Source organism: Stenella coeruleoalba (assembly GCF_951394435.1).
Source record: "Stenella coeruleoalba genome assembly, chromosome: 6".
NCBI lineage: Eukaryota > Metazoa > Chordata > Mammalia > Artiodactyla > Delphinidae > Stenella > Stenella coeruleoalba.
Genome location: NC_137151.1, coordinates 113,165,943 through 113,238,031, shown reverse-complemented (window position 1 = coordinate 113,238,031; position 72,089 = coordinate 113,165,943). Strand labels below are relative to the sequence as shown.

Genomic DNA, 72,089 nt, shown 5'->3' with positions numbered 1-72,089 from the left:
CAGTTGCTGTTTCAGTGGGTCTGGGGTGGAGCCTGAACGTCCACATTTCTGACAAGCTCTCATGTGATGCTCCATGTTACTCGTTCATGGATCAGACTTTGAATAGTGAAGCTGTGGATGTCCAGAGGTGGGAGGGGGCTGTCAAGTAAGGGCTGGGGCAGTAAGCTTTGGAAGAGGGATGGAAATTGAGCTAAGGCTTGAAAGAGAAATGCGGCATGGACGCCTCAAAAAGAGATAGGTGACCTAGGCATGGGAATGCCACGACAGAAAGACGGAAAGGCAGGAAGACAAGTGGGACAATCAGGAAACACTCAGTTGGTTGACAAAGCCTGTACTCGTGAACCCTCTGTGCGGTGTAGAGCAGCAGTAGTTTCCATCTCAGACAGTAGCTCTCAATGCTCATTGGGCACCAGAACCTTGTGGGCAGCTTACAGAATACAGATAGCTGAGCCCCACCCACAGAGATTCTGATTTAGCTGATCTGACTTAATCAAACTTTAGGAGTTCATATTCCAAATATGGAGGAAAAAAATATTGCACATAACCAGTAAGTAAGCATGCATCATGAAAACCTGCCATGCTGCTACTTCATGAGTACAGTCAATATCTCAGAATCTCTTAACTAGTTGATGAGTTCTGAGCTATGGGGAAATTGAGGTAAATTGTATCCTGTGATTCACCCTGTCTGCATGGCCCATTAGTGCTGCATAAATAACTTTGGAAAGATTTATTAATGCCAAAGTTATGTTATTTTATTTCTAATCATCTATACCTCTGAGGTGATGGCTTATTTATTATTTGATATATACTTTCAATAACTTTCAGGAGTTGATAGTACACCATTCACTATTAACTTTTTTTTTTTAATCTTAAATATAGGCTCACCATTTTCCCTTTGTTGTCTGGAAGGATGTCAACCCCTTTCCACAATTTCTCAGAAATATTGGCTTGTTTCAAAGTTCTTGGAAAAATCCAGGAAACAGGTCACCAGACCCTGCTGATTTGAATGCCCCAGATTTTCCAGATATTCCGAAAGAAATTCATTCTTTTTTCTAATTTGTCATTCTTACAAAACCAAATCAGTCCCCGAACAATAATTCATCATTGATCTTTCTGTAGAGGATAAAGAAGATATTAAGTTTGTCTGCCTTTAAATCACCTTCTATAATTAGACTTCCCTTCCTCAACATGAGAGATGTAAATTTTTACATAATTACTCTCTTCTATTTAACAGTCTAAATAACTTTGTGAATCTTGGATGTCCCTTACCAAGTGATCTCCTGTTTAGCTGGAGCACTCCTAAAATAACACAGTTTCCGTGACCCATGAACGACATTGAATATATATTTCCCGGTACACGTTCTTGGATAACGTTTCTCTGAAGTCTTTTTGGTTCTCTAGTATGAGTGAGACAATTGGGAAAATGTAGGAAGACAGAGATTGAATATCAAGAGACAGGGAGACAGGGAAGCAGGGAGAGCAGGAGGCAGGGAGAAAAGGAGGAAGAACGGAAGAAAGAAAGATCAAAATCCCCTTGTTAATTGTGTGAGAAGCATGGATTTGGGGAGAAATCTTGAGTAAAATATTTCAACAGAAAAATAAGACTGCCAAATTATACCTATATTCTTGCTAGAGATATTCATTTGCCTTTTTGACTTTGAACAAGGCTAATGGCTACGACATCTTTAAGTTTCTTATGAAATGAATGTGAGTGTATAAGACACTGCAACACTAGAAAAGGCATAATAGAAGCCTCTAATTGGAGGAGCTAGATTCTAAATGTGGCTTCTAATTGCAAAAAAAACTCTTCTATGAGAAAATATAATGTTGTAGCTCTTGAATCAACATTTCCACAAAAATATGACGACTTAAATTTGAAGACAGACACTAACAAATGATTTCATACCGCCTTGGTCCATTCAGGCAGCTATAACAAAATATCACAGATTGAGTAGCTTATAAACGACAAAAATTAATTGTTCACAGTTCTGGAAGCTAAAATTCTGAGATCAGGGTGCCAGCATGGTCAGGTAAGGGCAGTCTTCTGGGCTGAAGACTTCTTGCTGTATCCTTACATGGTGGAAGGGACAAGCCAGCTCTCTGGGGTCTCTTTTATAAGAACCTGATCCCATTCATGAGCACTCTAACCTCATGACCTAATCACCTCCCAAAGGCCCCACCTCCATCTCCGGCATTAGGTTTTCAATATATGAGTTTTTTTTTTTTTTTTTTTTTACTGGTGGGGGGCATAAATATTCAGACCATAGCCCACATACACAAAAGTTTAGAAGGTTTGTAAACTTTTCACAATATTATGTTTTTCTCCATCTCAAAGGCAAAACGGTAGAAGAAAATGAGCTCCTTTTAAAACAGTAGCAATAGCTAACACATTGAGCACTTACTATGTGCTAAGTGCTGTGCCACTTGCTTTACATACATCATCCCATTTGACCTTCACAATAGCCTCATGAGATTGGCACTATTTATAGATATAGAAAATGAGTCTTACTAGAGATGTTGGACAACTTGACCAAGATCAAATATTTTGTTAGCCATGGAACCAGAATTTGATCCCAGGCATGCCAGGAGTCCATGATCTTAGCCAGTCTGTTAAATAAAATGGACATAAATCACATACCTTATATTTCAAATACTCGTGCATGATACTTCCTTCTTTACATTTCTTTCAAGGAGGAAACACAAATAAAATCTATCCAAATGATAGCGCTTATCCATTTGGAAATCACTAGTCAATGACAAAGAAAAAGCTTTGTGCATATGAATTCATATCAACGCTATTAGTCAAAACAAAGGCCAAAACAAAGGCCATTTTGTTTGAAGTTCACCTTTCTATTAATGAAACACTAAAATGTCCTCTAAGACAAATTTAGAATTCCTAGAACAGCCTGACCTTTAATATTTATGTCATAACACAAAAGTACTTTGGGTATCATTATCATATTATTGGTGTATTTCCATTGTTCATCCTTCTCTGTCCATTAATCAGGCAAACATCCTGCAAACAGCTGAATTTATACAGAAATATAAATAGGATGGAGTTCACTGGTTATTCACCAAAATATCGAGATCTGTGGGGAGAAATTTATGTTACAAAAACTGTGGCTTGAGGAGTAAACTTTCTCAGTTGCTATCACTTTATCTCAAGTTTAATTTTCTTTTTCTTAGGTAGACCATGAAATTAAGAGATTAAAAAGAAAAATAAAGAGTTTAAAGGAAGAGTGAATTGCTTCATGATTTCAACAACTAGGAACTTTTGAGATGAAATAGAAGTAAGAGGTTATCTAATAGTAATAACTTTTGCTGGCTTTGTTTTATTTTTGAGAGTTTGCCATGTACTAAACCCTTTACATGAGTTATTATTAATTTGGGTTTCACAGAAGCAGACTCTAAAACAAAGACTCAAATGTATGTGGTTCATTTGCAAGGTGTAGGAAAAAACAGAAAGGGGGTAGAGCAATGAGAAGGGAAAGGAAAGCAGACAATAAAATGTGCATTATCAAGCCAGAGATGGCTTGATACCATAGCAGAGATGGAAGTTTAATCCTGCTGGAAAAGCATTATAAAACACATGCCTCGCAGTTATCCTGCCTGAAGGGTGAGGGAGCTGAGATATTTACACACCAATTCCCTTTAGTCATTATTTGTGAGATGCTCCTTGGGCATGAATTCCCGGGCGGGCACCTCAGAGCTGCATGCTTCCACAGCTTCAGAAAAAGCCTCAGGCAAAGAGATGCAGAGAGAGACCAATGAAAGGTGACCTGCAAGCATGAAATTAGGAGCCTCAAGAACTTTAGGCAATAAACATACACGTTTGCTACAGATGATCTAATTTAACTTCTTATAATAATCTCAATAACTATGAGTTTGATGGTATCATTATCCCCATTTTAAAGATGAGGACATTGGGGCTCAGAGACATTGAGTGACTTACCTGTGGCCACACAGCAAATAAAAGGCAGAGCTTGCTTCAAAGTAGGTAATCTGACTCCAGAGTCTGTAATCTTAGACATTACTCTGTACACTCTTCCAAAAGTTACTGTCTAAAAAGCTAACTCCACAAATTCCCCACGGAAAAATATGCCTATATCCTGTTTTCACCAGCCAAGAAGATCTGATAGAGATTTACTTTCAACACCTTCCATTAGGAAAATACTAAGTTTTTTTCCTAGCACAATTTTCTGGCACTTAGTAAGTACTGAATTAACGATGAATAAGTCTATAAGGTTAGCCATAAATACATGTGTTCATACACTTATTTTCAAAGAATCCTCCTAGCTTCCTATTGAAAAAGACGTCACATAAATTCCGTTATTTAGCCATATTATGCTGACCATTCCTCCCATTTGCAGGTCCACAGCTTTCTATGAAGAACCCTCAAGCACTACTAAAAGGCTGAAGGAGATTTCTACATGGGCTCCCAGACCATCCCATCCACAGACTGTTTCTCCTTCTGCCCATATCTTCATGTGTGTGTAGATCCTCCACACGCACTGGGCACCATTACTCCTTACAGGCATTTCCCATATTTCCTCCAGGCACCATCACTAATGCGTGGCAGCCCCACAGTACCAAGCTGCATGGTGTTTGCGTGGAAGCAGGAGAGGACAGAAATAGCACTGCCCTTTTTGCCAATATCTTGTATGGAGTAGTTACTAGAAATACTTCTCTGGGTATTTACTCTCAGTTTTCTCATTCCCCAGGACCCAGACGGGAGTCCACAGTACTGAGCTGAAGGGAAAGCTACTAGGCTGGTTCTATGATGACTAAGGAGCTGTTCTAGGGCAGAGCTTGTGCTACTTGACTCCCTGAGCATGAGCCCTTTCCTGTCCTTCCAGGTTTAGGGACTCTGCAGTCAGTTTGCCCTTGTCTAACCTCAATGTTACAATAGTATCCAGCTGAGCCCACCTGCCCGGGCCATGCCTCAATGTATACTTGGTTGAATGCATTGGGTTAATATTTTATGCACGATTTACATATGCCACATTGTATATGAGATTAGAAATATAACCTAATAATGTTGTTTCTGGCTGACATTTGCCTCAATCTCTCTCTAACCTTCTAATTTGTCATTCACTGTATCTACAAATACACTCAGAATACGTGCATAACCAAGAATAAATTTTTTAAGTTTAAAAATATTTTTTCAAAATTTTCCCAGAACCTGTATGATGAGATCTGGAAAACCCACAAAATTTGCTTTCTTGACCTAATCATCTGATACCAAGAACATTCTAATGAAAGATACAAAAGAGGGATTATACTTTAGCCCAAAGGAATGAGTCTAAAGATGAAATTTCAGGCTTGAAGCAAATACATGGCGGTGACATTTGGAGCAGAAGAACTTTCCCTGACATTTCTCAAATGTGTAGCTAAACTCCAGCTCCAACTATAAGTGAAGCTTAACGTGAATGAAGAGTTCTATCTTAAATGTTGACCTTTTCAAGCCAAATGATAATTTGCTCTTTTAAAGTGATGATCTTTAAGTGCCAAAAATTAAAGAACAGTCACCAAAAAGTTTCTTCTTTCAGAAAGATTAGTCTCCCAAACTCAAAAGTCCAGAAGAAGTCCTGGGCTTCTACCAAGGTTTAATCCAGCAGTTACTGTAATTCAAAGGTCTGATTTCCTCCCATCATTCTACTCTATCAGCTGTGGGGTGAGTTTCATCCTCAGCTTGGCTCTCCTCACAGTAATGAAATGGATGAATTAATTCCAGACTTTACATCTTCATAAGCACTAATCAAAGTGTTATGGGGTGAATGGTGTCCCTCCAAAATACATGTTTCAAAACCCCTAACTCTCAGTACCTCAGAGTGTGAGCCAGGTCCTTTAAAGAGGTAATTAGTTTAAAATAAAGCTGTTTATGGTGAGCCCTTATCCAAACTGACTGTTGTCCTTAAAAGAAGAGGAAAGTTGGACACACAAGAGATACCAGGGGTTAGTGTGCAAAGAGGAAAGACCATGTGGGGACATAGCAAGAAGGCGGCCATCTGCAAGCCAAGGTAAGAGGCCTCAGGAGAAACCAAACCTGCTGACACATGATCTGGAACTTCTAACCTCCATAACTGTGAAAAAATAAATTCCTGTTACTTAAGCCACCTGGGCTATGGTACTGTGTTATGGCAGCCCTAGCAATCTAATACACAAAGAAAGAGAGAGACTTTTCTTGTAGCTGCTGCAAAAGAAAAGAAATATCTTTTCCCAAGAACAACAGCAAACGTCTCCATTATATTATATTAGTTCTGATTAGTTATTTAAGGGGTGGAATAGATCCATTTGCCTTGGCTACTCAAGGCCCACTTCTAGAGCACAGGTAAAGTCAATTTCACCCAAATCAAGGCACAAGAATAGTTTCTCCTGAGTGGTTCCCCAGTGAAATTTACACTGGGTACAGTTCCCAGAAAGAGGAGACACAGACGCTGAGCACTGCAGCTCAAGACTGAGTATCTTTCCCAGACCCATATGAGTCAGCAACAGTTTTTCAACCCAGGTGTGCTTCACTCCATAGTCTAGTGTCCTCCACACCTTGCACCACCTCTCCAGTGTGGAGAAGCACCTTCTACTTCTTTTCCCAGTTTCAGAAAGCTCGGAAAGAAACGGGCTTATGAATGGAGAAAGGAGGACTGTTTACCCCAGCAGCGCCAAAAAAAATTTTTTTAAGCCATATAAAATGTTAGAAGAAAAAAAGTAACCTCACCCATAAAGCACAATTAAGGGAAAGTTTTTTTTTAAAAAAAAGCTCTATACTATGCAGCAAGACATGAAGCATCTTTTAAACTGTCATCTGAGGAAGTAATGTTCATGAGTGGTTCTGAGATCAATACAGCATTCTCTTTGTGTTTTCTCCATCCTCCTTTCTTTCCACTAACATGAAGGAGAATAAAGTGCTTTGGTCAGTTATGTATGGGAGAAAATACATTTCTTTGACCCACACAGCTCATAAAACCTTTTCAGAACAACTCTTGTGTCTCAGAACAACTCTTGTGTCAAGTGGAACTTCTCATCTAACCTTGGCTCTGGTCCACTTACCAGGAAAGCTCTTTCATTTCTACATTAACAAAGGATGTTACTGAGGACTGCCTGGAGTTCTTGTTGGACTTTAAAATATAAGGAATTATAAAAAGTTTGTCATAACTTTCCCGAATGCTTGCATTATCCAAATGCTGGCTCAGAATGAAGGCTCAGAATGAGATCCCAGAATGGAAGGACACTGAGGCTTGTCAGTTGCTCATCCTTAGGAGGGCAAGCATGTTGTCTCGCTTTCGTGGGAAGTGACAACCCCCGACCCTGTGTGAGTCCCACTGTGCCACAGCTGCTTTTAGATTTCAAGGTGTACATAATTCAATCTGTTCATCCCTAATGAATACAAGTTTTCTTACCCCTGATCACAAAGCTTTGAAACAAGGCTTTGGCTTGTTCAGTTCTATTTTCAATAACACAAATTTTTCTTTGAACACAGCCACTAACTGGTCATCAAGCAGGTCTCAGTAATGGGCATTTTTCTCAGTCTCTCTGCAACCTCTAACCTTCCCTCAGATGTTTATGAGCCAAGCGATAAATCCTTTTTACTGCTATGGGGGAGAAAATAGTAGTCATGGAGGAAAGGTGAGCAGAGACATACTGGAAACGCCCCATCTGTATGCCTGCAAAGGCTCTGACGAAGTCCTTTGCTTTCTGTAATAGTTATCAACATCTGAGGTGGAGACGGAGGGGGAATAAGCTTTTTGTTGTTATCCAAGATAGGATTTTTCCCTTACACTGTAATACTGTTGAAATATAAAACAACATGAAACGGTGATGGCAAGAGATCTAGAACAGAAATTCTAGCCCTGATTGTGTTCTAACCTGCTGGCTTCAAGTTCTTTATCATAAAATGGGGGAGTCCATTCTGGCTTTCAGTCTATCAAACAAATGTTTATTGAATCTCTGTTTCATGTCAGGGATGATGCAAACATCCTGACTTAGAAAATACATTCAGTGCCAACCTCAAACAGCCTATAGCCCCACAGGAGCAGGTAAGTAAGCAGATACCTGTCATACAGAGGCGTTAGTGCTATGATAAAATTTACCATAGAGTACTGGGTGACAGGCATCATATATTATTATAATTTATATTAATATGTAAATAAAAGTTCACACATGGTATTAATAACTTTATTTTAATTAAAGATAATCCTAGGGTAGAATCCCAAGTTTGTAGACACTGATGGCAAAGCAGTGCTTTCAAAATCAAACTTTCTAAGGACAATTAAGGGAGACCTTCAACATGGCGGAGGATTAAGACGTGGAGATCACCTTTCTCACCAAAAATACATCAGAAATACATCTACATGTGGAACAACACCTACTGAACGCTGGCAGAAGACCTCAGACTCCCCAGAAATCAAGAAACTCCCCCACGTACCTGGGTAGGGAAAAAGAAAAAAGAAACAAAAGAATAGGGACGGGACTTGCACCTCTGGGAGGGAGCTGATAAGGAGGAAAGGTTTTCACACACTAGGAGCCCCTTCGCGGGCGGAGACTGCGGGTGGCGGAGGGGGAAAGCTTCGGAGCCGTGGAGGAGAGCACAGCCACAGGGGTGCGGAGGGCAAAGCAGAGAGATTCCCGCACAGAGGATCGGTGCCGACCGACCGGCACTCACCAGCCCGAGAGGCTTGTCTGCTCACCTGCCGGGGTGGGCGGGGCTGGGAGCTGAGGCTCGGGCTTTGGTCGGAGCGCTGGGAGAGGACTGGGGTTGGCGGCGTGAACACAGCCTGCAGGGGGTTAGTGCACCACGGCTAGCCGGGAGGGAGTCCGGGAAAAGGTCTGGAGCTGCCGAAGAGGCAAGAGACTTTTTCTTCCCTCTTCGTTTCCTGGTGCGCGAGGAGAGGCGATTAAGAGCGCTGCTTAAAGGAGCTCCAGAGACGGGTGCGAGCCACGGCTAAACGCACGGACCCCAGAGACGGGCATGAGATGCTAAGGCTGCTGCTGCCGCCACCAAGAAGCCTGTGTGCGAGCACAGGTCACTATCCACCCCTCCCTTCCGGGGAGCCTATGCAGCCCGCCACTGCCAGGGCCCCATGATCCAGGGACAACTTCCCCAGGAGAACGCACGGCGCACCTCAGGCTGGTGCAACGTCACGCCGGCCTCTGCCGCCGCAGGCCCGCCCCGCACTCCGAGCCCCTCCCTCCCCCCCTCCCCCGGCCTGAGTGAGCCAGAGCCCCCGAAGCAGCAGCGCCTTTAACCCCGTCCTGTCTGAGCGAAGAATAGACGCCCTCAGGCGACCTACACACAGAGGCGGGGCCAAATCCAAAGCTGAACCCTGGGAGCTGTGAGAACAAAGAAGAGAAAGGGAAATCTCTCCCAGCAGCCTCAGGAGCAGCAGATTAAATCTCCACAATCAACTTGATGTACCTGCATCTGTGGAATAACTGAATACACAATGAATCATCCCAAAACTGAGGCAGTGAACTTTGGCAGCAACTGTAGAATTGGGATGGCTTTCTGCATCTAATTTATTTCTGGTCTTATGTTTATCTTAGTGTCGTATTCAGAGTTTATTATCATTGGTAGATTTCTTTATTGATTTATTTGCTCTCTTCCTTTTTTTTTAATAGATTTTTTTTTCTGAGTATGTATGTGTATGGTTCTTTGTGTGATTTTGTCTGTGTAGCTTTGCTTTTACCATTTGTCCTAGGGATCTGTCTGTTCTTTTTTTTTTTTTTTGGATAGTTTTTAGCACTTTTTTTCATTGGTGGATATTCTTTTTGGTTTGGTGGCTCTCTTCTTTCTTTCTTTCCTTCTTTCTTTCTTTTTCTTTTTTTATTACTTTTAAATCTTTTAATTTTTAATAATTTTTTATTTTAATAACTTTATTTTATTTTACTTTTTTCTTTCTTTCTTTTTTTCTCCCTTTTCTTCTGTGCCGTGTGGCTGACAGGGGCTTGGCACTCCAGCCAGGTGTCATTCCGGTACCTCTAACGTGGGAGAGCTGAGTTCAGGACATTGGACCACCAGAACCTCTGGGCCCCATGTAAAATCAAACAGTGAAAACTCTCCCACAGATCTCCATCTCAACGCTAAGGCCCAGCTCCACTTAATGACCAGCAAGCTACAGTGCTGGACACCCTATGCCAAACAACTAGCAAGACAGGAACACAACCCCACCCATTAGCAGAGAGGCTGCCTAAAATCACAATAAGTCCACAGACACCCCAAAACACACCACCAGACACGGTCCTGCCCATCAGAAAGACAAGATCCAGCTTCATGCACCAGAACACATGCACCAGACCCCTCCACCAGAAAGCCTACACAACCCGTAGAACAAAATTTACCCATTGGGGGCAGACACCAAAAACAACGAGAGCCACAAACCTGCAGCTTGCGAAAAAGAGACCCCAAACACAGTAAGTGAAGCAAAATGAGAAGACAGAGAAATAAACAGCAGATGAAGGAGCAAGGTAGAAACCCATCAGACCAAATGAAGAGGAAATAGGCAGTCTACCTGAAAATGAATTCAGAGTAATGATAGTAAAGATGATGCAAAATCTTGGAAATAGAATGGAGAAAATACAAGAAACAACGAGGACCTAGAAGAACTAAAGGGCAAACAAACAATGATGAACAACACAATAAATGAATTTAAAATTCTCTAGAAGGAATCAATAGCAGAATCACTGAGGCAGAAGAATGGATAAGCAACCAGGAAGATAAAATAGTGGAAATAACGACGGCAGAGCAGAATAAAGAAAACAGAACGAAAAGAGTTGAGGACAGTCTCAGAGACCTCTGGGACAACATTAACACACCAACATTCAAATTATAGGGGTCCCAGAAGAAGAAGAGAAAAAGAAAGGGAGTGAGAAAATATTTGAAGAAATTATACTTGAAAACTTCCCTAATATGGGAAAGGAAATAGTCAATCAAGCCCAGGAAGCGCAGAGAGTACCATACAGGATAAATCCAAGGATAAACATGCAAAGACACATATTAATCAAACTATCAAAATTAAATACAAAGAAAAATATTAAAAGCAACAAGGGAAAAGCAACAAATAACATACAAGGGAATCCCCATTAGGTTAACAGCTGATCTTTCAGCAGAAACTCTGCAAGCCAGAAGGGAGTGGCAGGACATATTTAAAGTGATGAAAGGGAAACAACGACAACCAAGATTACTCTACCCAGCAGGATCTCATTCAGATACGATGGAGAAATTAAAACCTTTACAGACAAGCAAAAGCTAAGAGAATTCAACAACACCAAACCAGCTGTACAAGTGCTAAAGGAGCTTCTCTAGTCAGGAAGCACAAGAGAAGGAAAAGAACTACAGTAACAAACACAAAACAATTAAGAAAATGGTAACAGGAACACACATGTCAGTAACTACCTTAAATGTAAATGGATTAAATGCTCCAACCAAAAGACACAGACTTGCTGAATGGATACAAAAACGAGACCTGTATATATGCTGTCTACAAGAGACACACTTCAAACCTAGGGACACATACGGATTTAAAGTGATGGGATAGAAAAAGATATTCCATGCAAAAGGAAATAAAAAGAAAGCTGGAGTAGCAATTCTCATATCAGAAAAAACAGACTTTAAAATAAAGACTATTACAAAAGACAAAGAAGAACACTACATAATGATCAAGGGATCAATCCAAGAAGAAGACGTAACAATTGTAAATATTTATGCACCCAACATAGGAGCACCTCAACATATAAGGCAAATACTAACAGCCATAAAAGGGGAAATTGACAGTAACACAATCATACTAGGAGAATTTAACACCCCACTTTCACCAATGGACAGATCATCCAAAATAAAAAAAAAATAAGGAAACACAAGCTATAAATGATACGTTAAACAAGATGGACTTAATTGATATTTATGGACATTCCATCCAAAAACAACAGAATACACTTTCTTCTCAAGGGTTCATGGAACATTCTCCAGGATAGATCGTATATTGGGTCACAAATCAAGCCTTGGTAAATTTAAGAAAATTGAAATAGAATCAAGTGTCTTTTCTGACCACAACTCTATGAGACTAGATACCAATTACAGAGAAAAATCTCTAAAAAATACAGACAAATGGAGGTATAAAAATACACTACTAAATAACCGGGGATCGGTGAAGAAATCAAGAGGAAATAAAAAAATACCTAGAAACAAATGACAATGAAAACACAATGACCCAAAACCTATGGGATGCAGCAAAAGCAGTTCTAAGAGGGAAGTTTATCACAATACAATCCTACCTCAAGAAACAAGAAACATCTGAAATAAACAACCTAACCTTACACCTAAAGCAATTAGATCAAGAACAACAACAACAACAAAAAAAAAAAAAAAAAAAAAAACCCAAAGGTAGCAGAAGGAAAGAAATCATAAAGATCAGATCAGAAATAAGTGAAAAAGAAATGAAGGAAACAATAACAAAGATCAATAAAACTAAAAGCTGGTTCTTTGAGAAGATAAACAAAATTGATAAACCATTAGGCAGACTCATCAAGAAAAAAGGGGGAAGACTGAAATCAATACAATTAGAAATGAAAAAGGAGAAGCAAAAACTGGCACTGCAGAAATACACAGGACAATGAGAGAATACTACAAGTAACTCTATGCCAATAAAACGGACACCCTGGAAGAAATGGACAAATTCTTAGAAAAGCACAACCTTCCAAGACTGAACCACGAAGAGATAGAAAATATAAACAGACCAATCACAAGCACTGAAATTGAGATTGTGATTAAAAATCTTCCAACAAACAAAAGCCCAAGACCAGATGGCTTCACAGGCGAATTCTATCAAACATTTAGAGAAGAGCTAACACCTATCCTTCTCAAACTCTTCCAAAATATAGCGGAGGGAAGAACACTCCTCAATGCATACTATGAGGCCACCATCACCCTGACACCAAAATGAGACAAAGATGTCACAAAGAAAGAAAACTACAGGCTAATATCACTGATGAACATAGGTGCAAATATCCTCAAGAAAATAGTAGCAAATAGAATCCAACAGCACATTCAAAGGATCATACACCATGATCAAGTGGGGATTACCCCAGGAATGCAAGGATTCTTCAATATATGCAAATCAATCAATGTGATACACCATATTCACAAATTGAAGGAGAAAACCCATATGATTATCTCAATACATGCAGAAAAAGCTTTTGACAAAATTCAACACAGATTTATGATTAAAACCCTCCAGAAAGTAGGCAGAGAGGGAACTTACCTCAACATAATAAGGGCCATATATCACAAACCCACAGCCAATATCATTCTCAATGGTTAAAAACTGAAACCATTTCCTCTAAGATCACAAGCAAGGCAAGGTTGGTCCATTCTCACCACTATTATTCAACATAGTTTTGGAAGTTTTAGTCTCAGCAATCAGAGAAGAAAAAGAAATAAGAGGAATCCAAATCGGACAAGAAGAAGTAAAGCTTTCACTGTTTGCAGATGACATGATCCTATACATAGAGAATCCTAAAGATGCTACCAGAAAACTACTACAGCTAATCAATGAATTTGGTAAAGTAGCAGGATACAAAATTAATACACAGAAATCTCTTGCATTCCTATACACTAATGATGAAAAATCTGAAAGAGAAATTAAGGAAACACTCCCATATACCACTGTAACAAAAAGAATAAAATACCTTGGAATAAACCTACCTAAGGAGACAAAAACCTGCATGCAAAAAACTATAAGACACTGATGAAAGAAATTAAAGATGATACAAACAGATGGAGAGATATACCATGTTCTTGGATTGGAAGAATCAACATTGTCAAAATGACTATACTACCCAAAAAAATCAACAGATTCAATGAAATCCCTATTAAGCCACCAGTGGCATTTTTCACAGTACTAGAACAAAAAATTTCACAATTTGTATGGAAACACAAAAGACCCCGAATAGCCAAAGCAATCTTGAGAAAGAAAAACGGAGTTGGAGCAATCAGGCTCCTGGACTTCAGACTATACTACAAATTTACAGTAATCAAGACAGTATGGTACTGGCACAAAAACAGAAAGATAGCTCAATGGAACAGGATAGAAAGCCCAGAGATAAACCCATGTTCATATGGTCACCTTATCTTTGATGAAGGAGGCAAGAATATACAATGAAGAAAAGACAGCCTCTTCAATAAGTGGTGCTGGGAAAACTGGACAGCTACATGTAAAAGAATAAAATTAGAACACTCCTTAACACCACACACAAAAATTAAGTCAAAGTGGATTAAAGACCTAAATGTAAGGCCAGACACTATAAAACTCTTAGAGGAAAACACAGGCAGAACACTCTATGACATAAACCACAGCAAGATCCTTTTTGACCCACATCCTAGAGAAATGGAAATAAAAACAAAAATAAACAAATGGGAACTAATGAAACTTAAAAGCTTTTGCACAGCAAAGGAAAACATAAACAAGACGAAAAGACAACCCTCAGAATGAGAGAAAATATTTCTAAATGAAGCAACTGACAAAGGATTAATCTCCAAAATCTACAAGCAGCTCATGCAGCTCAATATCAAAAAAACAAACAACCCAATCCAAAAATGGGCAGAAGACCTAAATAGACATTTCTCCAAAGAAGATATACAGATTGACAACAAACACATGAAAGGATGCTCAACCTCACTAATCATTAGAGAAAGGCAGATCAAAACTACAATGAGGTGTCACCTCACACCAGTCAGAATGGCCATCATCAAAAAATCTACAAACAATAAATGCTGGAGAGGGTGTGGAGAAAAGGGAATACCCTTGCACTGCTGGTGGGAATTTAAATTGATACAGCCACTATGGAGCACAGTATGGAGGTTCCTTAAAAAACTAAAAATAGAACTACCATATGATCTAGCAATCCCACTACTGGGCATATTCCCTGAGAAAACCATAATTCAAAAAGAGTCATGTACCAAAATGTTCATTGCAGCTCTATTTACAATAGCCCGGAGATGGAAACAACCTAAGTGTCCATCATCGGATGAATGGATAAAGATGTGGCACATACATACAATGGAATACTACTCAGCTATAAAAAGAAACGAAACTGAGTTATTTGTAATGAGGTGGATGGACCTAGAGTCTGTCATACAAAGTGAAGTAAGTCAGATAGAGAAAGACAAATACCGTATGCTAACACATATATATGGAATTTAAGAAAAAAAATGTCATGAAGAACCTAGGGGTAAGACAGGAATAAAGACACAGACCTACTAGAGAATGGACTTGAGAATATGGGGAGGGGGAAGGGTAAGCTGTGACAAAGTGAGAGAGTGGCATGGACATATATATACTACCAAACGTAAAATAGATAGCTAGTGGGAAGCAGCCGCATAGCACAGGGAGATCAGCTCGGTGCTTTGTGACCACCTAGAGGGGTGGGATAGGGAGGGTGGGAGAGAGGGAGACGCAAGAGGGAAAAGATATGGGAACATATGTATATGTATAACTGATTCACTTTGTTATAAAGCAGAAACTAACACACCATTGTAAAGCAATTATACTCCAATAAAGATGTAAAAAAATAAAATAAATAAAATAATAAAGACAATTAAATTGTCTGAAAATATAATCAGAACTTTTCAAAATAGAATGCTTATGAATTACGATTCAATATATGAAAACAGAATAGTTAAATTTTTTAAAACCTGGAAGGTACATCAGATGTCATTCCTTTACACCATGCCCAGAATGTATAAGTGGAAACTTTTCTATAGATTCATACAATTTCCAGATTGACTACTTCTAGGACCATATCATAAAAGATACTAGTTTATTTCAACTCTAACATTTTAATAGTAATATATTTTCTTTGAAATCCTGTTTTGCAAAACACTTCCATTAACTAGCTCCAGTGCAGAAATCCAAAATCTGACATGGAATTAAATATATTATGCCCATAAATCTCAATTTTTTATATCACAGTAACTGTAATTGCCACTCAGAATAAAACACACACATACACACACACAAATACATTCTTCAGTTGATATTAGTAAACACTAATATTCCAGTTCTCTTTTGCTGTATTTTTTTACTATTAGCTTTTGAAATTTAAATACATGCTTCTATCTACCCACCCACTCACTCCAGAAATCCACCAATCTAGAATATGTTTTGGCAGAAAAAAAAAGTTCAATCCCCCATCTTTCTAGAACCTGGGGTTTTGATATTATACAAGACTTTAACCTTTTTTAAAAAATTAATCCAACCTCTGGCACAAGCCTCTTTCCAGTTATTGGGGTGTGGCTTCTTACCCTAAGTTAAATTTCTGTCTTTGAGCTTAATGTTCAGCTGGGTGGAAAAATAAGAAGAAGAAGAATTGTGTTAAAACAGTTTGATACAGATTTCGTTATTCAGTTTAGACACGAACCGAATGGTGTCACCCTGTCTTCTAGCAAAAAAATAAATAAACAAACAAACCATCACAATCTCCAAATGCAAATTAGTCACATCTCATATTTTTTTTGCCGTACGTATCTTAATTGCTTGTTTGGAAGGCACATTTTCAAAGCCATAGGTTTGAAGATTATACATTTGAGGCACCCCAAGCTAGCTTTTTCTTTTCAGATAATAAAATCCTTTCACCTGCAAACCAGTACAAGTTAAAATGTAGCTGCCTAAATTTCAGCATCTATTCAAGGTCTCTTGCTAAATTAAGGTTCTTTGTTTAAAACAGCAATAATTCTTCCACCTCTGGGCTCTTTGTAATCTAAGCTTACTGTGAAGAAAGAGTTATTCCATTTTGATCTAATTTCCAACAGCTCAAAGGTTAAGGATAGGAAAGTGGAGGAGTTAATTTCAGTAAATAGATTTTTTCTGGAAAGAAATTTTTGGTCCATTTACTATAGGTTGGCAGCCCCCACTGGTCATTATTTCTAGGAGAGCCATGCTCAGGACTCAGGAGACTTTAGAGATAATGCCCTGAGAGCTTAATCTGATACTGAGGCAATCTGATCCATGACTCCTTGCCACCCCAAAGGAGAGAGATTTGTGCTCATGAGAGCTTGGTACAGGGGTGATTTTAAGTATAGACACAAACTATGGAATTTTTTGGGGTATGTTTGAGCACTCACTTTCCAAGTTGCCAGGAGTGTGTGTGTGTGTGTGTGTGTACCACAGTTATATTTTCATGATTGTGGTCCTGCAGAGGGACTGAGGCAAGTGCCTTCTATAAAGTGTGAGGATTTGGTCTTTAGCTCTTGGGGGATTTTTCTGAAAACCTGAGATTTTTCCCCCGATGGTCCTCAATGCTTACATTTTACAACTTCTCCTGAATATCTGTTAATCTCATAACAACTTTCCAGGTAGTCCTTCCCATTTTACAGGTGAGAAGACTGAGACACATAGAGTTAATTCACTTTCCCATGGCCCCACAAATAATAGTGATAGGTTTGCAAGTCCAGGCAAACTCTGGAGACTGTACCCTCAAGAACTAAGCATAACTCTACACACTGAGTGGAGGAACTGTTCTCTCTACCCTGCTCTGAGTATATACCAGGATAATCACCCTGTTCCCAGTATATCCCAGAATATCCAAGGCACATAATGGGTGACCCTTCTCTGGAAAATCTGAATGGCCCTAAATAAAAGTCCCCTGTAGAAGGGAAAACTGGACAATGAAGAACATTGCAGTCAGCTCACATCTCTCAAGTGTACAGAGCTACAAATCAGTGTGATAGGCCTCACTCTTAAATGTGAAAAATCACAGATTACCAAGTATTTGAAATGCAAAAATGTGAAAGAAAAATATAAAGACCTGGAAAAAACAAAGTCAGTATTCCAACTAGAAGAGCACTTCAAAAGTATAGAGTGATAACAGAAGACATTGCATCCATAAAGCAAAACCAGGGTGCTATATAAAAGAAATAATCATACCAAATAGTATGAAAAATATATTCAACCCAGCAGAAGAGAAAGCATAGATGATAAATTAGCAAATTATAAAAAGAGGACTATATAAACGGCTAATATCATTAGTAGTGAGAGAAATGAGAATTAAAACCACTCTGTAATACAATGTCACAATCATTAAATTGAGGAAAATTTTAAATTCTGACAATATTAAGTGTTGACAAGGACGTGAAGTGACAGAAGCTCTGGAAGAGGGAGAGTAAATATGTAAACTGTCTTTGAAAGCAGTATCTTGCCAAGTTGCAGCTAAGCATATCTTATGACTAGCAATTCTACTCTTAGGTATGAATCCCAGAAAAACTCATAAACATGTACACAAGGAGCCTTGTGCAAGAATGTTCATGGTAGAATTGTTTGAAATAACAGAAAAGAAAAACTGGAAAAACCCAAAATATCCATTAAGAAGAATGTGGATTAGTAAAATGTAGTATAGTCATACAATGGGAACTATGAAAATGAATAAATGAGTTCCATGAATTAACCTCACAAACAATTTTGAGCAAAAAAAAAGCAAGTTATGTGGCAATTCTTACAGTATGATGCCATTTATATAAAACAGTTAAGAATATAAAACAATATGTAAGGGAAAATTGTAGTAAGACCATAAAAATCTACATAGCGGTGATAAGCACCAATACAGATACCTCTGGAAAGGAAAAGGAGGCACTGTAATTGGGAAATTATTCACAAGGGGCTACGACTCTATTTGTAGTGATTTTTTAAAATCAGGTAGCATGTCGTATTCATTATGTTTTTCTCTATACCTCTTTGTGTGTCAGATTTTTTTAAAATAAACAATTACAAAATAAAAAATCCAGAAATTTAAAAAATGTAGTAGACAACATTTTAAATTAAATAGAAGGATTGGAATATAAGGTAAATATAATCTTTCATAAAGAAAAATAAGGATAATGAAAATTTTAAAATGTAAAACATTAAAATTACAGGCAAACCCAGCATCTAACTAATAGGAATTTGAGACAGGAAGCAGAGAGAAATTAAGAGGAAGAAATTATCAAATAGATAATACAAAAAAAAAGAAACTTCTAGAACAGAAGGACATGGATTTTCAAAGTAATCATGTTCAGAAAAAAAAGAATGAAAAAACCCACGCTAAACACTGTGAAATTCAAGTACTCTAAAAATAAAAATACTAAAATGTCCAGAAAGGAAAGATAGGTAACACAGAGCAAAATTCAAAATAGAGTTGAAATTCTCAACAGCAAAACTGCTTGCTGAAAAATAATTGAACTAGTCCTTCAAATGATTTTCAATTAAAATTCTATATTTCAACTATTGATCAAATGTCAGAGTGGAAGTGCAGGAACTCAAAAAGTTAAGTTAGGTGAGAAAAAAAATCTTAGTGAAGCAGATGAGTTTACTAGCATTATTTCATTATTTAACTATGTACAGATACCACCTATATACAAATTAAGTAAACTAAAATTAATTAAAACAAAAATGCATATCAAGAAAGCTCTGCATATAATTTTAAGGGTTTTACCAAGAACCTAAAACACATTCATAGACCACATGGAGCACCAGGGGCTCTAGGTCAAGGAAAAAGTAAAAAGAGGTGTCAAAGGAGATGAAGGAGAGGGCATAGGCAGAAGGTTTGCTTTTGACCAAAAAAAAAAAAAAAAATGAGCACAACTTTAATGGTCACGAATGAAAATGGTCACGAATGAAAATGGATGCTGCTTAGATGGCAGAAGTCGAAGGAATCCCCATGTGAATATGATGATGGGGATGAAAGTGAAGAAAGAGGGAACGGAGGTCTTGAGCAGCGCATAAAAGGAAACCTTACAATTAGAATTCTCCTCTCTTCTGAAACTGGTTTTGTTTCGACTGACCCTTGTGCAATGTTATAACGAGGGTTACATCACAGAGTAGGCTGGTGGGGATTGAGGCTTAAGCCCCTTCACCACAGTCTCTCTCCAAGTCATCCTAGATAAACATCCGAATAACCATCTGCAAACAAACCTTAAAATCTATGCCGTCTATACCTTCAAGACAAGTCCTCTACTCCTTTCTTTCAAAAACTTTGCCCCTAAGCCTATCCTATTCAGAGATTTTGAGAATTTCATTAATTGGTATAACCAGAAATCAAATATTTGTGATCAGGAAACAGATCTGATTTTTTGAGCACTGGGAATAAAAGTCCTGGCTCACGCACAGAGGCCACTCTCTCCCAGATTCTCCAGTACAATCAGTCCACATCCTTCTGCCAACAAAACAAAAATTTCAACTGGGAGAAGGGTGCTAGCTAGAACTTTGTTACTTGGCCAATCTAGACAGCAGGAAATGTCCCAAAGCATGCCCTTCCATGTACTGACAAAGCCCCTCTTTGCAGAAGAAGGACAGGTTACCATCAGTCAAGGGGCCCCTGAGTAGATCAACCCATCTGAGGGAGCTGTCCAGAGACACTGTGTCCCCATGGGAAAAACCCCTGACCCCTCCTTTAATTTGAAAACTCTTCACCATCTCGAAGGACAGGAAGTTGAGTTCAGTCTGTTACAAATCTTCATGATGTTAATTGAATTAGATAGGAAAATAGCTTTGTAATTGACCTTTGTCACGATTCTCTGTTAAATTTTTAGATGAATATAAATTCAACTGGCTAGATTAGAAAATAAATATAAAAATGAGGGTCTCCCCATTCCAGGTCATGCCACACTGAGGATAGAAATCACCCCCTTTTTTAATCTTTGTATGCCTCTGGGCCTTGCATAGTGCCATTAATGTTAACCACTAGGGTAGGCAACTGTCCTTCCCAGCTGGCTGAAATGCCAGAAAACTCTGCAAGTTGGATTTGCTGACGAACTGGCTGGTGAAAAGTGCTGGAGGAGGTATACTTTTTGAAAGTCACTGCCACGCTGATGGAAATGCTTAAACATAATAAAAACAGCTCCTAAAAAGTTTGAACATTAGGAAGCCAAAACAATCTGTCTACTACAGTTTCCAGAGGCAGCCATCCAATTACAGTTTTTGTACTCATTTCACAACTCTGCATCTTTCTGTTCTTGTTGTTGGGACTTTCTAAAGAAATGAATTTTAATCAGCAAAATAAAAGATGAATGATTTCAATTTGAGGTCTTACAAAATCATTTTGAACATAAAAGTGCTAAGTGGAATTTCAAAGGCAGCAAGAGAAAGACTTTAACAGGTGAATACAAATTTTTTAACAACACATTCAATCTGTAAATATTTATTAAGCTTCTACCAAGATCCAGTCACTGTATTAGGCACCAGGCATTGTGTTAGTTTCTGGGCAATGTGATAAACACTGAATCTACACCAGAAAACAGGCCAAAAGACCCATAATGAAGAGATTTAACAAACATTTACATTCTGCTATGTCTTTCTTTGCAGTAGTTGTATAAACTCTAGCCATACAAAGTAACCAGCTTGGTGATGTCAAAGTAGGAAAAACAAGGCTCTTAGACACTAATGAGCTCTTCCAGCTCTTGAAGTTCTTTTGATCTTAATCTCAGTTTCTCCTGTAGTAAATTCCAAATTGTGACATTTAACTCTTTGTCAAACTGACTTTAGACATGTTCTGCATGTAGCTCCCACAGATACTCTGCTTTCTAATTAGTATCCACTGTGCCCATGTTTAAGCACTCTCCTTTGGTTATGAGACTGAGCCCAGAAAAGAGGTGCAGGAAATGAAAGCCGACCTGGGGACTCCAGGTGGTATTTGAGCCTCATTGTTGATTTCCTCCCCTCCACACCTCAGTCAACTGATGAAATCCCACCCTCTCACAGCTTCCCCTCTTTCCTAGAGATTTGCCCCCTTAATAAGGAGGGTCCAAGAGCAGGTCTGACAGCAGTCACTGGAGTCTGGTCCTCGTGGGGCTTCCGGGGCACACAGGTACAGGAAAAAGAACTAAGGTTTGGAGTGACCCAGCTTGTCTTGAGTTCTAGTTCTTATTTATTGGTGGCTGTATAATTCTGGATGAGCCAAACTGACTTCTCTGAGACTCGTCCTCATTTGTAAACTATGGATAAAAATGCCCATCTCATAAGATGCTAAGGTGACCCCGTGAGTTAATACACTTGAAGCAGTTATCACAGTGCTGAGCTTATAGTAGGTTCTTGGACAGTTTTCTTCCCTTTTATTCCCCACTTCTTTCTACTGATACCAGTAGCTTCTTCGGGCATCAGGAGCCCTCTTCACTATGAGTTAGGTTCACCCAGTAGCCTGTATTTTTCTATGTCCTCCTTTTAGATCTTCTCCTTTTCTTCTTGGAGCCTAGGTCAGTCCCTTCCATATTCTAATCTTTTTTAAAATATATGTAACAACTTTATTGAGATACATACCATACAATTCAACCATTTAACACGTACCGTTCAATGTTTTCTAGCATATTCAAAGACATGTGCAACCATCACAGTAGTCAATTTTTGAATATTTGTATCGCTTCAAAAAGAAACCTTTATCAGTCATTCCTCATTTCTTCCCCAGTCTCCTTTTCCTAGACAACCATTAATCTACTTTCCGTCTCTATAGATTTACCTATTATGAACATTCCTATATGGAATCATACAATATGTGGTCTTTTCTAACTAGTTTCTTTCATTTACCATAATGTTTCAAGGTTCATCCAAGTGGAAGCATGTATCAGTACTTCATTACTTTTTATTACCCAATAATATTCGATTGTATGGATATACCACATTTTGTTTATCCATTCATGAGTTGATGCACATTGAGTTGTTTCAACATTTTGGCTATTATGAACAATGCTACTCTGAACATTCATGTACAAGATTTTGTATGAACATATTTTTCATTTCTCTTGGGTATATACTTAAGAGTGGAATAGCTAGGACATATAACTCTTATTTTAACTTTTTTAGGAACAGCCACTATTTTTAAAAACAGCTGTACTATTTTACATTCCTATCAAAAGAGTACAAGTGTTCAAATTTTTCTACATTCTTTTCAACACAACATTTACTATCTGTCTTTTTATTATAACCATTGTAGTGAGTGAAAAGTTGTATTTCATATGGGTTTGATTTGCACTTTTCTAACAAGTAATGATGTTGGGCATTTTTTCATGGATTTATTAGTCATTTATATACCTTCTTTGGGTAAATGTCTATTTAGATCCTTTACCCATTTTTAAATTTAGTTTCTCATCTTTTTATTTTTGAATTGTAAGAGCTCTTTATATATTCTATATACAGCTCTCATATATCAGATATATGATTTTCAATTATTTTCTCCTATTCTGTGGGTTTTCTTTTCACTTTCTTCATGGTATATTTTGAAGCACCAAAGTTTTTAATTTTGATGAAATCCAATTTATCTTCTTTTTCTTTTGCTGTGTGTACTGTTGGCGTCATATTTAAGAAGGCTTTGCCTAACCCAAGACCATGAAGATTTACTCCTATACTCTTTTAAAGTGTTTTACAGTTTAGCCTTTACATTTAGTCTGAGATTCATCTTGAGTTAATTTTTGTGCATTGTATAAGGAAGAGATCTGCCTTTGTTCTTTTGCAAGTATATATCCAGTTATTCCAGCATTTGAAAGATTATTCTCCTCCATTGAATTTTCTTGACATCCCTGTCAAAATCAATTGACCATAAATCTAAGAATTTTGGAACTCCTAATGTTCCATTGATCCACATGTCTATCTTTTTTCCAGTACCATATTGTCTTGATTACTGTAGCTTTGTAATAAGTTTTGAAGTCAGAAAGCGTGAGTCCTCCAAATTTGTTTTTCTGGTTTTGAGATTGTTTCTATCCTGGGTTCTCTGTATTTCCACAGGAATTTTATAATCATCTTGTCAATTTCTGTAACAAAAAAAATCTCAGCTGGTATTTTGAAAAGGATTGTGTTGACTCTTTAGATCAAATTGTATTTGAAAGTACTGTCATCTTAACAATATTTAACCTATCCATCTATGAGCATAGGATATCTATTTCCATTTATTTCTTTAATTTATTTCAAAAATGTTTTGTAGTTTTTAGAGTATGAGTTTTGCATTTTTGTTAAATTTAGTCCTAAGTACCGTTTTCCCTCCAATGCCATTAAAAATGAATTTGTTTTCTTAATTTCATTTTTCACTGCTAGTCTATGGAAATGCAATTGATTTATATATATATTTTATACCTTGTGTAACTCATTTACTAGTTTTAGTTAATTTTTACTGGTTTTCTTATACTTTTTATGTATTAGATAATGTCGCCTGCAAATAGAAATCATTTTATTTCTTCCTTTCCAATCTGGATGCCTTTTATAGCTTTTTATTGTCAATTGTTCTGGCTAGAATCTCCAGTACAATATTGAATAGAAGTAGCAATAGTGAATACTTTTATTATTCCTTATCCTAGGGAGAAAGCATTCAGTCTCTCACCATTAAGTATGATGCTAGTTGTGGGTTTTTCATAGATGTTCCTTATTAAGTTGAGGAAGCTCCCTTCCATTTCTAGTGTGTTCAGTGTTTTTATCATGAAAAGGTGTTGGACTTTTTCAAATGCTCCTCTGTGTCTATTGAGATTATAGTGTGGTTTTTGCCCTTTATTCTATCAATATGGTTCAATGCATTCATTGATCATCAAATGTTAAACTAACCTTGCACTTCTGGGACAAAGCTCACTTGATCATGGTGTATAATTCTTTTTAGTTGAAGAATTCAGTTTTCTAGTATTTTACTGAGGATTTTTTATCTATGATCATAAAAGGTACTCGTCTGTAAATTTATTGTGATGTTTTGACTGGCCTCGTAGAATAAGACATGAAGAATTCTCTCCTCTTCTATTTTTTAGAGAAGTTTTGGAAGGATTGGCTTTAATTATTCTTTAAACATTTGGTAGAATACACCAGTGAAGCCATGTGGGCCTGGGCTTTTCTTTGTGGGAAGTTTTTTGATTATTGACTCAATCTCTTTATTTATTACATTAGTTCCTAGAGCTACTATAACAAAGTATCACAAATTGGGTAGCTTAAAACACCAGTCATATTGGAGTAAAGCTCACCCTATTTCAGTATGACCTTATCTTAATTTAATTAATTACATCTATAATGACCCCATTTCCAAATAAGGTCACATTCTGAGTTACTAGGAGTTAGGACATCAACATTTCTTTCAGGGGATTCATTCAAACACTTGTTTTGGATCTATACAGATTTTCTATTTCTTCTTCAGTTAGTTTCAGTAGTTTGTATCTTTTAGGAAATTTCTTCTTTTCATCTAAATTATTTAATTGTTATATGTAGATGTTCATAGTTTTCCACTATAATTCTTTTTCATTATTGTGAGGTTGGCAGTAATGCTCCCATTTCTTTCCTGATGTAAGTAATTTAAGTCTTCTTTTTTTTTTTTTTTTTTCTCTTGGTCATTCTGGCTAAAGATTTTGTTGATCTTTTCAAAAAACTAACTTTTGGTTTTGTTGATTCTATTTTATTAAATTTATTCCATTCCATTCTCCACTTTATTCATTTTCACTCTAATATTTACTATTTTCTTTGTCTGCTTACTTTAGATTTTGTTTTCCTTTCTTTCTCCAGTGTTTTAAAGTGGAAGTTTAGGTTATTGATTTGAGATATTTACAGCAATAAATTTCCCTCTAAACACTGCTTTAGCTGCATCTCATAAGTTTTGTTATGTTGTGTTTTTATTTTCATTCATCTCAGAGTATTTTTTAATTTTCTTTGTGGTTTCTTCTTTCACCCATTGGTTATTTAGGTATATTTTGTTTAATTTCAACTTTTTGTAAATATATCAAATTTTTTCTGTTATTAATTTCTAATTTCATTTTGTGGTTGGAAAACATATTTCGTATGGTTTTGATCCTTTTACATTTATCTATGATTGTTTTATAATACAGCATATGGTCTATCCTGGAGAATGTTTAGTATGCACTTGAGAAGAATATGTATTCAAGCATTGTTGGGTTTGTGTTCCATAGATGTCTGTTATGTCTACTTGGTTTATAGTGTTGTTCAATCTTCTATTTACTTATTGGTCTTCTGTCTCATTGCTCTATCTATTATTTAAAGTGAGGTACTGAAATCTCCAACTATTATTGTTGAATTGCCTATTTCTCCCTTTAATTCTGTCAGTTGTTTTGTGTATTTTCAGACTCTGTTGTTAAGAGCATATATGGTTATGACTGTTACATCTTCTTGATGGATTAACTTTTTGATCATTATAAAATGTCCTTAGACTCTACTATTAACCAATTTCGTCCCTTAGTTCAAAGTTTTCCATTTGCACATTATATTTTACCACATATTTTATAATATTATGATTGATATTTTTTCACAGCAACCCTTTTTATGAAATCCTAAAATATGTCAGTGTATCTGTTATGAGCTGGATTGTGTCCCTCCAAAATTAATATGCTGAAGTTCTAACCCCCAGTAACTCAGAATGTAACTGTATTTGGCAATAAGGTCTTTAAAGAGGTAATTAAGTGAAAATGAAGTCATTAGAGTGGACCCTAATCCAACACGACTGGTGTCCTTATAAGAAGAGATCAGGAGCCTAGACCAGTCTCATGGGATCATCCAATGTCCTATATTCAAAAACTCCCCTTGAAGCTGCAGTGAGAAGCCCTAGGATTTCCTGGACTCCTGTCTCCCACCTGGCCCTAAGGCTCAGTACTGCCTACAGAGGCAGAGGGAGCCCTCAGATTCCAAAGTCAGAAATCTTCAGTATCAAATGATGATTCTGCATTTTACTATGTGGCCCTGAGCAAGCTAAATGACTTTTATAGTTTTCATAGTCTGTAATGACAAGGTTAACAATTTTACCTACCTTGTTTTGCTCAACTATTGAAAGAATACAATAAACAGTTTAAGGCATGTAAAGCTTTATTCTCAGTAGAAGATGGATATTATAATAATTACTATTATTGCTTCTACTTAATCCATGTTCTCCTTCTACTCATAACCCAGGCATCCTGACCTACAAAATATGTTGCCTATGTTTCCCTGCCACAATAACTTAAAAATAAAAGGACTGCCTATTCCCTCTCAATTATATCACAGAATCCCCAGGGGATTCTCATGAATAAGTATTTTCAGTTGTAATACAACATCTGCTGTTTTTCTTCTCCTGTTCAGACTCTTTTGACGTATCTGTTCTTCTGTTCTCCAGGCTTGTCATCAAGGGTGTCCATGCTAACAGAGCTATCTTCCTTTGTCCCCAAAGCTGTCAGACCCATAATCCATGCTCACACTGCTGATCATCAGGTGCACTAGGTGCCGCTGTCAGAAACATGAGCATGGTTGGTTCACTTAAACACTTACAATGTTGATAATACTCCATGCCTTATCAGCCTTCCCTGCTGATTTCCTAGGACTACTCCAAACACTGAATCACTGGCATTAATTGCCTCAGGGTGAGAGCAAGTATGTACATCCTGCAACCAAGGGGGCAATTTTCAAAGAGATCAGTGACAAAGTTTCAAAGAGATCTATTAGCAAGCAATATTCCAGAAATGCAGATTTTCTAAATTCCCTTTTCATACCATGAGCAGAACTATAAACCTGATCATAGATTTTAATAAAGGCTATCTTGTGTGTATGAATGAAAAAAATGACATAACAGTTGAAGTCCTTTGTTTATTCAGATGCTGTGCTATAAAGTATCTTAAACTGTTATATAAGTGAAGCTGAATTCATGACCTAGTGACTTAAACAAACAACTTCATGGTTAGCTAACCAACTAAGGCCTAGTTCCCAAGTAGTATTTAATCTGATTATAGCCTGGTGTTTATAACACAGGATAGATTCCTGTTGAGTTTTCCTGCCTCTCTTCCTGAATATCACAGTTCCTCCTTCATTGCCATTTAACATAAGGAGATAAAAATTATTTTGTTATCAAAATAGTAATAATACAATTATTTTGTTATCAAAATGCTTGTTGAGCATATATGAAGCATATTTGATTTTGAAGCATATTTGAATAATTGTGAGAAGTCATAAAATATATGATAATTCATAAACGATACATATTGGTAATCACTTCAGATATAACTGAAGGCAAAAACATGATTTTTTTCTCTTTTCCCATCTTAGGTTGAATTTTTTGTTTATAACCCACTATAAAAATTCAGTACAACTTCTAATATTTTAAAATATTGGTTGATAATTTCCTGCATCCTTGCCACAATTGTTTACAACCAGGTCGAATTAAATAAAAGTGCCTCTGACAATTCTAAACCTAAAATCAGAACTCAGAGACTTTTTCTTCTATATGGACCTTTTAAAGTTTGGAAGATAATTGACCTAAACATTTGAGTCAAGAAACTAGAAAAAGACAGCAAAGTAATTCAAAATAAAGTAGAAGAGAAGAGATAAACACAGTAGCATAAATAAAATAGAAACATTTTTTGTTAAAAAATAGTATTTATTTTTTAAACCAAGTGGTTGTTTTGAAAGATATAACATAGAAAATCCTGTGGTAAAAGTTTACAAGAAGAAAGAGACACAAATAACAATATTGGAATGAAAATATGTCAAAACTCAGACACAGTAGACACCTTTAAAATAAAGATATTACTGTGAAAGACTATATAGTTCAGTGATTTACAAATCTTAAATGAAATAAAAATAATTTAAAAATATAAACTAACAAAATTGACTTAAGAAGAATTAGAGAACCCAAAGGAACCAGAAATAAATAAATTGGATTGGTAGTCAGAAACCACCTCCCAAGAGGCTCTAAGTCTAAAGGCTTGAGAGAAGATTTTCCACAAGGAAGAGAAATTTTCAACCTTATACAAACCATACCAACAAAGAGAAAAAGAGGGTGATGTACAAAACACACTTCATGCAGCTAGTATATTCCTCAATATAGAGAGGAGAACGAGAAAGAGAGGAAAAAGAGAGAGGGAAGGAGTAGGAGGAGGGAATATCAAATGCAGGGTCTGATCTGTTAGTGGGACCCTGTGGGGAGGGGACACAGTTCACCAGTTGACTGCCAATGGTTGTGAGACAACAGAGAAGGTAGGAAAAGGGAATCTTTTCCTCTTAGTTACAGTCTGGATTCCCTTTAATGTTTTTCTGAGAGCGTCAAGTAAAATATTCAATTCCTTCTTAATAACTTTGGGCTACTGAAATTTGTTTTTTAAAAAATGACTGTAAATACTAAGTGAAACAAGTCAGACTGAGAAAACCAAATACCGTATGATATCACTTATATGTAGAATCTAAAAAAGCCCAACTCAGAAAAACAGGGAGTAAAAGTAATTGTTAGGGGCATAGGAGGTGGTAAGGGAAATGGGGGGCTATTGGTCAAAGAGTACAAACTTCCATTTATAAGATTAACAAGTTCTAGAGATCTAATGTACAGTATTGTGATTATAGCTAATAATATTGTATCATATACTTGAATGTTCTCACTACAAAAAAGAAATGGTGATTATGTGACATGATGGAGATGTTAGCTAATGCTATTGTGGTAATCATTTTGCAATATACAAATGTATCAAATTGACACTTTGTACATCTTAAACTCATATAATTTTATGTCAATTGTATCTCAATAAATCTGGGGGGAAAAGTGACTATATAAAGAAACTGACTGGTTGGAGGGCCAGGAAGATTTATTCAGGTTATAAAATGTAATGTACTGATTAGAAATGGTAAGACTCCCTCTCCCCTTTTTGAATTATTCTTTACATTGCTAAAGTAGAGTTGTCAAGGTCCAATGAACTTACAGGAAAAATAATCTATTATTTTAAATTATAAAATACTTAATGCATATGAAATAATATGTATATATGTATATTCATATGTGTGTATATAATATAAACATAAGGTGTACATACTATTAACTTTTAAGAAAAAAATGCCAATATCTTATAAGGGACCTGTGTTTCTTATACTTCTCTACTTCCCCATCTATCTGAATTTTCTGCTTATCATATCATGCTTTTTACTATAGTTTACCATTCTCCCAAAACACTATGTTGATAACGTTTTCACATCTTTCAACTTCATATAAATTGAATCTCCATCTTGCTTTTTCAAGCATTATGTTTTTGAATATAACTATATTGGTAGTTATGTTTCATCCATTTTCATTGCTGTAGAATATTCCACTGTCTAAATATTCTACAAGTTATTTATACATTTTAATTTTGAGGAATATTTGGCATGTTTCCAGTTTTTAGGGTGTTTGGAACAACCGGCTATGAAAAATTATTTTATATCATCCAGAAGTGCATATGTGCAAGTTTATCATAGGCATAGACCTGAAAGATGAAGTTCTGTGTCAAAAATCATGTAAATTTCAGTTTTTACAAAACAATACTAAATTGTTTCTAAATGGTTTTACCAATTTATGTTCTAACCAGCATTTCGTGAGTTCCTGCTCTTTAACATTAGATGTTTTAATTTTTGTGACCCTGATGTTCACTAAAACAAAATTGTGATGTTATTGGCTTTTCCCTGATAACTAACAAGGTTGGCACATTCTTCATATGTTTTCTTGTCATTAATAGATGCCAAAACATAGTTTAGAAGAATTTCTCTAGAAAGAAATCTTCCGTAGTAATGAGCAACCACTCCTCAGTGTCCTGCCAAGCTAGGGCACGTTCAACCCACACTTTAGCAAAAGTCTCTGGCCTCCAGCAAAGATTCAGGGAGCTCCTCCAAGACAAGGCTTCTCCAGAAACCCTACTTCCCCCTCCTACAGAACCTTCTCAAAATATAGGCCCCAAGTGCCAACCCCAAGAGCTAGTGCAGAAACCAACCAGCCGAGGGAAGTCTTTCTGAGGATACTTCCTGACTCTGAACAACAAACAAAACAATCAAGCAGGCCTTGGTGCCATCAGTGTCTGAAAAACAAAATGCACTTTCTGCCATGGTCTTACAAGAAGATTGTGTGGAGAAGCTTGAGGTCAGGTTTAACAGATGAAACTTGAGCTTGTGTCTATACATCATGGGAAGTAGTTTAACATGAAGACATCTATTTCCCAATGTAAAACCCTGTCATATTTATGAAAAAATTATACTTTACAGCATTAACATTATGTATACAAGGAAAGCTTACATTTTCTACCAGTTCAAATTCTATTTAGTAGCATTTTATTCTCAAAAACATTTACATTTCTCTACTTCTATTTTTTTGTATTTATGTATTTATTTATGTATATGTGAATTTATTTATTATCAACATTCTGGATTGTACAGTGGAAAAACAAAATGGTTGATTCTGAAATGACCCTGTCTTCCATGTGTTTAACAAGATCTTCATTGCATGTTAATTGCTTCAACTCCTTACCTATGTTTTATTTTATTTATTTAACTTTTGTTAAAGATGATTTTTTTAATTTAACTTTTTTAAATATTTTAATTTGATGGGAGTAGAGTTGATTTACAACATTGTATTAGTTTCAGGTGTACAGAAAAGTGATTTAGCTATACATACACACATATCCATTCTTTTTCAGATTCTTTTCTCATATAGGTTATCACAGAATATTGAGTAGAGTTCCCTGTGCTATACAGTAGGTCCTTGCTGATTATCTGTTTTGTATATAATAGTGTATATATGTTAATCCCAAACTCCTAATTTATCCCCCTCCCCACATTTCCCTTTGGTAACCATAATTTTACTTTTGAAGTCTGTGAGTTTGTTTCTGTTTTATAAATGAGTTCATTTGTATCATTTTTTTAGCTTCCATATGTAAGTTATATGGTATTTGTCATTGACTCCACTTAGTATGATAATCTCTAGGTCCATCCATGTTGTTGCAAATGGCATTATTTTATTCTTTTTTATGGCTGAGTAGTATTCCATTGTGTATATGTACCACATCTTCTTTATCCATACCTCTGTCAATTGTCATTTAGATTGCTTCCGTATCTATCCTGAGAAAGAAAAATGGAGCTAGAGGAATCAGGCTCCCTGACTTCAGACTATATTATAAAGCTACAGTAATCAAAACACTACGGTACCAGAACAAAAACAGAAATATAGATCAGTGGAACGGGATAGAAAGCTCAGAAATAAACCCATACACCTATGGTTAATTAATCTATGACAAAGGAGGCCAGAATATACAATGGAGAAAAGACAGACTCTTCAATATGTGGTGCTGGGGAAACTGGACAGCTACATGTAAAAGAATGAAATTAGGACATTCTCTAACACCATATACAAAAACAAACTCAAAATAGATCAAAGACTTAAATGTAAGACTGGATACTATAAAACTCTTAGAAGCAAACATAGGCAGAACACTGTTTGACATACATCGCAGCAATATCTTTTTGGATCCACTTCCTAGAGTAATGAAAATAGAAACAAAAATAAACAAATGGGACCTAATGAAACTTAGAGGTTTTTGCACAGCAAAGGAAATCTACTTCTATTTTTTAAAAGATAATTTTTACTAAAGTTGAAAATATTGACATTAGAGAAAGCAAGACCTCAAAAGAAAAAAGAAAACAAAAGATTGTTCTGAGATACTTCCAAAATTATTGTATCAGTTTCACTCCCATCATCAGTGAAGAAGTTCCTGTTTTTCTACATTCTCTTGGGTGATCTGGGCAAATCACTTAACCACACTTGGCAGGTGAGGAATAGTTCATTGTGGTTCTAATCTTGCCTTATTCATTAACAGAAATAATGTTGTGCGATTTAAATTCTGTGGACTGCAGATTACTACATGCATTTTCTGGTAACTTCTCAGATACAGCAGCAACAGTTTAAATAAGAACAAAAGAGATGAGATGCTTAAAAAAGAAAAAGATGGAAACTAAAGTTTAGTAAGCACCAACTATGTTTCATGAGCCAATGGTTTACTTGCATTATTGAAGGCAACCCTCATACATCCTTGTGAGATGTAGAAACCCCCATTTTAACAGGAAAGGAAACGATACTCAAAGAGATTAAGAACCTCTCAAGGTCAGTGGTAGTCAGTGATTTCTTGTCACTATCACACTGGCTCTAACACTAAAGATCATCCTTTTACCATGTTCCTTCTACAGAAAATCCTTAATACATTACAGATGATGTTTGTAAAATGAATTGATGTCGTTATGGTAAAGATGCTAACATCCAAATTTTTCTTTTTATCTTAGAACTTAAGTTATAAGAAATGAGAAATTCTTTATGAGAAGAAAACTAGAATTCAATTTTTTCTGGTTAATATCACTGCAGACAGCAAACACAGAAAAATAAATTAGGATGTGAAGACATCTTTGATCAGATATTTTGCATGCGTTTGTGTGTGTGTGTGTGTATTTCTAAGTTTTGATCAAGTCTCAGATGCTCAATTTTAGAGTAATGACCTCAGGCAACTCATTTAATCAATTATAAATGTTAGAATTACATATTTTATAATAAACGTATTCTAAAGTACACCAAAATCAGATAAATGAGATAATAGAGCAATAAGTAGATTAAGGCTATATCTAACATGCTACACGGTTCTAGCCTTGTATAAGAATGCACAGGGTTTTAATCATACTTTGTAATTCTTATTTTATTTTTACTCCAAAAGAGACCAAAAAATGGAAAAATATATTTATCAATGCAAAAGAATGCAGAAACCGTCTTTTAAGAAGCTGAGGAAAAACTTGGGAAAATTATGTAGTTTTTAAAACAATTGATTTTCATATTTTGTTTTGTAGCCCTTTTTTCTCAGAAATAATTTCTGCTATAAATGTAAGTGATACGAGTGTTCCAGTTAAGACATTGGAATCCATTTTCTCAGAAATTGCAGTTGTAACTCCAATTGCATGAAGATCATTCTCATATATTTCACTGTTTTAATATTTGGGCCTATGTTTTAATGCTTTTGTTCTTTATGTAAGATTTTCATTTATTGGTTTCTGGAAATAAGAATCTAGAGAATTTCCTGCCAGAACTTCTGACAGCTGGATGGTTCCTTTGCTCAAATTTGATACAAGGTTGATGAGACCATTGGAATCTTATTTTTTAAATAAAAAAACTCTAAACTTTGATATTTCACACACTAGTCTAAAATCCTCCATGTGAGTAGTTAGGTATCTAAATATAGACTCTGTACCAGAAAATATCAGACACCAGAGGTTAATTTTAAATCTTAAATAATTGAAGATTTATGGCTTGTTGATAAGTATTTATCTTAATTAATCCACAATTAGGAATGAAATTAAAATTCTGCGCAGATCCATCAAAAGGATTATCAAGAAAACTGATTGGCTAGTCCCACATTCTGCCATAGCGCAGCCTAAACAAAGATTTATATGCACATGGGCCTGCCTCAGGGCCCTAAAATAGAAAAGGCAGGCTGAAATGCAGAGGTAATGAAGGTAATAAAAATAATCAAGTGAACAACCTAATCAACTCATAATTGCAGTACTTTTCTTACATACAAAATATGACCTTATAATGATAAAATGGACTTTTTAGCTGTAAGAACTTTTTTTTTAACATCTTTATTGGAGTATAATTGCTTTACAATGGTGTGTTAGTTTCTGCTTTATAACAAAGTGAATCAGCTATATGTATACATATGTCCCCATATCTCCTCCCTCTTGTGTTTCCCTCCCATCTTCCCCATCCCACCCCTCCCAGTGGTTACAAAGCGCCGAGCTGACCTCCCTGTGCTATGACTTCTTTCCACTAGATATCTATTTTACATTTGATACTGTATATATGTCCAGGCCACTCTCTCTCTTCGTCCCAGCTTACCCTTCCCCGACCCCGTGTCCTCAAGTCCATTCTCTACATGTGTATCTTTATTCCTCTCTTGCCCCTAGGTTCCTCAGAACCATGTTTTTTGTTTTGGATTCCATATATATGTGTCAGCATACAGTATTTGTTTTTCTCTTTCTGACTTCCTTCACTCTGTATGACAGACTCTAGGTCCACCCAACTCACTACAAATAACTCAATATCGTTTCTTTTTATGGCTGAGTAATATTCCATTGTATATATGTGCCACATCTTCTTTATCCAATCATCTGTTGATGGACACTTAGGTTGTTTCTATGTCCTGGCTATTGTCAATAGAGCTGCAATGAACATTGTGGTATGTGACTCTTTTTGAATTATGGTTTTTTCAGGGTATATGCCCAGTAGTGGGATTGCTGGGTCATATGGTAGTTCTATTTTTAGTTTTTTAAGGAACCTCCATACTGTGCTAAATAGTGGCTGTTATCAATTTACATTCCCACCAACAGTGCAAGAGGGTCCCCTTTTCTCCACACCCTCTCCAGCATTTATTCTTTGTAGAGTTTTTGATGATGGCCATTCTGACTGGTGTGAGGTGACACCTCATTGTAGTTTTGATTTGCATTTCTCTAATGATTAGTGAGGTTGAGCATCCTTTCATGTGTTTGTTGGCAATCTGTATATCTTCTTTGGAGAAATGTCTATTTAGGTCTTCTGCCCATTTTTGGATTGGGTTGTTTGTTTTTTTAATATTGAGCTGCTTGTAGATTTTGGAGATTAATCCTTTGAACGTTGCTTCATTTGCAAATATTTTCTCTCATTCTGGGGGTTGTCTTTTCGTCTTGTTTATGGTTTCCTTTGCTGTAGAAAGGCTTCTAAGTTTCATAAGATCCCATTTGTTTATTTTTGTCTTTATTTCCATTTCTCTAGGATGTGGGTCAAAAAGGATGTTGCTGTGATTTATGTCATAGAGTGTCTATGTTTTCCTCTAAGAGTTTTATAGTGTCTAGCCTCACATTTAGGTCTTTAATCCATTTTGAGTTTATTTTTCTGTATGGTGTTAGGGAGTGTTCTAATTTCATTCTTTTACATGTAGTGGTCCAGTTTTCCCAGCACCACTTATTGAAGAGGCTGTCTTTTCTCAATTGTATGTTCTTGTCTCCTTTATCAAAAATAAGGTGACCATATGTGCACGGGTTTATCTCTGGGCTTTCTATCCTGTTCCATTGATCTATATATCTGTTTTTGTGCCAGTACCATACTGTCTTGATTACTGTAGCTTTGTAGTATAGTCTGAAGTCAGGGAGCCTGATTCCTCCAGCTCCTTTTTTCTTTCTCAAGATTGCTTTGGCTATTCGGGGTCTTTTGTGTTTCCATACAAATTGTGCAATTATTTGTTCTAGTTCTGTGGAAAATGCCATTTGTAGTTTGATAGGGATTGCATTGAATCTGTAGATTGCTTTGGGTAGTATAATCATTTTCACAAAGTTGATTCTTCCAATCGAAGAACATGGTACATCTCTCCATCTGTTTGTATCATCCTTAATTTCTTTCATCAGTGTCTTATAATTTTCTGCATACAGGTCTTTTGTCTCCTTAGGGAGGTTTATTCCTAGGTATTTCACTCTTTCTGTTCCTTAATTTCTCTTTCAGATTTTTCATCATTAGTGTATATGATTGCAACAGATTTCTGTGCATTAATTTTGTATCCTGCTACTTTACCAAATTCATCGATTATATCTAGTATTTTTCTGGTAGCATCTTAGGATTCTCTATGTATAGTATCATGTCAACTGCAAACAGTGACAGCTTTACTTCTTTTCTGATTTGGATTCCTTTTATTTATTTTTCTTCTCTGATTGCTGTGGCTAGAACTTCCAAAGCTATGTTGAGTAACAGTGGTGGGAGTGGACAACCTTGTCTTATTCCTGATCTTAGAGGAAATGGTTTCACTTTTTCACCATTGAGAATGATGTTGGCTGTGGGTTTGTCATATATGTTCTTTATTATATTGAGGTAAGTTTCCTCTCTGCCTACTTTCTGGAGGGTTTTTGTCATGAATGGGTGTTGAATTTTGTTGAAAGATTTTTCTGCATCTATTGATAGTTTTTCTCCTTCAATTTGTTAATATGGTTTATCACACTGATTGATTTGCGTATATTGAAGGATCCTTGCATTCCTGGGATAAACTCCACTTGATCATGGTGTATGATCCTTTGAATGTGTTTTTGGATTCTGTTTGCTAGTATCTTGTTGAGGATTTTTGCATCTATGTTCATCAGTAATATTGGCCTGTAGTCTTCTTTGTGACATCTTTGTATGCTTTTGGTATCAGGGTGATGGTGGCCTCGCAAAATGAGTTTGGGAGTGTTCCTCCCTCTGCTATATTTTGGAAGAGTTTGAGAAGGATATGTATTACCTCTTCTCTGAATGTTTGATAGAATTCACCTGTAAAGCCATCTGGTCGTCAGCTTTTGTTTGTTGGAAGATTTTTAAGCACAGCCTCAATTTCAGTGTTGGTAATTGGTCTGTTTATATTTTCTATTTCTTCCTGGTTCAGTCTCGGAAGGTTGTGCTTTTCTAAGAATTTGTCCATTTCTTCCAGGTTGTCCATTTTATTGGCATAGAGTTGCTTGTAGTAATTTCTCATGATCCTTTGTATTTCTGCAGTGCCAGTTGTTACTTCTCCTTTTTCATTTCTAATTCTATTGATTTGAGTTCTCCCTTATTTTCTTGATGAGTCTGGCTAATGGTTTATCAATTTTGTTTATCTCCTCAAAGAACCAGCTTTTAGTTTAATCATCTTTGCTACTGTTTCCTTCATTTCTTTTTCGTTTATTTCTGATCTGATTTTTATGACTCCTTTCCTTCTGCTAACTTTTGGGGGTTTTTGTCCTTCTTTCTTTAATTGCTTTAGGTGTAAGGTTAGGTTCTTTATTTGAGATATTTCTTATTTCTTTAGGTAGGATTGTATTGCTATAAGCTTCCCTCTTTGAACTGCTTTTGTCGCATTCCATAGGTTTTGGGTCATCGTGTTTTCATTGTCATTTGTTTCTAGGTATTATTTGATTTCCACTTTGAATTCTTCACTGATCTCTTGATTATTTAGTGGTATATTGTTTAGCCTCCATGCATTTGTGTTTTTTACAGGTTTTTTCCTGTAATTGATATCTAGTCTCATAGTGATGTGGTTGGAAAAGATACTTGATATGATTTCTATTTTCTGAAATTTACCAAGGCTTGATTTGTGACCCAAGATATGATCTATCCGGGAGAATGTTCCATGAGCCCTTGAGAAGGAAGTGTATTCTGTTGTTTTTGGATGGAATGTCCTATAAATATCAATTAAGTCCATTGTGTTTAATGTATCATTTAAAGCTTGTGTTTCCTTATTTATTTTCATTTTGGTTGATCTGTCCATTGGTGAAAGTGGGGTGTTAAAGTCCCCTACTATGATTGTGTTACTCTCTATTTCCCATTTTATGGCTGTTAGCATTTGCCTATGTATTGAGGTGCTCTAAGTTGGGTGCATAAATATTTACAATTGTTATATCTTTTTCTTGGATTTATCCTTTGACCATTATGTAGTGTCCTTCTTTGTCTCTTGTAATAGTCTTTATTTTAGTCTATTTTGTCTGATATGAGAATTGCTACTCCAGCTTTCTTTTCATCTCCATTTGCATGGAATATTTTTTCCATCCCCTCACTTTCAGTCTGTATGTGTCCCTAGGTCTGAAGTGTGTCCCTGTAGACAGCATATATATAGGTCTTGTTTTTGTATCCATTCAGCCAGTCTATGTCTTTTAGTTGGAGCATTTAATCCATTTACATTTAAGCTAGTTATCGATATGTATGTTCCTATTACCATTTTCTTAATTCTTTTGGTTTTGTTATTGTAGGTCTTTTCCTTCTCTTGTGTTTCCTGCCTAGAGAAGTTCCTTTAGCCTTTGTTGTAAAGCTGTTTTGGTGGTGCTGAATTCTCTTAGCTTTTGCTTGCCTGTAAAGGTCTTAATATCTCCATCATATCTGAATGAGATCCTTGCTGTGTAATCTTGGTTGCAGGTTTTTCCCTTTCATCACTTTCAATATGTCCTGCCACTCCCTTCTGGCTTGCAGAGTTTCGGCTAAAAGATGAGCTGTTAACCTTATGGGAATTCCCTTTCATATTATTTGTTGATTTTCCCTTGCTGCTTTTAATACTTTTTCTTTGTATTTAATTTTTGATAGTTTGATTTATATGTGTTTTTGCATGTTTTTCCTTGGATATATTCTGTATGGGATTCTCTGTGCTTCCTGGACCTGATGATTTCCTTTCCATATTAAGGAAGTTTTCAACTATAATCCCCTCTAAATATTTTCTCACTCCCTTTCTTTTTCTCTTCTTCTTCTGGGACCCCTATAATTAGAATATTGGTGAGTTAATGTTGGCCCAGAGGTCTCTGAGACTCTCCTCAACTTTTTTTCTTTTTTCTTTATTCTGCTCTGCCATAGTTATTTCCACTATTTTACCTTCCTTGTCACTTATCCATTCTTCTTCCTCAGTGATTCTGCTATTGATTCCTTCTAGAAAATTTTTAATTTCATTTATTGGGTTTTTCATCATTGTTTATTTGCTGTTTAGTTCTTCTAGGTCCCTGTTAAACATTTCTTGTATTTTCTCCATTCTATTTCCAAGATTTGGGATCATCTTTACTATGATTACTCTGAATTCTTTTTCTGGTAGACTGTCTATTTCCTCTTCATTTGTTTGGTCTGGTGGGGATTTACCTTGCTCCTTCATCTGCTGTGTGTTTTTGTGTCTTTTCATTTTACTTCACTTACTGTGTTTGGGTCTCTTTTTCGCAGGCTGCAGGCTCGTGGTTCTCATTGTTTTTGGTGCCTGCCCCCAACTGGTAAATTTGTTTCTATGGGTTATGTAGGCTTCCTGGTGGAGGGATCTGGTGCCTGTGTTCTGGTGGATGAGGCTGGATCTTGTCTTTCTGGTGGGCAGGACCATGTCTGGTGGTGTGTTTTGGGGTGTCTGTGACCTTCTTATGATTTTAGGCAGCTTCTCTGCTAATGGGCGGGGTTGTGTTCCTGTCTGGCTTTTTATTTGGCATAGGATGTCCAGCACTGTAGATTGCTGGTCATTGAATGGAACTGGGTCTTAGTGTTGAGATGGCAATCTCTGGGAGAGCTTTCACTGTTTGATATTACATGGAGCTTGGAGATCTCTGGTGGACCAATGTCCTGAACTTGGTTCTCCCACCTCAGAGGCACAGGCCTGACACCCAGCCGGTGCACCAAGAACCTTTCAGCCACATGGCTGCTGGGTGACTATGGATTCCACAAAAAGCACTGAATGAAAAGTTGAAAAGCTGAGCACAATTTTCATTACTCTGTGGATCTTCTTCCTTAGAGTGGGACCTGGAAGCTTTCTGAACCCCGTCCTTTTGGGTTTTTAGGGAGGCTTCATTTCCACCTCCACTTTCCTCCTTAGAGGTCAGGAGGATGGACAGGCATAAGAAATTTAATAAGTAAAAATGACTGTTGTCCTCTTCCAACTTGGGAATATATATACTTATTCCAGCGATTCTGCTATAGCTCAAAGCACTCTGCTTTTCAAACTGCTTTCAGGCATCGTTGTGTGGTTGTGCACAGACTCACATACACACACATACATCTAACCCATTTCTTATAGTGCTATCTCCCTTTTGTCCAAAAGATTATTAGCCAGCTTGATTATCCAGGTTAGAACCAAGAATCAAATCCAGGGCTTCCCTGGTGGCGCAGTGGTTGAGAGTCCGCCTGCCGATGCAGGGGACATGGGTTCGTGTCCCGGTCCAGGAGGGTCCCATGTGCCGCAGAGCGGCTAGGCCTGTGAGCCGTGGCCGCTGAGCCTGCACGTCCAGAGCCTGTGCTCCGCAACGGGAGAGGCCACAACAGTGAGAGGCCCACGTACCGCAAGAAAAAAGAATCAAATCCAGCATAAATTCTAAAAGTCTAATCCATCCTCAAAAAATAAAAATCTACCACTATTTCGAGTGTTTTAGGATGACGATTCCAAACAAAAACTCAAAAGTGTTTTCCAGTTTGAAAACTGATTTTGGATCATAGGTATAAGCCTCCTACCTTAAAGGAATGCTTATTTATATTCAGAGGTTCAGGCAAGTTTGTGAATTTTTTTTTAATCAGTTACAAGGCCTACATGGTAAGAGTTGATATAGTCTATCATATCTTCATGAAAGAAAGGGATTGGGAATAACTCTAAGAATCTTTTTTATGATGGTTTAGGACCACTGCCAGTGGGTAAAATGAGATCTACTAAGATTTTTAAACACAAGCATTTGTAAGCATAGTCAATTAGCATATATGCTAGGTAGGCAATAAAAGGGAGTGGGGAATTTCAGTGATCAGAGGAGATTTGTACGCATAGCTATTGTGTCACTCAGCTGAAGGGTGTATGCAATGAACTCTGCAAATCTGGTTCATTGCATTGTGTGTAAGGAAGAAACCAAGATAGTGAGATTTCTTCATGGTCATATCCTTAGTCACTATTGCCAACGTATAGAACATTTTTGATGAAGTTGGAGCACAAAATTTTAGCCTGTATTAATTCAATCAGATGGCTCATTCTCAAATTTCAAAGAGATTCATTGCACCACATACTTCCTTAGATCAAGAGCCCTTTGGCCTCAAAGACTTTGGAAATAAATACCTCTGGAGACCCACCATGTCAGCCCCTCCAGTAGCTCATTCCGTTGGCCTCTAAGCATCCATACAACATATCATACATTTACTATGCTAAACTACCCTAAGCTAAATGGAGAATCCTGGATTTGAAGCATTGCAGGTCTATCTCACAATTTTAGAAGAGGTTGCACTAAAAAAATACTTGTTGAACATGTCACTGTGAATCAGGCTTTAATTTTCTATGGGAAAATTCCATGAGCATATCTCAGGATGTGTCCAAATTTTCAAGTGTCTGTCCAATCATTATTGCTCAGTTTCAAGAAAAATTCATTTTACTGGGAAAAACACTTCTGCTCATGTGTCAGTCAGGACTCATTATTTTGCAAGTGAAAGAGGATGAGGGGAAAGCCTGGGAGAAAAGGATTCATTCTCCCTCAACCACCAGGAGCTTAACTGCCTCTGGACTGTTGCAAACCCACCCCATGCCAGTCACTGTGGCAAGGGAAGTGCCCTGTGCTTTACCCATTCAGAGTCCACCCCTGAACCTAAGCTATGGGTGGTAACAATCCCTTGATGTGGATGAAAAAGAGATCAAGATGTAAATGAGAAGGCAACAACGAAGTGTTTCACTGATCAAGAAAATGCTTCTCTCTTGTAATTTCTTCTTCCACATGGCTATCTTCTAAACAATGCTTAGGATACCTGGGTTTCTTGAAAGTACCTTTGCTTTCATGAAACTGCTGAGTTAAAAACTAAAGAGTCATCATCTGAGATTTAAGCTTGGAATTAGGATGGAGATGCATGTTACATGAATACATAGTCCACCTCTCAAGAACTATTTAATATCAGCAGTCTCAGTTCACTAGGCAACAACCACCAGACCAACAAAAATGAACATTCTGACAAATAAAGTTGATAAGCTTTTCTAGACCTATTACTAAAATCTCACCTTGTTTTAGTTAACAGACTATATTTCACTAGTGTTTTCAATACATACCTCTAGGACTAGGACACACATTCATCACACGGCTCACAATGAGAGCACTCCTCGATTTTAGGACATTCTCAGAATCTCTGACTACTCAGGGAGCTTCATGGAAGGTAGATATTTTCTATAGGAAAGAGTCAGACTCAGTCTTAGAAAGACATGCCTGTGGTTAATGGTTCTATGATCTGCTTCATCTGGAAAAATTTGCTGAGGATATCTGTAGATTCTTCTTCCCCAAGATCCTGAGATCTAGCTGGGGTGGTGGGAAGATTTGACCATTCTGAGCCCAAATAAGAGTGGGAGAGAAAGGATCTGAAGAGTGGGGTCTCTTACTATTATTATTTTGATGGGAAGAATGAGTCTAGGCATCCCACCATTCAAAAGAGCCCATCCATATTCTTAGGTTAAGATAAGAAAAAACTGTGACTCTAAGGAATAAAGAGGTAGTGATGTCATAGCTCTCAATCAGTCAAACCATCTCTCTCTGTAGTCCCATTTACAAAATAAATTTGAAGGCACAGAGATTACTTTCTATGTGTCAGAACACATGTTTCTTTCCAATAACTTCTTCAAAAACTATCTTACTTTACTCCTGCAGTCAGTAAGCTCATATTATAGACTCTCGGAAGATTAGAGGAATGAGACATCGCAATACTATCATCAATTTCAAGCTAGCTGTTCTACTAAATAAACACATTCTAATAGGAAGAACTCACCTAATTCTGGTTGAATTGTGGGCCAAAATCCCGTTTACACGGTCAGGATGTTTGTCTAGGTCAGTATCTAAATCAAGAATAAGATTTAACCATATTTGGTTAAGTTTGAATATCAAAGGATCCAAATACCATTATGCAGCAATATAAATATGCAGGGACATCTTAAAACATCAAAGCCAAGCATTTGGAGATGATGTAAAAGAAGAATAAAAAAGGATTTTCAGGGCTTGATAATCTGCCGATTTTCTGTGTGTAGCATTCTCTATAATTTGAATTTTCAAGGTTTCCTCATCAAGCAAATAATTTTATAATATATCAGAAAGTCATATATATATATGTGTGTGTGTTTATATACATACATATACATATATACACACAAACATATGTATGTAGGTATAAATAAATCACTTTTCTAATAGTTACATAGAGAAGGAATTCCTTGATCAGTTTTCTTTAGGCTAAATTAAGGCTCCATTTCCCTACTAGTTTTCAAAGACCAGCATGTGCACTGTGGATATTAGGAAGAACACTGGCATAGCAGTCAGGATTTCAGGATTCTGAGCGCTGTTCTAGCTCTGCACTGTTCAGTCAGTAGTGGGACAGCCCCAAATTGGAATAACAAAGAGCCATCTCAGCCCCTTGGCTCCAGTGGGCTTGGCTCAGCCTCTGTTTATGCTGCATCTAAGCCCAGCTTCTCCCTCTGCCCAAACCTGCTTCCCTCACACTCTCACAGGTGTTGCTTCAGAACACACTCTCCAATAAATTTTGTGTCTGCAAAATTCAATCTCAGAGAAAAACAAATATCGTATGCTAATGCACATATATGGAACCTAAAAAAACAGTAGATGAACCTAGTGGCAGGGCAGGAATAAAGACACAGGTGTAGAGAACGGACATGAGGACACAAGAGGGGAAGGGGAAGCTGGGACGAAGTGAGAGGGTAGCATTGGTGTATATACACTACCAAATGTAAAATGGATGGTTAGTGGGAAGCTGCTGCATAGCACAGGGAGATCAGGTCGATGCTTTGTGATGACCTAGAGGGGGTAGGATAGGGAGGGGATGTGGGGATATATGTATACATATAGCTGATTTACTTTGTTGTACAGCAAAAACTAACAGAATATTGTAAAGCAATTATACTCCAATAAAGTTTTTTTTTTAAAGTGGTAAAAAAAAAAGAATCAGTTTCCTTGAAAACTCAACTAGAACACCGTCCAAAGCAGGTTGGCGGTCATCTAAAGAAGAACTGGATTCACAAGGATCCTCAATATAATTTCACTGACAGCATTATTTAAAAAAATACTGGCAGTGTGCTTTATATATAAGTTCATTTAAAAGCCAAAGAGGAATCAGAAAATGTATTATATCCAGGATCTAGAAAGACCTCGGCACATAGTAAGTGCTCAGTAAATAACTGTAGAATAATTGAATCAATACTGCTTTCACCATATCAGTGGCTAAAGGATAAGCTGAGGTTAAAACCAGAGGGCCTTGGCCAAAAGATTTTAATTTCCCTCCAAGGGCTCCTCAATCCCTCCCTCCCTCAGGGGACTAGGTCAAATCATAGTTTAATCCTGAGGCCAACACTGCTGATAGAACAATTGCACCACCAACTTGGGAGTCACTTCTAACTCCAGAAGGAGCTCTTTTTCATTAAATGAAATAATCTAAAGAAAGCATTTTGCTTTCCCAAATCAAAATACTAGATCTTTCTAAATGTATTTGTTTAAATTTGGAAATATACATCTAGAGATTTGGAGGGGAGGAGGACAAAGGGGAGGAGGAAGGGAGAGGAGGGTTCTGGTGGTGTGTGTCTCTTCTTTTTTATTATTTGGTTTGGACAGGAAATGCGTGCCTCTAATGATTGGAAGCAGCTGTGGGCTGTGACATCTGGGGTAAGAATACAACAGAAGTTCCTGAAGATGCAGCCCTTGAAGCAAATCCCTTAGTTCTTTGCTGTTCCATCCTAAACCTCCCCAGCACACGCTGCATCCCCTTTCCCTCCCATATGTAAGTGATGTAATTGCGCAGGAGACAAATTTCACTTGGGAAAGTTTCAGGAAGGAAAGAACTTGGCTGAAGGGATGATGCAGGCTCAGATGGGTCCTGAACAGGGTGGGAGTTGACCAGGAAGTGACCTTTCAGACTCCTGTCATCATAGAGTGGTAATCCTATAGCTACAGTGCACACCTGCAGGATTACCACATTGCATCAATCAGGAACAAGCTAAATTATGCTGCGGTAACAAATGAACCCAAAATCTCAAGAATATTTTCTTCTCATATGATCCCTGGGTATCAGGTGTCAGTTCCCATCTGCTCTACTCTGCCTTTACTCCTGGATATAAAGAGAAGGAGCAGCCCGTACTGAGGACGTTGTTAGGCTCACAAAAGAGGGAAGACAGAGAGAGATGGCTAACCGAGAGCTGTCTCGTAGAGTTTTCACATGAAAGTGATGCGTGTCACTTTTGTCCACTTCATTGGTCAAAGTAAATCACATGGTGACATCTGAGCTCAGCAGGATGGGGACATATAACCCTCCCCTCCCGTAGGCAGGGGCACCAAAAGTCACGTGGTCAGACCACCCAAATAATAAGTGGCAGAGTGGGGATTCTACCAAAATCTTTATCAGACCTCTTGCTACTGCACTGTATTCTCCCCTGCTCAGCACAGTGCCTGGCACCAAGCAGCCACACCCAATAAATACCTGTCCGAATGAACTAAGTGAACAAAAAAGTGAATGAGTTACTAGATGACTCAATTCTGCCCAGGTTTTACCTTAGCAATGCTAATTTACGGAAAAGACCTATTGGCTTTCATTGAGAAAGGTCTTTTACAAAGTAACCCTCTATGTCACCTTCCGCAGTTCTCATGAGGACAAGTCATCGCTGGCAAAACTGTCAATACAAATAAGCCAAAGAAACGGTGTCAACATTCAGAGGCTCCATTTTTATAGTTAAAAAGAGGCACCAGGGAGGCTGGCCAGCTTACATTCTGAACTGGAGCCAAAAAGCTATTGCAGTAGCATGCATGAAGACTTTGTGTACTTTTCCATTGTGAGAGGTTGAGCTACTGGGTAATATTTCCAGCCTGGCCTTTCTGTGACAGCTCAAACCAGAGTTTAACAATTTGTAAGAAAAATCTTAAGTGACATGTCCAATGTACACTATACTCCCCAGTTGACTGAGGACAACCCTATCATCTTGCTACAGTACCAAGTAAAATGAAAACAAGATTCTACGAAGCTGATTTGTCCAGATACTTTTTCGGTGAAGATACGTAAAACACAAAAGGGGCTGAGAGTTATTTTTCAGTTCATTCTGAAGTGTCTTCTTTATTTGGGCAATTTCAACTCATGAAGACAGATTTAAAGCTTTAAAATAGTAAAAAATTGGGTGGGAAAAGATATTCTTTGATTTCCATGTGAATGTCTCTCCATGTTCTGAAGGAGGACGAGAAACCCACTGAAGTATTTTGTATCCTGTTACAGTTGGTGCAGTGATACATGAGCAACATGTAACAAAGTGGGCAGAAATTTGTTACAGCAAGGGAGTCAACTTTCTACAATTCTAAAAATGAGTAGCCCAGTGAGTTTTATTTAAGCATATGAAATGAACTTTACTCTCATTAAACTTTTATGTATGTTATGGCTAAACATTAGAAGCTTCTAAATTGAGAAGTTTAGGTCTTGTGTTTTGTATATTATACATTGGGTCTCCAATGCAGCCCTAAAATAACAGATGATCAGTGCAAATTCATCAGCAGAAATGTCCCCACAAGGGATGGAAAGTTGGCAAATGTGCTTCCATTTAGTCTGTTCTTAAGACTCATTATTTATTCATCTCACGTCTTCTTCCAAAATTTGAAGGTGTTAACAAAGAAACGTTTCAGTTTCACGAACTTGCCTTTCTCATTAGGGGCCAGGGTCACTAAACCTCCTTTTAAGAGGCAGACATCAAAGGTCCACCTTCCCTGTGATACTTCTCTATGTAGAAAGAGAAATTCATGAGTGGATAACTGCCCCCCAATAGTTAGAGACCTAACCTAAGTCTTTGGTCAGGCTATGGTTAGTGTGTAAGTATTGAGATACTCTGTTTATTTATGTATTCAAGTTTGGTTTGGTTTTTAGCTCTATGCCAATAATAACAACAAAAACAATAACACTTACTGTGTCTCTTCTATGTGCCAGGTAAACTTCCCAGCACTTTACATGTACTTAAACATTTGATTCAACCTCTGTGCCGTGACCCATGGTTTTCAACCTTGGGAGAATATGAGAATCACCTAGTGAGGGTTTTTTTAAACACCAAATGCCCAGGACAACTAAATAGACTCTCTGGGGGTGGATCCAGCCATCAGCACTTCGTAAAGCACCCCAGATGATTCCAAGGTGCAGCCAATGTAGTGAGAGTAAATAGTCTGACCTATTCCAAAAACAGGGCACAAATACGGTCATGCAGCTTTGGTCCATCACTTAAGACCTGGTCTATCAGCAGGAAATTTAATAGTTTCTTCTTGAGACATGCGCCCCACAAATTATGAAAGTAATTGGGAACACATTTGGTCCCGCTTTGGGAGTAGTTGAGAGTCAGTATTACTTTCAAATGTCAGAGAGAGTGAGAAAGACCCATAACAGTCCACTGCTGCCATCATGTCTCATTGCCATAGGGTGTCACTGCAATGCTCTATGGGTGCAGCTTGTCTGTTCCTGGGGTAACCTTGCCAGCCCAAACTTGCCCAGAGACCACCCCTCAAAGTCAGCATCTTTCAGAGGTCTCATTGCCCTGCCCTGCCACGGAATTTTGCTTAGGACCACATAGTGCTTCCTGGAATTGTCTCAAACTCCAAATTTAGGGAGAAGGGAGAATATGGATATGGGGGTGAGGGGTGCAGTGAAATTAGACTCTTTTTTGATGTGTCAATATTTATTGATATCATTATCATTTCAGTCCACAGGGATGGACTTTTTTGCTACCTACCCAAACATAACTTGGAATCACTTCTTCATTGTCTCTAATGTAAAAGCTTTTAATCTCACTGGGTGTTATGAACGGAATGTTTGGGTCTCCCCAGAATTAATATGTTGAAGCCCTCATACACTTGTTCTGATGCTTCACTATTTACTGACATGCAAATATTTGCATGGTATTTTCTTGTCCCTTTTTTTTTTGTCTTTTTTATTGTGATAAGATACACATAACATAAAACGTTTACCATCTTAACCATTCTTACGTGTGCAGCTTGGTGGTATTATATACATTCATTGTTATGCAATCATCACCATCCTCCAGAGCCATAACTATTTTTACCTTGTAATACTGTGACTCTATATCCATTGAATTCCCTATTCTTCAGTCCCCCCAGCCCCTGTCAACCACCATTCCACCTTCTATCTCTAACCTTGTACACTTTTTTTTTTTGGCGGTACGCGGGCCTCTCCCCGCTGTGGCCTTTCCCGTTGCGGAGCGCAGGCTCCGGACGCGCAGGCTCAGCGGCCATGGCTCACGGGCCCAGAAGCTCCACGGCACGTGGGATCTTCCCGGACCGGGGCACGAACCCGTGTCCCCTGCATCGGCAGGCGGACTCTCAACCACTGTGCCACCAGGGAAGCCCTAACCTTGTACACTTTTAAGTCACGCGTAGCTCAGTAGTTATATATGCTCCAGATGGTAACCCGAATCTTTTCCCCTTCATGCTTCTCGCATGTGCTGTCTCCCCACACAACACATGGAGAAAGGAATGGCACCCCGGCACCAGTGTTGAGTGTCACTTCCCCTTCCCACCTTGGGGAGCAGAGACACTGTCCATTCGTAGCCCCATCAAGTTGCTTGGCAAAAAGGAGATCTCAGCACTCAGTTCAATAGAACTTTCCCCGATGATGGAAATGTTCCATATCCGCATTGTCCAATTTGGTAGCCACTCGCTACAAGTGGCTATCAAGCGCTTGAAATGAAGCCATGAAAAGACTGAAGTTACTATTTAAGTTGAAATTGAAATTTAATTTTATATGTGACCAGTGGCTATCGTATCGGAAAATGCCACTCTGGATAAGTTCGTGCTCTGGCCTCAGCCCTGGATTTTGCGATCAATCTGCTCTTTCCGAGGTTTTGAATCCTGAAGCAGGAATGTTACATAACCTCTCCGAGCCTCAGTTTATACACTTATCTGCTATACAGTTAAAGTTATTTCTATCCTGTAGGTTTTGGTGAGGCATACATGTAATAATAATGGCAGCCTGTTTTACTTCGCTCAGGCTGTTATAACAAAATACCATAGACTGGATGGCCTGAACAACCGAAACTTATTTTCTCATAGTTCTGGAGGCTGGAAGTCCAAGATCAAGGTGCTGACAAATTCAAGTCTTGATGAAGCCCTCTTCCTGGTTTACGGCTTACAGATGGCCACTTTCTTACTGTATCTTCACATGCGAGGGAGGGAGGGGGGAAGATAGAGAGGGTGGGGGTGGGGGAGGGAGATCTCAGGTCTCTTATTCTTCTTATAAGGACAATGATTTCATCATGGGAGCCCTACCCTCATGACTTCATCTTAATCTCATTACATCCCAAAGGTCTCACCCCCAAATACTATCACTTTAGGGGCTAGGGGTTCCATATATTAATTTGGTGGGTAAACAAACATTCTGTTCATAACACCCAGTGAGAAGAAAAGCTAATTACTTTTCACATAGACACAACGAAGAAGTGATTCTAAGTTACGTTTGGGTAGTCAGCACTGTGGACTGAAATGGCATTGATGTTGACCTCGAATTCTACCAGCTCATGGCTTTAGGAAGCCGTCTAAAAGATGTGGATGGGATTTACCCTCAGCATGTCCAAACCATACCTACTAACTGCTGGACGTTGTCATCCTACAGGGATAGGAAAAGAGAGCTGATTTCCACAGACCCTGATGAGTTGAGAGAGAACAGCAGGATTATGAATTGGACTCTGAACTTCAGCTCTGTGCCAACTCTCTCAGAATGAATAAAATTGAGAAAAGGAACCTGAAAACATAGCCATGACAGGTTAATAGGATTTAGACAACTCTATCTCCTTAACTTTGCAAGGGAAGCCTGGCAATATATGGAATTCAAGCATCATGCCAGGTTGACTAAAACAGTTGTGTGTTATTTAAGTCACCGCACCTGAACTTCAAAGACATAAGTCACAGCTGCTTCCCCCATATGTCCTAAAATTTCTAAAGAGTTGGCTGGCACACAGACGGAGGGCAATCTGGTAGCAAGAGGTTCTCCTTTTGAATTTGCCTGTGCATGGTAAGTGCCCAGTTTTTATTTAGATTGTATTTTCTTTGCAGTGGGGCTGATGGAAATTCAAATGGGGCTGAAGCCTTTTCAAGCCATACCTTTGCTCCAACGCTTGTGTATCTGAAATGAACAAGAACTTGAATGGCTAGGTGATAGGCAGTCCAACATACTCTATATGCTCTATGACATTGTGGGATGTTTCTTTTTCTGTTATTTTCCTTTTCCTTTCTTTTTTTTTTTTTCTTTTTTGGCAGAAGTAAAAGATAAACAGGAGAATCAGGAATAATCTCCTATTATAAGAACATTATGGGGGGGGGGGTCCTTCAAGATGGTGGAGGAGTAAGATGTGGAGATCACCTTCCTCCCCACAAATACATCAAAAATACATCTACACGTGGAACAACTCCTACAGAACACCTACTGAACGCTGGCAGAAGACCTCAGACCTCCCAAAAGGCAAGAAACTCTCCACGTACCTGGGTAGGGCAAAAGAAAAAAGAAAAAACAGACAAAAGAATAGGGATGGGGCCTGCACCTCTGGGAGGGAGCTGAGAAGGAGGAAAGGTTTCCACACACTAGGAAGCCCCTTCGTGGGCAGAGACTGCGGGTGGCAGGGGGGGAAGCTTCGGAGCCGTGGAGGAGAGCACAACAACAGTGGTGCAGAGGGCAAAACGGAGAGATTCCCGCACAGAGGATCGGTGCCGACCAGCACTCACCAGCCCGAGAGGCTTGTCTGCTCACCCGCTGGGGCGGGCGGGGCTGGGAGCTGAGGCTCGGTCTTCGGTAGGAGCGCTGGGAGAGGACTGGGGTTGGCGGCGTGAACATAGCCTGCAGGGGGTTAGTGCACCATGGCTAGCAGGGAGGGAGTCCGGGAAAAGGTCTGGAGGTGCCGAAGAGGCAAGAGACTTTTTCTTCCCTCTTTTGTTTCCTGGTGCGCGAGGAGAGGCAATTAACAGCGCTGCTTAAAGGAGCTCCAGAGACGGGTGTGAGCCGCAGCTAAAAGCACGGACCCCAGAGACGGGCATGAGACGCTAAGGCTGCTGCTGCCGCCACCAAGAAGCCTGCGTGCGAGCACAGGTCACTCTCCACACCTCCCTTCCGGGGAGCCTGTGCAGCTCACCACTGCCAGGGTCCCGGGATCCAGGGACAACTTCCCCGGGAGAACACACGGCGCGCCTCAGGCTGGTGCAACGTCACGCCCGCCTCTGCCGCCGCAGGCCCGCCACTCCGTGCCCCTCCCTCCCCCGCCCAGAGAGTCAGAGCCCTGGAATCAGCTGCTACTTTAACCCCACTCTGCCTGAGCCGGAACAGATGCCCTCAGGCGACCTACATGCAGAGGTGGGGCCAAATCCAAAGCTGAGCCCCGGGAGCTGTGTGAACGAAGAAGAGAAAGGGAAATCTCTCCCAGCAGCCTCAGAAGCAGCGGATTAAATCTCCACAGTCAACTTAATGCACCCTGAATATCTGGAACACCTGAATACACCTGAATACATCCCAAACACCTGAATACATCCCAAAATTCAGGCATTAGACTTTAGGAGCAACTGTAGACTTGGGGTTTCCTTTCTGCATCTAATTGGTTTCTGGTTTTGTGTTTATCTTAGTTTAGTATTGAGAGCTTATTATCATTGGTAGATTTGTTTATTGCTCTCTTCCTTTATATATATATATTTTTTTTTCCTTTTCTCTTTTTGTGAGTGTATATGTGTATACTTCTTTGTGTGATTTTTGTCTGTATAGGTTTGCTTTTACTATTTGCCTGAGGTTTCTGTCTGTCGATTTTTTTTTTGTATAGTTTTTAGTGGTTGTTATCATTGGTGCATTTCTTTATTGGTTTGTTTGCTCTCTTCTTTTTTTTAATTACGTTTTTATATTTATAATTTTAATATTTTTTTATTTTAATAACTTTATTTTATTTGTTTGTTTTCTCCCCCTTTTCTTCTGAACTGTGTGGCTGACAGGGTCTTGGTGCTCTGGCCAGGTGTCAAGCCTGAGCCTCTGAGGTGGGAGAGCCAAGTTCAGGACATTTGCCCACCAGAGACCTCCTGGCCCCACGTAATATCAGTCGGCGAGAGCTCTACAAGAGATCTCCGTCTCAACGCTAAGACCCAGCTCCACTCAATGACCAGCAAGCTACAGTGCTGGACACCCTATGCCAAACAAAACACCAGACAGGAACACAACCCCACCCATTAGCAGAGAGGCTGCCTAAAATCGCAATAAGGCCACAGACACCCCAAAACACACCACCAGACGCGGTCCTGCCCACCAGAAAGACAAGATCCAGCCTCATCCGCCAGAACACACGCACCAGACCCCTCCACCAGGAAGCCTACACAACCCGTAGAACCAAACTTACCCACTAGGGGCAGACACCAAGAACAACGAGAGCCACAAACCTGCAGCCTGTGAAAAAGAGACCCCAAACACAGTGAGAGAAGCAAAATGTAAAGACATAAAAACACACAGCAGATGAAGGAGCAAGGCAAAAACCCACCAGGCCAAACAAATGAAGAGGAAATACGCAGTCTACCTGAAAAAGAAGTAAGAGTAATGATAGTAAAGATGATCCCAAATCTTGGAAATAGAATGGAGAAAATACAAGAAATGTTTAACAGGGACCCAGAAGAACTAAACAGCAAACAAACAATGATGGACAACCCAATAAATGAAACTGAAAATTCTCTAGAAGTGATCAATAGCAGAATCACTGAGGAAGAAGAACTGATAAGTGACCAGGAAGATAAAATAGCGGAAATAACTATGGCAGAGCAGAATAAAGAAAAAAGAACAAAAAGAGTTGAGGAGAGTCTCAGAGACCTCTGGGACAACACTAAACACACCAACATTTGAATTATAGGGGTCCCAGAAGAAGAAGAGAAAAAGAAACAGTCTGAGAAAATATCTGAAGAGATTATAGTTGAAAACTTCCCTAATATGGAAAGGAAATAGTCAAGCCCAGGAAGCACTGAGAGTCCCATACAGAATAAACCCAAGGAGAAACATGCCAAAACAAATATTAATCAGGCTAACAAAAATTAATTACAAAGAAAAAATATTAGAAGCAGCAAGGGAAAAGCAACAAATAACATAAAAGGGAATCCCAATAAGGTTAACAGCTGATCTTTCAGCAGAAAATCTGCAGGCCAGAAAGGAGTGGCAGGACGTATTTAAAGTGATGAAAGGGAAGAAACTTCAACCAAGATTACTCTACACAGCAAGGATCTCACTCAGATTCGAGAAATTAAAATATTTACAGACAAGCAAAAGCTATGAGAATTCAGCACCACCAAACCAGCTTTACAACAAATGCTAAAGAACTTCTCTAGGCAGGAAACACAAGAGAAGGAAAAGACCTACAATAAGAAAACCAAAAGAATTAAGAAAACTGTAATAGGAACAAACATATTGATAATTACCTTAAATGTAAATGGAATAAACGCTCCAACCAAAAGACATAGAATGGCGGAATGGATACAAAAACAAGACCCATATATATGCTGTCTACAAGAGACCCCCTTCAGACTAAGGGACACATACACTGAAAGTGAGGGGATGGAAAAAGATATTCCATGCAAATGGACATCAAAAGAAAGCTGGAGTAGCATTTCTCTTATCAGACAAAATAGACTTTAAAATAAATACTATTATAAGAGACAAAGAAGATCACTACATAATGATCAAGGGATCAATCCAAAAAGAAGATACAACAGTTGTAAATATTTATGCACCCAATATAGGAGCACCTCAATACATAAGGCAAATGCTAACAGCCATAAAAGGGGAAATCGACAGTAACCCAATCATATCAGGGGACTTTAACACCCCACTTTCACCAATGGAAAGATAATCCAAAATAAAAATAAATAAGGAAACACAAGCTTTAAATGACACATTAAACAAGATGGACTTAAGTGATATTTATAGGGCATTCCATCCAAAAACAACAGAATGCACTTTCTTCTCAAGTGCTCATGGAACATTCTCCAGGATAACTCATATCTTGGGTCACAAACCAAGCTTTCCTAAATTTAAGAAAATTGAAATCATATCAAGTATCTTTTCTGACCACAACATTATGAGACGAGATATCAATTACAGGAAAAATTCTGTAAAAAATACAAACACATGGAGGCTAGACAATACACTACTAAATAACCAAGAGATCACTGAAGATATCAAAGTGGAAATCAAAAAATACCTAGAAACAAATGACAATGAAAACACGATGACCCAAAACCTATGGGACGCAGCAAAAGCAGTTCTAAGAGGGAAGTTTATAGCAATACAATCCTACCTCAAGACACAAGAAACATCTCAAATAAACAACCTAACCTTACACCTAAAGCAATTAGAGAAAGAAGAACAAGAAAACCTCAAAGTTAGCAGAAGGAAAGAAATCATAAAGATCAGATTAGAAATAAATGAAAAAGAAATGAAGGAAATGATAGCAAAGATCAAAAGAACTAAAAGCTGGCACTTTGAGAAGATAAACAAAATTGATAAGACATTAGCCAGACTCATCAAGAAAAAAAGGAGAGAAGACTCAAATCAACAGAATTAGCAATGAAAAAGGAGAAATAACAACTGACACTGCAGAGATACAAAGGATCATGAGAGATTACTACAAGCAACTCTATGCCAATAAAAAGGACAACCTAGAAGAAATGGAAAATTTCTCAGAAAAGCACAACCTTCCGAGACTGAACCAGGAAGAAATAGAAAATATGAACAGACCAATCACAAGCACTAAAGTTGAAACTGTGATTAAAAATCTTCCAACAAACAAAAGCCAAGGACCAGATGGTTTCACAGGTGAATTCTATCAAACATTTAGAGAAGAGCTAACAGCTATCCTTCTCAAACTCTTCCAAAATCGAGCAGAGGGAGGAACACTCCCAAACTCATTCTATGAGGCCACCATCACCCTGATACCAAAACCAGAAAAAGATGTCACAAAAAAAGAAAACTACAGAACAATATCACTGATGAACATAGGTGCAAATATCCTCAACAAAATGCTAGCAAACAGAATCCAACAGCACATTCAAAGGATATACACTCTGATCAAGTGGGGTTCATCCAAGATATGCAAGGATTCTTCAATATACAGAAATCAATCAATGTGATACACCATATTAACAAACTGAAGGAGAAAAACTATACAATCATCTCAATAAATGCAGAAAAATCTTGCAACAAAATTCAACACCCATTTATGATAAAAACTCTCCAGAAAGTAGGCATAGAGGGAACTTACCTCAATATAAGAAAGGCCATATATGACAAACCCACAGCCAACATCATTCTCAATGGTGAAAAACTGAAACCATTTCCACTAAGATCAGGAAGAAGACAAGGTTGCCCACTCTCACCACTATTATTCAACATAGTTTTGGAAGTTTTAGCCAAAGCAATTAGGGAAGAAAAAGAAATAAAAGGAATCCAAACTGGAAAAGAAGAAGTAAAGCTGTCACTGTTTGCAGATGACATGATACTATACATAAAGAATCCTAAAGATGCTACCAGAAAACTGCTAGGACTAATCAATGAATTTGGTAAAATAGAAGGATACGAAATTAATGCACAGAAATCTCTGGCATTCCTATACACTAATGATGAAAAATCTGAAAGATTAAGGAAACACTCCCATTTACCATTGCAACAAAAAGAATAAAATATCTAGGAATAAACCTCCCTAAGGAGACAAAAGACCTGTATGCAGAAAACTATAAGACACTGTTGAAAGAAAGTAAAGATGATACAAACAGTTGGAGAGATATACCATGTTACTGGATTGGAAGAATTAACATTGTGAAAATGACTATCTACCCAAAGTAATCTACAGATTCAATGCAACCCCTATCAAACCACCAATGTCATTTTTCACAGACCTAGGACAAAAAATTTCACCATTTGTATGGAAACACAAAAGACCCTAAATTGCCAAAGCAATCTTGAGAAAGAAAAACGGAGCTGGAGGAATCAGGCTCCCTGGCTTCAGACTATACTACAAAGTTACAGTAATCGAGACAGTATGGTACTGGCACAAAAACAGAAATATAGATCAAGGGAACAGTATAGAAAGCACAGGGATAAACCCAAGTATATATGGTCACCTTATCTTTGATAAAGGAGGCAAGAATATACAATGAAGAAGACAGCCTCTTCAATAAGTGGTGCTGGGAAAACTGGACAGCTATGTATAAAAGAATGAAATTAGAACACTCCTTAACACCATACACAAAAATAAACTCAAAGTGGATTAAAGATCTAAATGTAAGGCTAGATACTATAAATCTCTTAGAGGAAAACATAGGCAGAACACTCTATGACATAAATCACAGCAAGATCCTTTTTGACCTACCTCCTAGAGAAATGGAAATAAAAACAAAAATAAACAAATGGGACCTAATGAAACTTAAAAGCTTTTGCACAGCAAAGGAATCTGTAAACAAGATGAAAAGACAACCCTCAGAATGGGAGAAAATATTTGCAAACCAAGCAACTGACAAAGGATTAATCTCCAAAATCTACAAGCAGTTCATGCAGCTCAATATCAGAAAATCAAAAAACCCAATCCAAAAATGGGCAGAAGACCTAAATAGACATTTCTCCAAAAAAGATATACAGATTGCCAACATACACATATAAGGATGCTCAACATCACTAATCATTAGAGAAATGCAAATCAAAACTACAATAAGGTTTCACCTCACAACGGTCAGAATGGCCATCATCAAGAAATTTATAAACAATAAATGCTGGAGAGGGTGTGGAAAAAAGGGAACCCTCTTGCACTGTTGGTGGAAATGTAAATTGATACAGCCACTATGGAGAATGGTATGGAGGTTCCTTAAAAAACTAAAAATAGAACTACCATACTACCCAGCAATCATTACTGGGCATATACCCTGAGAAAACCATAATTCAAAGAGTCATGTACCACAATGTTCACTGCAGCTCTATTTACAATAGCCAGGACATGGAAACAACCTAAGTGTCCATCATCGGATGAATGGATAAAGAAGCTGTAGCACATATATACAATGGAATATTACTCAGCAATAAAAAGAAATTAAATTGAGTTATTTGTAGTGAGGTGAATGGACCTAGAGTCTCTCATACAGAGTGAAGTAAGTCAGAGAAAAACAAATACCATATGCTAACACATATACATGGAATCTAAAAAGAAAACAAACTGGTTCTGAAGAACCTAGGGGCAGGAAAGGAATAAAGACACAGACGTAGATAATGGACTTGCAGACACAGGGAGGGGAAGGGTAAGCTGGGATGAAGTGAGAGAGTGGCATGGACATATACACACTACCAAATGTAAAACAGACAGCTAGTGGGAAGCAGCCGCATAGCACAGGGAGATCAGCTCAGTGCTTTGTGACCACCTGGAGGGGTGGGATGGGAGAGTGGGAGGGAGACGCAAGAGGGAGAAGATATGGGGATATATGTATATGTACAGCTGACTCACTTTGTTATACAGCAGAAACTAACCCACCATTGTAAAGCAATTATACTCCAGTAAAGATGTTAAAAAAAAGAATATTATGAAGAAAATCCCCAAATTCTTCTGTTGTTTAAATGTTGTGAAAGAGACTTATTTAGAAATCGAATCATTTTTGAGCATTTCTCAGAACAAATACACTTTCAGAGAATCAAGAGATCATTACTTCCCATCTTCAAAACTGCTGTGTGCCACTAATGTATTTTCCTGTGGGGGAAATTATCCCAAGGAGGAAAGAGGTCATGAGTTTATACCATGGTTGACTTAGACATGCCTGAATTGATTTCCTGGGAATGAAAAGCAATTAATCCATCTTATCAGCAACAGAGTTTGTGAATGAATCAAGCATGTGCCTCTTTTTTTTTTTTTTAACATCTTTATTGGAATATAATTGCTTTACAATGGTGTGTTAGTTTCTGTTGTATAACGAAGTGAGTCGGCTATACGTATACATATATCCCCATATCCTCTCCCTCTTGCGTCTCCCTCCCACCCTCCCTATCCCACACCTCTGGGTGGTCACAAAGCACAGAGATGATCTCCCTGTGCTAAAGCATGTGCCTCTTGATGAGACTTGAGTGATTAATACCATCGGAGAAAGGATTAATGCAAACATCATCTATTTTTATAGCTATCCTGAAATAACCCTGTGGGAATGTTGTGAACCTGGTACAGGTCACCAAGTGAAGAAAGTCAAAGCCCAGTTCCCCTTGCAAGAATGATCTTGGCTACTTGTCAACAAGAAAGAGCTCTCGCGACAAGACTCTTTAGTGAGGAAACTGCCTGAGTTTGCCAATTACCAGAATGTCATCTGGGGAGAGCGTGCTATTCAGGGAATCCAGTGGGCAGAGTCTATATGAACATATTTGCAGGTGATTTACTCTATGCATTGTTCAATGGTTTTGCCTCTGCTCTTTGACATGGGAGGAATCAGCAGAACTGGAATGTGGCTACTGCCTTTTATATTCAACTTTGAAAGTTTCAACACTGTGTGTATCATCTCATGGAAGCCCTCATTTATTTTTTTAGAAAGTGTTTCGAAATGATCATACTACATCACTGATATAACACCATTCCTTACCTAGGCCTTGGAGACTCAGCTCAGGCATCACCTGCTCCAAAAATTCTTCTGATAACCCCTCATTGCTCCCCCCTCCCAAATTTCCATGCTTACACTCCCAGCAGTCCATGGTAACCTGGGTTTTCCTGCGTCACAGACCTCACCACAGTGTAGAGAAATTTCCTGCTTAGATATCCTTTTCCACAATGGACTGGAAGCCTCTCCAGGCTGGGGTCTGTGTCTCCTTCTTCCTGTGTCTCCGTGCAGAGCTCTGTGCCTGGCACAAAGCAGGTTCTCTGCAGCTGTTAGTTGAGCTCAAATGAATTGAGACCCTTGAGGATGGGATTTCCCAGTGCTGCAAATGGGCTATTTTAAGTCCCCTTCCTATGTGAAATAAAAGGAGGCTTTCACAGCCATTAAATCTCCTATGAGCCATTTCTCAAAACTAAAATATTTTTATATGTATTTTCGGCTAACCCCTGGTGCTTTCCGGTCTTCAGCCAAAGCTGTTCTGCATGCTGTGACCCATTCCTTCTTTTCAAGTATCTCGATACTTGTTTTTTTTTGAATCTCCATGGTGTTTTTCCTTCTACAAATTATGTTTCCCTTTGGACTTCTTTCCTCTGGCCCATGAAAGTAAAGTTTGCCTAGCATTCCTGATTTTTACAGGAAGCCCTAAGAAAAAAATAGAGAGCTATGCTCCATGTTTTAAATAACGCTCATTTGTCGGATGATTATCTAGCATTGCAGTATCGTACTAAAATTCAATGAAAATGTTTTGACAGAATACCTTGCCTATTTATGAAAATGCACAATTTTATTTAAATGTCGACAATGTGTAAAAGAAAATTCAGGTTGAGTATCTTGGGGAAGTAATTTGCCGTCCCAAAGATGAGCAAGGTACAAAGCGGAAAGTATATAATCAACTCAAAATATAATCAAAATTAGAGAGTGCCTTACAACTGTAGATCTAAAAGGTGCTTCTTAATATGTGAACCTTTCTGTCCCTGTGATATTAGACTGGGATTTAAGTCCTGTGAAGGCAGGGACCACGTCTGTTTTGCTTACTCCTCTTTCCAGCTTTCAGCATAGCACCTGGCTTATAGGGGGTCTCAGTATTTGTTAAGCAAATTAATGTCTTTCTGAATTAGTAAGTGGGTAGATCTATAGAAGAGGGTCCAAGTACATGAAAATACTACCTACTTCCTTCATATACTTCAGTATAGCACTGGAAACAGAAATATTCTCAATCCAAATGAATCAAACCTTCCAACAATCCAGCTACCAGACACTGAGATCATGTGAAAATTATGCATAAAATAAAGTCAAAAGATTGGTCCTTGTCCTCAAGGCAATACTCTCTAGCTATGGACCCCATACACCTATGAAATACAATAAGAAAGACAGTAAACTCTTCTGTCCTTCCATTTTAAACACTTAACCAGGGAAAATTATACATGACAAAGTACCTACATTCCATGGTTTTATTTTTAACAGAATACTTATGAGGAAAAATAAATATTTCTCCAACTTCCAGTTTAAAACTGAGAAGCTGGCTGTGCCTAGGACACTAGAGACGAGAAAAGGGCAGAAATGGGAACTTCTAATCGGAGGAATAATCTTTAGCTGTATAATCTGAAATACTACCAGTAATGGTAGGAGTTAACACTTACTGGGCTTATTTGCAGCCACATGGATGCAGCTTATTTCATTTATACTAAATGAAATAAGACAGAAAGAGAAAGACAGATACCATATGATATCACTTATATGTGGAATCTAAAATATAACACAAATGAACAGAAACAGAATCAGGGACATAGAGAATAGACTGGTGGTTGTCAAGGGGAAGGAGGAGGTTGGATTGGGAGGTTGGGATTAGCAGATGCAAACTGGTATATATAGAATGGATAAACAACTAGGTCCTACTGTATAGCACAGGGAATTATATTCAATATCCCGGGATAAACCATAATGGAAAAGAATATGAAAAAGGATGTGTATATATATGTATAACTGAATCGCTTTGCTATACAGCAGTAATTAATATAACATTGTAATTCAACTATACTTCAATAAAAAATAAATTTTAAAAATAAAAAATACATACTGGGCTTAACAAGAACCAAACCAAGAACTTTTCCCTATTCATTTACTGCTCCCAACCACCCCATGAAACAGCTGTTATTAATTTATTATCAGAATTTTAGATTTTTTTTTTTAAGTGGAGGATCAGAATGGATAACTGTTAAAGGTTATGGAAGCTAATTTGTCAAGTTTAACTTATTCAGGGTGCTGTGGTCACTGAGTGGGCTGGGCCCGGATCTGAACACAGGTGGTCAGACATCAGGGCTCGCCTTCGACCGCTGCAGGTAGTGATAACCAAGGCTTGCACTGGGCTCTACAGCTGGTCGGTGCTGTCACTTCCAGAGCTCCACTGAGCCTCCTAACAACTTGGGAGGTATCATTTATGTCATCAGCTTATAGATGAGAAAATGAACGCACAGAGAGGTCAAGGAACTTCTCAAAACTACAGAATATGTACCTGGAGACACCAAATCCTGACATCTTTTTACTACAGCACAGTGCCTCTCAAATGACAAGTATGTGTCATCTTTCTGTCACAAGATTTCGGGAAGGCCTAAGCTTCCAGAAAATGTTGGCCTTCAAGATGATCCCATGAACCAAAGCAAAGAGAACCACAGTTGCGCTTGATGATATTTTTTCTTAATTACTGGGCATTCATTTCCTCCATCTACCTCTCTTGCAATGACTGCTACTCTTTGGCATCTGAGCTGCCCAAATCTCCCCTGTAGGTTTTCATGCACTGGAAATAAGTGTAGAGAACCAAGCAGTGTCTTAGGAGCCCAGCAGGCATCGGAAGCCATGTCTTGCATTCCAGCAGCTGTCTCAAGTGGGAAGAATTTTTGGTAATCTCTCCTCAGAGGTTTTAAGTCTTTGATTAAGTAAATTCTTCAAGACAGCACAAGATCCATGTGGTTTATGTTTTACATAAATCGTATAATGGGGACCTGATAACATTCCAGTTACTCTTTGCAGTTGCTCAGAGAAATGACGTCCCTTCTGAAATGCACTAGCCAGGAAAGAATGCCGTGTTCTGGTGAGGCAGGCTGAAGGCTGCCATGCGATTTAGATAAAAGATTTCCAATGAGCATCTGAGTCACAAATCATTTATTTAATGATTTAAAATTATCAGGAAGCATCCGGCCCCCCCAACCCAAAATGTGAAACACTGATAAGGTCTAAAAAAAAAAACCAAGTTAAACACAATTTATTAGCTTATCAATCTCCTATTAATTTTGCAGTTGTCATCATCAACAGAATCAAATCACAGCTTCCCACAGTGCTGGGAAAAGTGGGAAAATGAAGATAAAGTACCTGACCTCAGAGAACTCAGACTACAGCAGACACTATTCCTTCTACCTCATTTTCCCTACCTGAGAGGTTTTCCCCAAATCAGAAGTTTGGATTGGAGATTGTTCTCAGAGTTGACAACCCTGCTGTCAGGGGTCTCCAGAGAAACAGAACCAACTGGATACATATAGATATATATAAGAGGAGTTTTATTATAGGAATTAGCTTATGCTCTTATGGAGGCTAAGAAGTCCCTCGAACTACCATCTGCACTCATAGAACCAGGAAAGCCTGGGGTGTAGTTCAGCCCGAGGGCAAAGGCTTGAGAACCAAGGGTCTGCTGGTGTCAGTCCTAGAGTCTGAAGGCCTGAGAACCAGGAGCTCTGATGTCCAAGGGAAGGAGAGATGGACATCCCAGCTTAAAAAGTGAGTTTGCCCTTCCTCCACCTTTTTTGTTCCATTGGAGTCCTCAATAGATTGGATGATGCCCACCCACATTGGTGACGGTGATCTTTATTCAGTCTACAGATTCAAATGCTAATCTCTTCCAGAAACATCCTCACAGACACACTCAGAAATTATGTTTTATCAGCTACCTGGGCATCCCTTAGCCCAGTCTAGTTGACACATAAAATTAACCATCATAGAGACCATATTTAAGAGATCCTATTCAGTTCAAATTAAGTCCCCAGAGAGCCTCTTCTGGTTGACCCATCTATTCTCTGCTCTCTAAATGTTGGAATTCTACAGTCTTTTATTTTTAGAAATATGTAACGGGAAAGGCCCTCAAGAGATCTTCAGCTCTGGTATCCTGCTTCACAAAGGTTTGTAACTTAGTTTTGGGAGACCTCAAGAACTTAATCCATAATTTTCTCTTGCGGATTAGGCTTTTTATGGGCTCCAATGGTCTAACAGAACACTCTTTCCAGAAAATTAAAGCCATGTTCTGTTGGATTCTATACAGTTTGGGAATAGTGTTAACTTTTTATATCTGAAAAAACAATCATGAAGTCTTCACTGCCTTTTCTTTCATAAGACAACTGTCTTAGTTAAATTTCTTCTGTAGGCAAGTAACAGAAACCAACTTCAGCCACCTTCACAAAGAATTTGTTCCAAGGATGTGGGGATATTACATACTCTGTAAGGGTACTGATCCTAAACATCAGGAAAGGACTAGAACTACAAAATGGAAAGACTCTATAACCAAGGTGACCCCCCTATCAGTAGCAAGTAGAGAGAATACAGACAGAAGCCAGACTCCCCAGGTTCAAGTCCCTATTTTACCACAGGCAGCTGCTTTCAGAGAAGAAGGTCCTTTGTCACAAACCCCACCCCTCGCTCATGGCCAAATCATATACTCCTTTCTGAACTCCCTGCAGGTCCATTACACCTCCCTAAATGTTGTCACTGAAGTATAGAACAAACTTCAGGGGCAGAATTAGAGAAATGCACTATTCTTCACCTATAAATCTTGATACTGTACATCAATGAGAAGCACTCATGGAGTTTATATATATACCTAATGTCACTACACGGGAAGAGAGGGAGCTGATATTTACTGAGCACGTGGTATGCCAGACACTATACAAAATGTTATCTCGTTTAATCTTGTGAGGTAGGTGTGGCTAACTTTTCTAATATTTTATTTTCTTATCTGAAAATTGAGGGTAAAATGTTTGGCCATGGTCACCCATTTCTACGGATTGAGTGTGTGTCCCCCCAAGAATTCCTGTGTTGAAGCCCTCATCCCCAATGTAATGGTATTTGGAGGTGGGCCTTAGATGAGGTCATGAGTGTGAAGCCCCCATAACAGGATTGGTGCCCTTCATAAGATGCAGAGACCAGAGTTTTTTCTCTCTCTACCATGTGAGGATACAGCAAAGAAAGTGGCCATCTATAAACCAGGATAAGGGCCCTTACCGAGAACTCAACCAAGCTGGTACCCTGATCTCAGGCTCCAGACTCAAAACTGTGAGAAATAAATGTTTGTTGTTTAAGCCACCAATCTATGGTAAGTTATTACAGCAGCCCAAACTGACTAAAGACACCCATTAAGACAGGCATGTCTACAAACCACGTCACCATTTCTTGTTAGTTCCTGATTTTCAGTCTTTGGGTTGATAGATAGTAAATATGCGAAGTCAGAGCACTGACTCTTGTTACTCAACAATAAATTGTCCTCCTCCGCATGGGCAAGAAACTTTAATTATCAAACTTTTTGGTGGTGCTTAAGGTAAGGAGAGGGAAGAATATTCCAGTTTAACTCCAGGTAGCTCCACAGCCGCACTCTGATCCTGACAAGCTGGCCAAGCAATGCTCTGGACAGGAAGCACCTTCCCTGAAGTTCTTCAAGCAGACCCTTAATCTCTCCTACAATTAATCTTTTATAATCATAATCATGCTCTGTGCCTCATTTTCCTTCTCCATATGGTGAGGAAAATTATGAGTCCTACCTCATGATGGGATAGTGAAGTTACGTAAGATCATCTAAGCAAAGGATTTGGAACCAGCGTTGATACATGGTATATACCTAAAATGTTAGCTGCTCTTCTTGGTGTTAATGAAAAAGAACACTTTATTTCTAAGTAGCTTGGTGTAACACATCATCGCCCTGAAGGGAGAGGTACAGCAATTTCCCTTCTTATTCAACAATAATCTGAAACTGTCTGTGAGGCTCATATCATCTGGTCACAGAGCCATCCTCCTAATCGCTACTCTGTGCCCATATAGGTAGACCAGTAGGTCTCAACCTTATCATCCTGGAAGCCCCCTAAGGTCCACCATGATTCCCTAAATCCATCCCCAGGCCCCTTCAGGGAAACAGACTCTTGCATTTCTGAATATCTTGGAGTGTGGCACTAACAGCTCTTCTGTTCTGGACTATCTTTTCAAGTATGTTTGTATAGTAAATAGCTTTGGAACAGAGAGATAGTGATGCCCTCCAGAGCAAAGGGCAGATTTGCCAACTTTCCAGTTAATAAAGATAATATCTCCCTCTAGAGCAAAGAATAAGTTACTTGCAGCTCATTTTAAAAGATTCAGGTTCCAAACTTAGGGTTCCTCAGGTGTGATGCAAGCCCACTACATGCTCAGTACCGACTTGGGTCCTTCCCTATTTAACCCCCGTGGGACTTGGGGGACAGGTGACCAAAGTAAACATGACACTCATGATGCCTGCTGTGCTGTGAGTGAATAATAAAGTGCTCTGTCTCTGACCTAGAAGTTTCATGTCTTCTGCCATCATCCATGATGCTGTGGCAGACAAGCTTGTTAATTTACAAGTGGGGTTAAAACCTCAGACCCTACATAGTCCTGACAGCCCCTAAAGAACAAAGTAACAAGACAGACACAAACATAAGCTTTCCATCTTTACCCTAGCTTCCTATAACTCCTGAAGGCTCTTAGGAGGGGTATCTGGGTACAGTGGCCCAGTAGGTAAACGAAGATAATTCATTCAAGAAAAATAAAGAGCTGTTGAGAATTGCAGTTTGCTATCTGCAGAACCCTTGAAAATAACCTCCACTGGTTTTAGAGTGAAAAACACTAGCTTGCATTTTCTTAGAACTTGTTCCACTCTTGACACACGGGCACTTTTATGTTCTTTCAGATTCTTCAAGAGCTTTTCCATGACTTTTAAAAACCCTCACAATTAAAGAATAACTAAATGAATGTATACCAAAAACTAAAGTATCCTAGTAAGCAGTTTCTCTTTGGTGATATGAAACAGAGTTTTTTTTTTCTTAATTACTAGCCACTACTGGCCATTCTAGCATAGTTTTGAATTCATTTAATGAATCAAGATGCTTTTAGCTCAGGTAACAAAATACCATGATTCAAACTGTCTTAAGGAATAGGAAATCTTCTTATTTCACACACACACACACAAAGTCCAGAGTTAAGGTGAGCTCCAGATGTGCTACATCAGGACTCTAACTCTGTTTCTCTGTAATTCCCTTGGCTCAGCCCTTCTCCAACTGGTGAAGATGGCTGCAAGAACTTAAAGCATCTTATACAATTAATTTTGTAACCAGAGGAGGGATTTTTGTTTCACGAGAAGAAAACCTTTCCCAGTGGCACCTAACAGACTTCTTCTTAACATCTCACAGTCCAGAATAGAGGCACCCATTCTTAAACTAACCACTGGCAAGTGGAATGGGCTGCCTTTGGTTCAGACTCAGCATCATGTTACACTTGTTAAATTCTAGGTTTAGAAGGGAACAAATGAGAATAAAAATTGACATTAAAGCTTGATTTTAAGAATTCTGTGATTTTTCCTCTAGAATTATAGCATTCTGTACTATTCTTATTGTCCTTACCACATTTTTTTCAGCCAGCCAGCCATTCAAGATGTGTTTATTGAGTGCCAAGCATGTGCCAGGCATTGCCCTAATTGCTGAGATATAGAAGTGAACAAGACAGAGTCCCTGCTCTCATGGAGCACACATTCTTCTGACTTGTATTAGAGTTGTTTTGATACTGTTATCAGTCACAGTTCTCCAGAGAAACAGGACCAATAGGAGACAGATAGATAGATGATAGATAGTTGATAGATAGATACATAGATGACAGATAATATATAGATGATAGATAGATAGATAGATAGATAGATTTTAAGAAACTGGCTCACTCAATTGTGGGGACTAGCAAATCTGAAATCTGTAGAGCAGACCAGCAGGCTGGAAACTCAGGTAAGAGTTGGTGCAGTTTTTAGGCAGAATTTTTTCTTATTTGGGAAACCTCAGGTTTTGCTCTTAGGGCTTTCAACCAATTGGATGAGACCCACCCACATTATCAAGGTTGATCTCCTTAAAATCAACTTATTGTACATGTTAACTACATTTACAAAATACCTTTACAGCAACATCTGGATTAGTGTTTGTTTAAATAACTGGGTGCTATATTCTAGCGAAGTTTATACATCGAACCGATCATCACAGATGCCTTGTTTATCTCAAGGCCAGCTTCTTGAAAAAAAGGTTACGTCATATACCTCTCAGTCTGTAACCCCCACAGAACTTCACACAGTGCTTTGCAGCTAGTAGATGTTCAAGAAACATGTGCCATTGAGTTCCTTAAGCTCAATTTTATGCCACATGCTCTGTCTGCATGTCTATGAATGAGAAGGGAAGTTCACATCAAAGAGGATCACCCAGAATTGAAGCAAGATCATGAACCAGAAAGCAAAGGCAACCACCCCCAACCCCATCCACTCAGTCTGATCTAAAGACTCTCTTTGGAGCCACACACCCCATCTTGACTCAGGAGCACATGCCAGACCATCACCAATGTCAAGGAATTAGATCCCACTAAAAAATGCTACTAAGTACACCACAGGCCTTTTTTGGGAAATGAATTTAAGTCTAGGGCTTAAGAGGCTTCATTTTTTTCCCATCTGACCCTGATCTGTTCTTGAGCCATTTGATCTGCTTCTTTTCATAAATCAGATGTTCCTGGAGAGATTGCACAGGGAGCCAGGCACCGGAGCACCGGAGCCAGCCCTCTGATCTGCATGTGTCTCCACTGGCCACCCATGGGTCACCAGGCAAACTGTGGCCTCTGTGAGTCAGAATCTGGCATTTCCAAGCATTCCATACACCTGATATCTTACTGCATCTCCCCCGCCAATCCTTAAGGAGAAATACACTTGCAATGTGTTCTCTTGGTATGTATGCAGTAGACTGATCCACAAGGCATTTTGTATAAATGGTTTTCTCCATGAAGTTAATCTAGACAGACTCTCAAGTCTTGACCCTCTGTACTCCAAATTAAGAAAGATAAAAGCTAATCAGTCTTAACTGAGCACCTACCCTAAGCCAGGCACTGAACAAGGCACATATACATATTTAATCTCCCTTAAAACTTTATGAAGTATTGTTATATCCATGATATAAATGAGGACATTGAAACCAGGTGTAATTCAGGGAACAGATTTCAAGTCAAAGAAAAAGGCAAAGTTATTTAAGTGTGGTCACAACACCTTGGTTTTCTCACTGATTGAACAAACTAATCATAAGATAACTATTTGTACTTACTAGCTGAACAGACTATAATGCAGTTTAACTCAGAGTATTCTGAAGTATCCAGACTTTTCCAAAACAAATGGGGCAAGTTAGTTTTGAGGGTTTTTTGTTGTTGTTGTTGTAGTTTTTAACATGTAAGGAGTGATGTGTGTGTGGAGTGGAAAGTGAATATAAACATTTTAAATAAAATTCTTTTCTGAAAGTATACAAATCTGCCATTGAATAGAAGCCATACTGAAGTCTCTATTTAAAAGGATATTGATTTCTTGACCTGTTTTCCAAAGCCACATTCTCTTTCAAGGAGAATCGTCAGGCAAGGCCCCATGCCTCAAAACATAAGGCCCTATTAAATAAGAATTAAATTAATTAGCCAATGAAAAAAGCATATTCCCTAGTAGGTCTCCAGTCAAGTTGGTTCACACCACAGAAAATTCCTCTGCTCACAAGCTGAGAAAATAAATCAATCAAGACTTGGCTCTTACCTCAGTGAGCTGTTGAACGAAATGGATGGATGAATGAAATTCTCAAGTCGTGGAGGCTACTTCATGGAATGCTGCCAAAAAAATAGCACCAGGAAAGCAAAAAGACAGTCCTCAGAATGAGAGAAAATATTTGCAAATTATAAACCTGATAAGGGACTTGTATCTAGCATATATAAAGAACTCTTGAAACTCAACAACAAAAAGATAAATAACCCAATTAAAAATGAATGAGTTTCAGTAAAATAGATAGCTGGGGGAAGCAGCCACATAGCACAGGGAGATCAGCTGGGTGCTTTATGGCCACCTAGAGGGGTGGGATAGGGAGGGTGGGAGGGAGATGCAAGGGGGAGGAGATATGGGGATATATGTATAGCTGATTCACTTTGTTATACAGCAGAAACTAACACACCATTGTAAAGCAATTATACTCCAATAAAGATGTTAAAAAAAAAAAGAATGAGCAAATGATCTGACCAGGGATTTCTCTAGAGAAGAAATCTGAATGTCCAGTAAGCACATTAAAACATGTTCAACGTGACTGGCCAGTAAGGAAGTGAAAATCAAAACTGCCATGAGATATCACTTCACATCCAGCTAGGATGGCCATGATCAAAGGGACAATAACAAGTGTCAGTGAATATGCAGAGAAACTGGAACTCTCAGACACTGTTGGTAAGAATGTAAAATAGGGTAGCCATTTTGGAAAACATTTTGTCAGTTTCCCAAAATATTAAACACAGAATTACCAGCAATTTCACTCCTAAATACTTACCAAGAGGAATGAATACACATGCCTGCACCAAAATACACAAATGTTCAGAGCAGCATTATTCATAATAGCTAAAAAGGGGAAACAGCTCAAATGTCCATCAAATGATGAATGGATAAATAACATGTGATATAGCTATATAATTGAATATTATTTGTCAATCAAAGGAATAAAGCACTAATACTTGCTACAAGGATGAACCTTGAAAACATTATGCTAAGTGAAAGAAGCCAGTCACGAAAGACTACACAATGGATGACTCCATATACACAAAATGCCCAGAATAGGTTAATCTATTAACAGAATAAATTAGTGGTTGCCTAGGGCTTGAGACCAGAGGTTTGGGGAGAAATGGGGAGCGACTAGTAATCGATATAGGGGGTTTTTTTGCAGGGGAGTAATGAAACTGTTGTAAGATTGATTATGATAATTGGTTGTACAGCTCTGTGAATATACTAAAAAGCATTTAAATAAATAAATTTTATGGTATATGAATTAGGTCTCGATGAAGTTGTTTTATTTAAAAAGTCATTTAAAAAATTGAGGATAGAGCTGCCAGGCTGCTAGGCCGCTGCTGCTTCGGGGCACCCAGGCTCGGGTAAGGCAGCCTCCCACCAGCTCGGCTCGGGTTCGTCTGTCCCAGGCGGTGGGTCTCTGACGGCCTTAGGCTCATGCAGCCCTCGGCTTCCCGCCTTCAGGCCGAGGGTTTGGATACTGAGGGGTGGGGAAGGAAGCTTCCTTAAGGAATAGTTTATATACAATAAGCTACACTCATTTCAAGGGTACAATTTGGGAGCCTCCCGGGAAGATGGCGGAAGAGTAAGGCGCGGAGATCACCTTCCTCCCCACAGATACACCAGAAATACATCTACACGTGGAACAACTCCTACTGAACGCTGGCAGAAGACCTCAGACCTCCCAAAAGACAAGAAACTCCCCATGTACCTGGGTAGGGCAAAAGGAAAAACAGAGACAAAAGAATAGGGACGGTACCTGCACCAGTGGGAGGGAGTCGTGAGGGAGAAAAGGTTTACACACACTAGGAAGCCCCTTCGCGGGCGGAGACTGCGGGTGGCGGAGGGGGAAAGCTTCAGAGCCGCGGAGGAGAGCACAGCCACAGGGGTGCAGAGGGCAAAGCGGAGAGATTCCCGCACAGAGGATCAGGGCCGACCGGCACTCACCAGCCCGAGAGGCTTGTCTGCTCACCTGCGGGGGCGGGCGGGGCTGGGAGCTGAGGCTCGGGCTTCGGTCGGAGCGCCGGGAGAGGACTGGGGTTGGCGGCGTGAACACAGCCTGCAGGGGGTTAGTGCGCCACGGCTAGCCAGGAGGGAGTCCGGGAAAAGTCTGGAGCTGCGAAGAGGCAAGAGACTTTTTCTTACCTCTTTGTTTCCTGGTGCGCGAGGAGAGGGGATTAAGAGCGCTGCTTAAAGGAGCTCCAGAGACGGGCGCAGGCGCGGCTAAAAGCGCAGACCCCAGAGACGGGCATAAGACGCTACGGCTGCTGCTGCCGCCACCAAGAAGCCTGTATGCGAGCACAGGTCACTCTCCACACCCACCTTACGGGGAGCCTGTGCAGCCCGCCACTGCCAGGGTCCCGGGATTCAGGGACACCTCCCCCGGGAGAACGCACGGCGGGCCTCAGGCTGGTGCACCATCACGCCGGCCTCTGCCGCCGCAGGCCCGCCCCGCACTCCATGCCCCGCCCTCCTCCCGGCCTGAGTGAGCCAGAGCCCCTGAATCAGCGGCTCCTTTAACCCCGTCCTGTCTGAGCGAAGAACAGACGCCCCCTGGCGACCTACACGCAGAGGCGGGGCCAAATCCAAAGCTGAGCCGCTGGGAGCTGTGAGAACAAAGAAGAGAAAGGGAAATCTCTCCCAGCAGCCTCAGAAGCAGCAGATTAAAGCTCCACAATCAACTTGATGTACCTGCATCTGTGGAATACATGAATAGACAACGAATCATCCCAAATTGAGGAGGTGGACTTTGAGAGCAAGATTTATGATTTTTTTCCCCTTTTCCTCTTTTTGTGAGTGTGTATGTGTATGCTTCTGTGTGAGATTTTGTCTGTACAGCTTTGCTTCCACCATTTGTCCTAGGGTTCTATCCATCTGTTTTTTTGTACTGTTCTGTTTTTGTTTTTTTAATTTTTTTCTTAATAATTATTTTTTTATTTTAATAACTTTATTATATTTTATCTTACTTTATTTTACTTTATCTTCTTTCTTTTTTTCCTTCTTTCCCTCCTTCCTCCCTCCCTCCCTCCCTCCTTTCTTTCCTTCTTTCTTTCTACTTCTACTAATTCTTTCTTTCTATGTTTTCTCCCTTTTATTCTGAGCCATGTGGATGAAAGGCTCTTGGTGCTGCAGCCAGGAGTCAGTGCTCTGCCTCTGAGGTGGGAGAGCCAACGTCAGGGCACTGGTCCACAAGAGACATCCCAGCTCCACATAATATCAAACGGTGAAAATCTCCCAGAGATCTCCATCTCAACATCAGCACCCAGCTTCACTCAACGACCAGCAAGCTACAGTGCTGGACATCCTATGCCAAAAACTAGCAAGACAGGAACACAACCCCACCCATTAGCAGAGAGGCTGCCTAAAGTCATAATAAGTCCACAGACACCCCAAAACACACC

General features: G+C 38.7%; 1 long non-coding RNA gene across 1 annotated transcript; it reads right to left on the bottom strand.

Moving 5' to 3' along the window:
- Positions 1-42,238: 42,238 nt before the first annotated feature.
- On the bottom strand, positions 42,239-68,743 carry LOC307187877. Its single transcript, XR_013828711.1, has 3 exons — positions 68,686-68,743; positions 42,964-43,030; positions 42,239-42,371 (listed from the first exon to the last, which is right to left on the bottom strand). It is a non-coding gene; the product is annotated as an uncharacterized lncRNA (long non-coding RNA).
- Between the last annotated feature and the right edge of the window lie 3,346 nt (positions 68,744-72,089).